The 69008-nt window shown below is 41.1% G+C and overlaps 1 long non-coding RNA gene and 1 pseudogene across 1 annotated transcript; one reads left to right on the forward strand and one right to left on the reverse strand.

Moving 5' to 3' along the window:
- Positions 1 to 13749: 13749 nt before the first annotated feature.
- On the forward strand, positions 13750 to 31047 carry LOC138088355 (solute carrier family 7 member 13-like; annotated as a pseudogene).
- A 12300-nt stretch (positions 31048 to 43347) lies between these two features.
- On the reverse strand, positions 43348 to 60630 carry LOC138088613 (uncharacterized). The gene is made up of 3 exons (XR_011145726.1): positions 60574 to 60630; positions 49924 to 50145; positions 43348 to 45592 (listed from the first exon to the last, which is right to left on the reverse strand). It is a non-coding gene; the product is annotated as an uncharacterized lncRNA (long non-coding RNA).
- Positions 60631 to 69008: the final 8378 nt, after the last annotated feature.

Here is a 69008-nt window from a genome sequence, read left to right on the forward strand (position 1 = left end):
ATGACATACAGTGTGGAGCATCTCTTCATATGCTTATTTGCCATACCTTATTTAACAAGGTAGCTGATCCGTTCTTTTGACCACTTTTTGGTTGGGTGGTTTGGTTTCTTATCGTTAAGTTTTAAGAGTTCTTTCTATATTTTGGATACATGTACCTTATCAGATACATATTTTGCAGATATTTTCTTTCAGTCTTCAGTTAGTCTTTTCATTGTCTTAACAGTGTCTTTGCAGAGCCAAAGTTTTTAAATTAGGAAACGTCCAATTTATCACATTTTTTTCCCCACAAATTGTGCTTTTGTTGTTGTGCCTAAGAAGTCATCACTAAGCCCAAGGTCACCTAGAGTTTTCCTTATGTTGTCCTTAAGAGCTTTGTAGTTTTGTGTTTTATATCTAGGTTTATGAACTGTTTTGAGTTAGTTTTTATGAAGAATGTCTACTCTGTGTCTGGATTTATTTATCTTCTTTGGCAGTTGGTGTTTAGTGTTTTAGTACCATGTGTTGAAAAGATTCTGCTTTCTCCTTGAACTGCCTGTGCTCCTTTGTCAGAGATCAGTTGACTACATTTGCCTGGGTCTATTTCTGGGATCTCACTTCTGTTCCTTTGATCTGTTTGTCTCTTCTTTTGCCAGTACCACACAGTCTTGATTGCTGTAGCTTCCTTCTGTTTTTGATTTCTAACTTAACTCCATTTGTATGACTTAAGTCCATTTAAATTTATTAATCCTTATATCATTACTTAACACATCATCTATCTTATAAAATGTTCCATCTGCAGTAGAAAATATTTATGAATATTGCTGATGATGGGTGTTAGATTAAGTGGGTTGATGATATTTTTTAAGTTATACACATTCTTGTGGATTTTTGTTCCAGTTTTTCTATCAATTTTTTGAGAGCAGCTATTTACCTTTTTAATTCTTTTTTTTTTTTGGCCACATGATGTAGTCTGTGGGATCTTAGCTCCCTCAGCAGTGATCAAATCTCAACCCTTCACAGTGACAGCAAGGATTTCTAACCACTGGACCCCCAGGGAATTCTCAAGAACAGCTATCATTGAATTTTCTGTTCCTACCTCTAATTTTTTTGATTTTAGTTTCATTTATTTGGGACTCAGTTGTTAGGTTTTTGTAATTATTTGTTTGCAATTTGTTTTATAATTATTTGTTCTTGTAACTCAATTCTCTTATTATTATAAAATGTTTCTCCAGTCTAGTAGCAATTTTTTCCTAAAAGTTTGTCTTTTATTAGTGTAACCTCTCCAGCTCTATTTTGGATACTATTATATTATGTATCCTTTTCTATCTTATTTGCATCTTTGAATTTTACTAAACTCTATATACCATATTTAATTGGATCATTAAAAAATTCCATCCTACCTGTCTCTGCATTTTGCATCACAGAGTTTAAATTTCACATTTACTGTAAATGCTGTTAAGGTAGGAGTTGTTTGAAACCTTGCTATTTGTTTTGTATCTGTCTTTTTTATCCATCTCTTCCTCCATGACTTCCCTCTCTTGTGTGAAATAGTTTCTAGTGTACCATTTAATTTCTCTTTTTTGCTTATTCTTTTTAAAAAGTTGTTTTCTTAGTGTTTGCCCTGACGATTATAACTCTCAACTTAATCTAAGTTAGACTAATATTAACTTAATTTCAATAGTATATAGAAATTTTGCTCTAATGGAGAAACTTTGCTCCATTCCTTCCTTTTTTCTATGTGATATCATTGTTTTACAAACTATACCTTTAAACATTATAAGACCATCAACAAAATTTATATTAATTGCAATATATAGTTGTCTTCTAAATCAGATAGGAGAAGAAAAAAATTGCAAAACTTGTATTATATTGTGTTTTATATTTATCTGTATAGTTATCCTTACTAATAATCTCTTTCTTCATGTGGATTTGAGTTACTCCCTAGTGTCTTTTCATTTTAGACTGAAAGATTCCCATAGAACTGGTAACTGTGAGTTCCCTCGGCATTTGTTTGCCTCGTAGTATCTTGATTTCTCTCACGATTTTGAGGAATAGTTTTCCTGAATGTAGAATTAGTGATTGACAGTCTCCCCCTCCCATTCCCAGCACTTTGTATTCTTCCACTGCCTCTGGCTTCCGTAGTTTCTAATGAGGAGTTAGTGTTAACTTTATTGAGCATTTCATAGAGATGATGAGTATTTTTCTTTTGATGGTTTCAGGAATCCTTTGTCTATGTCTTTCTAAGTCGGACTACAGTGTGCTAGGGTATAAACTTAGTTAAGTTTATTCTATTTGGGACTCATTTGTTTTTCATCAGTTTGAAAGTACATTAGTCATACTGGATTAGGACCCACCATAATGACTTCATTTTAAATTAATTACTTCTGTAAAGACTCTATTTCCAAATATTGACACATTCTAAGGTACCAGGTATTGGCACTTAAACATGTCTTTTGGAGTTATATAATTCAACCCATAATATGAATTTTTTAGAATTAGACTAGGAAAGTGATTAAGCAATCACACACACACACACACACACACACACACACACACACACACACACCACACCCCAGAAACAATAACAATAACAACAAACTTTGGGGAGGAGGGATCTGATTTTCAGAGTTGTGACATTTATTTTATCTAAAATGTCCAATTTCAACAAAAATGTATGTTACTTATGAAGAGACAAGAAAGACAAGGAGGGAAAAGAAGACACAGGGAGAAAAGAGCATGGAACCGATGTCTTGCATCTACAAAGCAGGGAGGGCTACGGATGGGCAGAAATCGCTTGCCCTGGGATGAGACCCCCGGACTGCAAGGAGATCCAACCAGTCCATTCTGAAGATCAGCCCTGGGTGTACTTTGGAAGGAATGATGCTGAAGCTGAAACTCCAGTACTTTGCCCACCTCATGCAAAGAGTTGACTCATTGGAAAAGACTTTGATGCTGGGAGGGATTGGGGGCAGGAGGAGAAGGGGGCGACAGAGGATGAGATGGGTGGATGGCATCACAGACTCGATGGATGTGAGTCTGAGTTAACTCCAGGAGTCGGTGATGGACAGGGCGGCCTGGCGTGCTGTGATTCATGGGGTCACAAAGAGTCGGACATGACTGAGCGACTGAACTGAACTGAACTGAACTGGATGAGACCGGGAAGGATTCTCACCTAGAGTGGTCAGAGATTATGTGGCCCTGCTGAAATCTTGATTTTGAACTTCTAGCCTCCAGAACAATGAGACAATACATTTCTGTTGTTTTAAGACGTCTCAGTTTTGTTACTTTATTGTGGCAGCCCTGAGAAACAAATAAAAACTTGTATCCCCAGTGTGCAGCCCCTGACTTCTTCACTAGCTGTGCTTAGTAGTCAGCTAATGACTCATCTCACATGCTGGCAAAGTGATGCTCAAAATTCTCCCAGCCAGGCTTCAACAGCACGTGAACTGTGAACTTCCAGATGTTCAAGCTGGTTTTAGAAAAGGCAGAGGAACCAGAGACCAAATTGCCAACATCTGCTGGATCATGGAAAAAGCAAGAGAGTTCCAGAAAAACATCTACTTCTGCTTTATGGACTATGCCAAAGCCTTTGACTGTGTGGATCACAATAAACTGTGGAAAATTCTGAAAGACATGTGAATACCAGACCACCTGACCTGCCTCTTGAGAAACCTATATGCAGGTCAAGAAACTACAGTTAGAACTGGACATGGAACAACAGACTGGTTCCAAATAGGAAAAGGAGCATGTCAAGGCTATATATTGTCACCCTGCTTATTTAACTTACATGCAGAGTACGTCATGGGAAATGCCAGGCTGGAAGTACCACAAGCTGGAAGCAAGATTGCCAGGAGAAATATCAATAACCTCAGATATGCAGATGATACCACCCTTATGGCAGAAAGTGAAGAACAACTAAAGAGCCTCTTAATGAAAGTGAAAGAGGAGAGTGAGAAAGTTGGCTTAAAACTCAACATTCATAAAACAAAGATCATGGCATCCAGTCCCATCACTTAATAAGAAATAGATGGGGAAACAATGGAAACAGTGAGAGACTTTATTTTGGGGGGCTCCAAAGTCACTGCAGATGGTGACTGCAGCCATGAAATTAAAAGATTCTTGCTCCTTGGAAGAAAAGTTATGACCAACCTAGACAACATATTAAAAAGCAGAGACATTACTTTGCCAGTAAAGGTCCATCTAGTCAAAGCTATGATTTTTCCAGTAATCATGTATGGATGTGAGAGTTGCACTGTGAAGAAGGCTGAGTGCCAAAGAATTGATGCTTTTGAACTGTGGTGTTGGAGAAGACTCTTGAGAGTCCCTTGGACTGCAAGGAGATCCAACCAGTCCATCGTAAAGGAGATCAGTCCTGGATGTTCATAGCAAGGACTGATGTTGAAGCTGAAACCCCAATACTTTGGCCATCTGATGCAAAGAACTGAGTCATTGGGAAAGACCCTGATGCTGGGAAAGATTGAGGGCAGGAGGAGAAGGGGACTACAGAGGATGAGATTGTTGGATGGCATCACCGACTCAATAGACATGAATCTGAGTAAACTCTGGGAGTTGGTGATGGACAGGGAGGCCTGGCATGCTGCAGTCCATGGGGTTGCAAAGAGTCAGATATGACTGAGCTACTGAACTGAACTGAGTGACTGATCAGATTCCCATAAGTACTTGGGGCCAGTAAGTCTTCCAGTCTTTGCTAAGGAGCTCTGTGTAAGTTAAGGCATTCCTTCTACGCTTAGGCAAATTATTAATCTAACTTAGGCTTCGTTTCTAGTTTTCACAGGGCCTCAGTGTCAAACAAAAGTGAGAGCTTGGGGCCCCATCAGGCCTTCTCCGGGCATTTGCAGAGTCCTGGATGTGCACTTGGCCTTCGAGATATTTATAAATACATCAGCACTTTTCAGAAGCCCTTCTGGATGTCTCTTCCTCCAGATCTTCCTTTTAAATTTTAGGCTTGGATTTCCCCTGTCCACCTTGCCCCCTAAACTGGTATTGCTGCCTTAGGCTATCGCTGTGTTAAACAAAATTCCAGTTGATTGTTTGTGTTGGATATCCTGCTGATAGGGATTCAAGACCTGCATATGGAGTATTTTCAAGGAGCCAAGAGATAGGTCCAGTGAGGAGAAGGCTCTGGAAATGGTGCTCTTTGAGGAGCTCCTAGCTTATCACTTTTCAATGACTGCAACACTGCTTACTTTTACTGCTGCAAGATTTCAGAGCCGTTGGTTTTCAAGGCTGGTTTGGAGCTAGGGGAAGGAGGATGGAAATAGGCCAAATTTAAAACCCACAAACTCAACTGTATTAATTAAAGCTCAGAAGTTTTTCTTAAATAAATTCTCCGTAGATTGTGACAGTTGTTGACTTAGATTCTGAAGAACAGAAAAAGTTGATTTTGACAAATTTTTCAGTATCTTGTTGCTTTTATGGAAGAATAGACATGTGGGGACTTCATTCTGATAATTTGACTAGCATACTTATATTTAAATCAGGGGTAAAACAGGGAAGCCTGGCATGCTGCAGTCCATGGGGTCGCAAAGAGTTGGACACGACTGAGCAACTGAACTGACCAATACATAAAAAGGAAAAATCTAGTGCTATGTGCAAAGATGTGGATGGACCTAGAGATTGTCATATAGAGTGAAGTAAGTCAGCAAGAGAAAAATATACGTCATATAAGATCATCTATATGTGAAATCTAGAAAAATGGTTCAAATGAACTTCTTTGCAAAGTGGAAATAGGGCCACAGATGTAGAGAACAAACTTATGGTTACCAAGGGGGGAAAGGGGAGGGCTGAATTGGGAGATTGGGATTGACACGTATGCACTCCTATGTCTACGATAGCTCACTAATGAGAACAAGCTGCGCAGCACAGGGGATTCTACTCAGCGATCTGTGGTGACCTAAGTGGGAAGGAACTCTGAACAAGTGTGCATATATATATGTGTAACTGATTCACTTTTGTGTACGTCAGAAACTAACACAACATTGTAAAGCAATTACACTTCAATAAAAATTAATTAAACATTAATAAATCAGGAATTTATTCTACAAACCGTAAAATTTTTTCTACAAATAATTCTACAAACAATAAAATTTAGGTATTAAGAACATAAATTTTGGAGTAACACAGAGGCATATGAATTGCCAAAGTCCCTTCCCTTCTCCGTGGAGAAGGCAATGGCACCCCACTCCAGTACTCTTGCCTGGAAAATCCCATGGATGGAGGAGCATGATGGGCTGCAGTCCATGGGATCTTGAAGAGTTGACGTGACTTCACTTTCACTTTCACTTTTCACTTTCAGGCATCGGAGAAGGAAATGGCAACCCACTCCAGTGTTCTTGCCTGGAGAATCCCAGGGACGGGGGAGCCTGGTGGGCTGCTGTCTGTGGGGTCACACAGAATTGGACACGACTAGCGGTAGCTTCCCATCTATGAGCCTCTTCTTTGCATATCTGTACAATTGAGCTAATGATGCACGTTTAGCAAGACTGACACCATTAGATCTGTCACGACAGATCTTATCTTAGAATGCAATTAAAGAAAAAGAAGAATAAATAGGAAAAACACTGTAAACCTTTCAGGATGGCATTTCACTATGCAATTTAGTCTTTCAGAATGTCTCTTCTTTGCCTCCCTCTTCTCTGATTCTCTGTTTTTGCAACTCCCATTGCTGTTTCTTGAGTCACATGTTGAAAAGGCATGGCCACGGACGTTTCTCATTTCGCTTTCCAGAGTTTTTGTCCAGTGGCTGGGCTCACCTACATGCTGTGTGGAAGGTAATTCTCAGGGCACCAGAGGAGCTGTGCCAGTGAGCCTAATACTGGAAGATTCACCTTTTAATGGAGTAGCCCCACCCAGAATCTTCAAGACTACACACCATGGAGTAGGGATCCTGTTTCAGAGGAAGCTTCTGCTGTATTTGGAGAATCTCTGATAGGCCTGAGAATGCCAGGAATGGGGGTTGATACCCCAGCCCAAGTCTCTTGTTTTACACTCTTATTTTTCAGCGTCACAGACATTTGTTGCTGTTTTGTTGCTACGTCATGTCTGCCTCTCTTGCGACCCCATGGACTACAGCCCACCAGGCTCCACTGTCCATGAGATTTCCCAGGTAAGAATACTGGAGTAGATTGCCATTTCCTTCTCCAGGGGATCTTCTTGATGCAAGGATTGAACCCGAGTCTCCTGCATTGGCAAGCAGATTCTTTGCCACCGAGTGACTGACATACTTGAATACTACTGAACTCAAGGGATACATGAAATGGCATATCCTTTTTCTGCTTGTATCAGTTGGAGCAATGGAACCTCTGGGAAATCGTGTCTATATCCGCATCTATTTCATCTATGTATAGGGCCGTCTATAGCTCTTTATTTGCATCCGTATCGGAATCTCTTCTATTTCTAGCTTTGAAAATGAAGAGGATTTGCTTGTTAAAGCGATTTGACTTTATTTAGTTGTGGGAGCTGATTATGTCGTCTCTAGTAAGACTGATTATGTCGTCTCTAGTCCTCAAGTCTGCAGCTGGAAGTTGAAGTTCCTCCAGAAGAGATAGTGGATGTAAAAGGGAAGGAGAACAAGAACAAGCTGGAGCTCGTGAGGATAAACTGAAATATCAGTTTTATTACCACTCACCTTGACAGTGTGAGTATCTCACTGAAGCTGAAGCCTTTCCTGGTGGAACAAAGTAGGCACCAGACCCAGAAGTTGGAACAGCTGAAGGAGGACTTTGGTGAAGCGGGAAGAGCTTCAGGTTTACTTACCGCCTCATGCTAATGAGATAAGCCAGCAGATATACAACAATTACAGCAAAGGGGTGGGCCATCATCTGTAACGCAATGTATATTATAAAAGAAAAATTGCCTAGCATGCTGGTTACAAAGGGCAAGGCAGATTTTATTCAAGCTACTGCAGTAGGGGAAAGACACTTCAGTCTAGAACTGAACTCGACTCCAAACACAGCAAACATTTGTGGGGATTTATAGCCAACGCAGAGTGAGGGGGTCAGTGAAGGGAGAAAAACTAAGAGGAACTGGATTAGATAGCAGCAGGGTGGGTATTCTTGCTAAACTGCTCAGCAAATCAAAGGATGAGGGCTCAAAGGAGCCTTGTTTTAGTTTGGTCAAGGAGGGCTTCCTTGTCCGTGTGAAACATCAAAATGATTTGCTGCTTCACTTCTCTTTTCTAAATCTTACTCAAGAATATTCCTTACGGGGACTTCCTTGGTGGTCCAGTGGCTAAGACTTCACACTCCCAATGCAGGAGCCCCTGAGTTTGATCCCTGGTCAGGGAATTAGATCCCACATGTCGCCACTGAAGAGTTCAAATGCCGCAACTAAGACCCAGCACAGTCAACGAAACAAACAAGCAAAAATTAGAAAGAAAGAAAAAAAAAGAAAGAAAGAATTCTTCCTTATGGTTCATTTTAACTGAGAAATTTGGGAAATGTAGTTCAGCACAGTCAAATGTGTAGTTAACACAACTGCAAAGCTACCATACTGTTCTTTGTGGGGGTGTTTGTGTGGGGGTCATGCTTCTTTTTCTAGTCTTGCTTTCCTGCTGTGAAATCCAGGACACGGGTTCACTCACTGTCCCTCCGGAAAGCAGGTGGGGCGGAGACTGAGTGGCAGGATGCTGGCCGACTCTGCCCCCTGTGTCTGCTCTTTTCTACCGTTTCCTCCCCATTAGTTAAATTACATTTCACCCTCATTTAAAATATCTTCTTGTGATATGAACATAACGTGGGATTTATCCTCTTAAATTTTCAGTGTGCATTATTGTTGACTACAGTTATAACAGTGTACATCTCTAGAGCTTATTCATATTATTTAGCTGAAACTTTATGATTTCTGATTAATAATTACCCATTTCCACCTGGTCTCAGCCCCTGGTAACCACCACCCTACTCTTTGACTTTATGAATTTGACTATTTTCAGTTCAGTGCAGTTTAGTTGCTCAGTTGTGTCCAACTCTTTGTGACACCTTGAACCACAGCATACCAGGCCTCCCTGTCCATCACCAACTCCCGGAGTTCACCCAAACCCATGTCCATTGTGTCAGTGATGCCATAGAGCCATCTCATCTGCTGTCCTCTCCTTCTTCTCCTGCCCTCAATATTTCCCAGCATCAAGGTCTTTTCCAATGAGTCAGCTCTCCAGATCAGGTGGACAAAGTATTGGAGTTTCAGCTTCAACATCAGTCCTTCCAATGAACACCCAGGACTGATTTCCTTTAGGATGGACTGGTTGGATCTCCTTACAGTCCAAGGGATTCTCAAGAGTCTTCTCCAACACCACAGTTCAAAAGCATCAATTCTTCAGTGCTCAGCCTTCTTCACAGTCCAACTCTAACATCCATACATGACTACTGGAAAAACCACAGCCTTGACTAGATGGACCTTTGTTGGCAATGTTATGTCTCTGCTTTTTAATATCCTATCTAGGTTGGTCATAACTTTCCTTCCAAGGAGTAAGTGTCTTTTAATTTCATGGCTGCAGTCACCATCGGCAGTGATTTTGGAGCCCAGAAAAATAAATTCAGCCACTGTTTCCACTGTTTCCCCATCTATTTGCCATGAAGTGATGGGATCGGAGGCCATGATCTTAGTTTTCTGAATGTTGAGCTTTAGGCCAACCTTTTCACTTTCTTTTTTCACTTTCATCAAGAGGCTCTGTAGTTGTTCTTCACTTTCTGCCATAAGGGTGGTGTCATCTGCATATCTGAGGTTATTGATATTTCTCCTGGCAATCTTGATTCCAGCTTCTGCTTCTTCCAGCCCAGCGTTTCTCATGCATATAAGTTAAATAAGCAGGGTGACAATATATAGCCTTGACGTACTCCTTTTCCTATTTGGAACCAGTCTGTTTTAACTGTTGCTGCATACAGGTTTCTCAAGAGGCAGGTCAGGTGGTCTGGTATTCCCATCCGTTTCAGAATTTTCCACAGTTTCTTGTGATCCACACAGTCAAAGGCGTTGGTATAGTCAATAAAGCAGAAATAGATGTTTTTCTGGAACTCTCTTGCTTTTCTCATGATCCAGCAGATGTTGGCAATTTGATCTCTGGTTCCTCTGCCTTTTCTAAATCCAGTTTGAACATCTGGAAGTTCATGGTTCACGTATTGCTGAAGCCTGGCTAGAAGAATTTTGAGCATTACTTTACTAACTTGTGAGATGAGTGCAATTGTGCAGTAGTTTGAGCATTCTTTGGCATTGCCTTTTTTGGGATTGGAATGAAAACTGACCTTTTCCAGTCCTGTGACCACTGCTGAGTTTTCCAAATTTGCTAATATACTGAGTGTAGCACTTTCATAGCATCATCTTTGAGAATGTGAAATAAATCAAATGGAATTCCATCACCTCCACTAGCTTTGTTTGTAGTGATGCTTCCTAAGGCCCACCTGACTTCACATTCCAAAATGTCCGGCTCTAGGTGAGTGGGAGTGATCACACCTTCATGATTATCTGGGTCATGAATATCTTTCTTGTACAGTTCTTCTGTGTATTCTTGCCACCTCTTCTTAATATCTTCTGTTTCTGTTAGGTCCATACAATTTCTGTCCTTTACTGAGCCCATCTTTGCATGAAATGTTCCCTTGGTATCTCTAATTTTCTTGAAGAGAGCTCTGCTGCTGCTAAGTCACTTCAGTCATGTCCAACTCTGTGAGACCCCATAGACAGCAGCCCACCAGGCTCCGCCATCCCTGGGATTCTCCAGGCAAGAACACTGGAGTGGGTTGCCATTTCCTTCTCCAATGCATGAAAGTGAAAAGTGAAAAGTGAAAGTGAAGTCACTCAGTCATGTCTGACTCTGCAACCCCATGGACTGCAGCCTACCAGGCTCCTCTGTCCATGAGATTTTCCAGGCAAGAGTACTGGAGTGGGTTGCTGTTGCCTTCTCTGAAGAGAGCTCTCAGTTCAGTTCAGTCGCTCAGTCGTGTCCGACTCTTTGCAACCCCATGAATCACAGCACGCCAGGCCTCCCAGAGTTCACTCAGATTCACGTCCATCGAGTCCGTGATGCCATTCAGCCATCTCATCCTCTGTTGTCCCCTTCTCCTCCTGCCCCAAATCCCTCCCAGCATCAAAGTCTTTTCCAATGAGTCAGCTCTTCACATGAAGTGGCCAAAGTACTGGAGTTTCAGCTTTAGCATCATTCCTTCCAAAGAAATCCCAGGGCTGATCTCCTTCAGAATGGACTGGTTGGATCTCCTTGCAGTGCAAGGGACTCTCAAGAGTCTTCTCCAACACCACAGTTCAAAAGCATCAATTCTTTGGCCCTCAGCCTTCTTCACAGTCCAACTCTCACATCCATACATGACCACTGGAAAAACCATAGCCTTGACTAGACTGACCTTAGTCGGCAAGACTAATAGAGTTTGCCAAGAAAATGCACTGGTCATAGCAAACACCCTCTTCCAACAACACAAGAGAAGACTCTACACATGGACATCACCAGATGGTCAATGCCAAAATCAGATTGATTATATTCTTTGCAGCCAAAGATGGAGAAGCTCTATACAGTCAACAAAAGCAAGACCAGGAGCTGACTGTGGCTCAGATCATGAACTCCTTATTACCAAATTCAGACTCAAATTGAAGAAAGTAGGGAAAACTGCTAGACCATTCAGGTATGACCTAAATCAAATCCCTTATGATTATACAGTGGAAGTGAGAAATAGATTTAAGGGTCTAGATCTGATAGATAGAGTGCCTGATGAACTATGGAATGAGGTTCGTGACATTGTATAGGAGACAGGGATCAAGACCATCCCCATGGAAAAGAAATGCAAAAAAGTAAAATGGCTGCCTGGGGAGGCCTTACAAATAGCTGTGAAGAGAAGAGAAGTGAAAAACAAAGGAGAAAAGGAAAGATATAAGCATCTGAATGCAGAGTTTCAAAGAATAGCAAGAAAGAAAGCCTTCTTCAGCGATCAATGCAAAGAAATAGAGGAAAACAACAGAATGGGAAAGACTAGAGATCTCTTCAAGAAAATTAGAGATACCAAGGGAACATTTCATGCAAAGATGTGCTCGATAAAAGACAGAAATGGTCTGGACCTAAGAGAAGCAGAAGATATTAAGAAGAGGTGGCAAGAATACACAGAAGAACTGTACAAAAAAAGATCTTCACGACCCAGATAATCACGATGGTGTGATCACTCATCTAGAGCCAGACATCCCGGAAGAGAGCTCTAGTCTTTCCCAATGTGTTTTTTTTTTCCTCTATTTCTTTGCATTGATCGCTGAGGAAGGCTTTCTTAGCTCTCCTTGCTATTCTTTGGAACTCTGCATTCAAGATGGTGTATCTTTCCTTTTCTCCTTTGCTTTTCACTTCTCTTCTCTTTAGATACCTCATTTAAGTACAATCATGTTATATTTGTCTCCCCGTGTGTGATTATTTCACATACTGTAATTCTATTTTAAGGTGAATGTTCTGGTCTCCTCTGCACACTTCTAGGTCCTTCTCTCCAGGACAGAAGGGGAGGCATGCTTTCATTTGGGTTGTGAACCTGCTTGTGTTTATTGAGATCTGTACAGTATTATTACTGGACTTTCTGGTGAATCAGATGGAATCTGCCAGAAAACAGTCACTTACCCGCAACCAAAGCAAAAACCTAAACAATTTTATTTTCATTTACTGCAAAAGGATAATTTGGAAATAATTTTCTTCCAGGGCAGGGAGTGTCCTCCAAGCTTAAGAGATTTTAGAGGTGCTCAGTTTGACACTTTGCATTGTGGAGTGAACATATTTAAGAGCTATTAAGGCTCAGGCCTTGCTCAGATGTTAAAGACCTTTGTTCCTTCTGTCCAGGGGATCAGGCCTCCTCCTGTCTTTCCTGACCTCATCTTTCTGCACGTGACCCAGGTCACCAGAATGGTGGCTGGTTAAGGGACAGGCTTACTTTGCAGGGTGTTTCACTCCCTCATGTTGTTAATTTGTTTCTGTAAAACGAATGAAAGGTAGATACTTGGTCTCTTGAAAGCCTGATGGAAAGAATGGGAGGAAGAGGGAGTAAGTGAGAGGACAGTAAGTGAGCCAGCTCCTCAGTGTTCATGGGTGGAAGTCAACAGACGCTGTCTTAAGTTGAAATATTTATGAGTAAAAATTTCTGTATTGTTTAGAGTTGTGGAAAAAAAGAAAGAATTAGTCACTCAGCCATGTCTGACTCTTTGTGACCCCATGGACACATGTAGCCCACCAGGCTCCTCTGTCCATGGGGTTCTCCAGGCAAGAATACTGGAGTGGGTTGCCTTGCCCTTCTCCAAGGGATCTTCCCAACCAAGGCATTGAACCTGGGTCTCCTGCATCACAGGCAGATTCTTTACCATCTGAGCCAATACGGAAGAACAGTGGAAGCAACTGCCAAAAAGAACCAGAACCGTAAACACTCCTAAATGGTTGTTTCCAGAGGAAAAAGCTGGGAATATGTTTGGGAAGGGGTGAAGTAGAGTAGAAAATCTTTGGTTCTTGCAGTAATGCCTATCTTACCGAAATTTTTTTCCATCTGAATGTATTATTTTGATGATAATTTTTTAAAAAGTCAAACTAAAACCCTTTCAAGTAATCTGACATTATTTTACCTGGATGCATCACATGTATTTTGCTAATGATTGAACACAGTCTCTATTTAACAAAGATGGAACAAGAAGGGCAGCACTCTTTTATTTCAGAGAACCCTTGAACATCATTTCTACCAATATAGGCAGGAAAAGTCATCAGCTGTCATTTATGCAGAATTTAAAAATTCAGTTACAATGGATAAAGAGAGGAAGATACAGCTCAAGAGAGTATTTGGATGTTGCTGGGCATGAGGCTTCTAATTGCAGATATAACTGGAGCAGATGTTTTTGTGGCCCTCAAAGGGGTGTTGAAGTCCTCATACATCAATCCAGGGCTCTCCCTGAGCATCCAGGTTGATTGGGCCCTGTGGTCCTTTATGACCCCTCTCCACTCAGCAGACGTAGGTGTGACCTTCCCATGCAGTGGAGCTCGCTACTGTTTTCTCAAGAGGTGCTTTGGCAATATGATCTCTTTCCTGAATCTCTGGACCACCTTTCTGGGTCCAGGGCTCACTGCCAGGCAGGCTCTGCTCCTTGCCTAGTACAGCATCCAGCCTTTGTATCCCAGCTGCTCTGCTCCAAAGCTGCTGAAGAAATGTCTGGCGCTGGGAATTCTGAGTTCTTGTGGTGTGAGAGAGGTGACTTGGCTTCAGATAGCCAGCATCTTGCTGAAAATGGCCACGCTCGGCCTTGTTTCCCTAAGTGCAGTAGTGTAAAAGTGAGGAAGGATAATCTAGAATTATTTCCGAACTCTTTCAATGCTGAGTTTCTAGAAGCCTCCCAGTTGACAGAAGCCATCTTCCAAGGATATTTTGCATATTCAGGTGGGGGATGCTTTATGTATCCAGCAGGTAACCAACAATACCTGGAGAAAAGCAAATCTCAACCCACGACTTGTTGCATGCAATGTGAAATGCACATCTTTTATTATATTTTGTGTCTTATTTAAGTAATTTTTTCTTCTTTATTATTTTCCAAATCAGAGCAGAATATGCCAGCTCTGCATTTATCACCAACTCTTAATTTTTTCTGGTTATTCCAAAGTACTTATTTTCTTGAATAACTTCTCTTTTTCAGCTTTCTTTTCTGGGACAACAGATAGGGGACTCACGTGCCAATCTAGTTTTTAATTCTATTAATGGATGAATTCGGAGAGTGTGGAAATAGTCCTCTTTCATGAAACTGTGAATCTAAGAATAATCCACTGTCAGACTATGCTTGTGTTATGGGTGGGTGTGACACATTCAGGCTTTTAAGTATTTTTTTTAAAAAATAGATTCATAGATTTCCTTGATTGGTCTAAGGTCAGATTCAGTACTCTTCCCTTCAATGTTAGGATACAAGTTTTCTCTACATTCTCAAAGTCAGCCTCTCCCCTTGACTTCCACCTGTGCGCTTTCCCTCTCACCTCCTCAACTTCAACCTTTTTATCGGTGTTTTTCTTGGACATTTAAACATGAAGCAGACTCTCTACTACCGAAAAAAGTTTTCCTTAATTTTAGGGCCCCCTGTGGTCACTGATGTGTCCATCATCTATTAACTCTCTTGCCAGCAGGCATTTTTTGAAACACTGACGATTTTCAAAGCGCTGTGTTAGTGCCTTAAGATGAGTAAGATGCATTCTTTCCACCAAAGAGGTTTGCAGCGGTAGCAGAGGCTCTCCCTAGGTTGTGGCCTGACTTCTGCCACTTCCTAGCTGTGGCAAGTGTCTTTAACTCTCTGCACTTCACCCTCCTTCACCTGAAAAATAGGCAGTATCACTTACAGTCACCATAATTCTGTGATTTATGAATAAGTAATGATATGATAGTATGTAGTAACTGGCTGTAAGGGAACAATACAATTACAATGGAAATTCAGTGGAAGATAAAACCACCTTCTGCTGTCTCATCAAGTGGAAAAGGTAGCAATTTTAATGGAACCCTCCGAAAAATTCCAGCAGTAGAGAAATCTGAGTGAAGCTGTGGAGACCAGAGTGTGCAGATGTGTGTAAGACATGGCACACAGTCTTAAATAACTGCCAAATTGTTTCCACTTCACCAGCTTGCTAATCAATAGAGTTGTTAGGTCACGCACCGAGAGTGAAGTAGAGCAAGACGGCATAGGATTGGAGATGGATGACGGAGAATGTCAACTTTTAGGAGGTGGATGGAGAAAGAGGATTTGATAAAGAAGCCAGAGGAAGTCTAGAGAAAGAAAATCACCAAATTTCCAAAGGAGAGAGTAATCCACATGGTGAAATGCCTCAGAAGTTGAAGAGTGTGAGAAGTGATCAAAATCGATTTTACTAACCAAGAGTTCATTGGTGAGTTTTGAGCATGAGAGGAAAGTCACTCAGCATTGAATTTAAAATTGAGATATTGAGAAAAGAAAACTATGAGAGATCAGTGTTTTATAATTAAATGGGCCACTGCCATTTGAGAGGATAACGAGCAAAACTTTCTTTTCCTCTCTCTCTCTCTCTCACATTGTCTCTTTCTCTTTTAAGAACAGAAATCTTTGGCTTCTATTTGTGCCAATTCCATCTGTTTCTTTGCCAATGGTGTTTCATTGCTAGATGACTCTGCTGTAAACAAATTAACAAAATTTGCTAACCTATCAACTATTACAGAACTCTTCAAAACTGGCAAGCAGTAAACAAACACTGGAGGGATTTGGGTATATGCTGGGATTGTTAATTTACTTAATAACTTTTAAGCATTACTAAATTCTAACTAACACTTTTACCAGTAAAATGATAGTTTGTAAGCAGCTGATTTTGACTACTGCGGGAACATTCATCTTTTAAGTTCAAAACCAAGGATATTCACCACTTGTATAGCTATTATATTATATATTTTATTGTATTATATTCCTTATCTCCAATGTAACAATCTAATACATAATAAGAAAGAGCAAAAGGCCCAAAGGAAAGAACAGGTAATCTTAAAAGTTGCCCTTTTGCTTGCTCAAAAGCTTTAACTAATAACCGTAGTCATTAATAACTTATTAAGTGCTAGGGATTTGATTGGAATTTTATTGTCTCTATATTTTCCAATTACCCCCAATATACAGGTAGGGAAATTGAAAGCTTGATAGTCACTAAATCATCCAGAAGCCCATAGCAGAGAGTGGGTGAGGCAGCACCTGAATGAGAGCTTTTTAAGTCTTTACTCTTCAGTTCTCACTCAGCCCAGGGACAGTACATGCAACCCCTGGGTGGATGTAGATGGAAGGCGTTTGATATCTGTCAAAGGACAGATATTTATTAGTCAGAGGTATTTGGCTTTAAGTAACAGAAACTCACACACATTAGCTTAAACAAGCAGAAGGAAACGGGCTGGAAGAACAATGCTGTATTTCAAGGAAGACCTGAGCAACCTGTCTTCAAGAACAACAGAAATCAAGGAAGCTCTAGGACTTAAAAATTAAAGTTATCAGTTGCCTATTATGCAAACACTGACTGCTTTTTGCCTGGTTCTCTCAGCTTTGTTGACATATGGTTCAAATCTTCGCAAGAAATCCTGTGTACTGGCAATGATAGACTTCCAGTGAGTCAGAGGTCTGTGTGTGATGCTGTTACCCATTACCAGGGCCCAGGGTCACATAGTATACACATAGCTATAATGTTAATTCTCTGTGTCAGGGAGAGTTCTCAGAAAATGGTAAGACTGGGGAAAATGGTGTCATGAATGGGACAATATTTAGAACAAGACTATCCTAGAAAATCATTATGTGTATAAATGCTAAATCATGATCTCTTCTGCACTGAATATTGGCATTAAGGAAAGGTGAGGACACACAGGGAAAGAGAACTTCTGACTGACTCTTCTACTGTTTTCACAGATGCTATGAGAATGTATGCTGCTAAGTCACTTCAGTCATGTCCGACTCTGTGTGACCCCACAAACGATATAACAGGACAATTTTGTTGGCCTAAGAGTTTTGATAGGCAGAGTGCCTGACGAACTATGAATGGAGGTTCGTGACACTGTACAGGAAGCTGTGACCAAAACCATCCCCAAGAAGAAGAAATTCAAGAAGGCAAAATGGCTGTCTGAGGAGGCCTTACAAATAGCTGAGAAAAAAGAGAAGCAAGAGGCAACAGAGAAAAGGAAAGATATACCCATGTGAATGCAGAGTTTCAAAGAATAGCAAGGAGAGATAAGAAAGCCTTCCTCAGTGATCAATGCAAAGAAATAGAGGAAAACAATAGAATGGGAAAGACTAGAGATCTCTTCAAGAAAATCAGAGATACAAAAGGAACTCATGTATATGAAATGGGAACAATAAAGGACAGAAATGGTAAAGACCTAACAGAGCAGAAGAGATCAAGAAGAGGTGGCAAGAACACACAGAAGAACTGTATAAAAAAGATCTTAATGACCCAGATAACTGTGATGGTGTGGTCACTCACCTGGAGCCAGACATTTTGGGGTGTGAAGTCAAGTGGGGCTTAGGAAGCATCACTATGAACAAAGCTAGCAGAGGTGATGGAATTCCAGTTGAGCTATTTCAAATCCTAAAAGATGATGCTGTTAGAGTGCTGCACTCAGTATACCAGCAAATTTGGAAAACTCAGCAGTGGCCACAGGACTGGAAAAGGTCAGTTTTCATTCCAATCCCAAAGAAGGGCAATGCCAAAGAATGTTCAAACTACCACACAATTGCATCATTTCACATGCTAGCAAGGTAATGCTTAAAGTAGGTTCACTCTGAGGTAGGTTTCAACAGTAGGTGAACTGAGAACTTCCAGATGTACAACCTGGATTTAGAAAAAGCAGAAGACTCATCCATTGGATCAGAGAAAAAGCAAAAGAATTCCAGAAAAAAAAACCTACTTCTGCTTCATTGACTATGTTAAAGTCTTTGACTGTGTGGATCACAACAAACCACGGAAAATTCTTAAAGAGATGGGAATACCAGATCACTCTACCTGTCTCCTGAGACACCTGTATGCAGTTTAAGAAGCAACAGTTAGAACTGGACATGGAACAATGGACTGGTTCAAAATTGGAAAAGGAGTACGTCAAAGCTGTTTATTGTCACCTTGCTTATTTAACTTATATGCAGAGTACATCATGCAAAATCCTGGGCCAGAGGAAGCACAAGCTGGAATCAAGACTGCCAGAAGCATCAGTAACCTCAGATATGCGCATGGTACCACCTTAATGGCAGAAAGCAAAGAGGAACTAAAGAGCCTATTGGTGAAAGAGAAAGAGGAGAGTGAAAGCTGGCTTTTTAAAAACTCAGCCTTTGGAAAACTAAGATCATATCATCATGGCAAATAGAGAAAAAATTGAAACAGTGACAGGCTTTCTTTTCTTGGGCTCCAAAATCACTGCAGATGGTGACTGCAGACATGAAATTAAGAGATGCTTGCTCCTTGGAAGAAAAGCTATGACACACCTAGACAGGGTTTTAAAAGGTAGAGACATCACTTTGCTGACCAAGGTCTGTCTAGTCAAAGCTATAGTTTTTCCAGTTGTCATGGATGGATGTGGTGTGAGTTGAACCATAAAGAAGGCTGAGGGCTGAATAACTGATTCCTTTGAATGTGGAGCTGGAGGAGACTCTTGAGAGTCCCTTGGACTGCAAGGAGATCAACCCAGTCAATCCTAAAGGAAATCAACGCTGAATATTCATTGGAAGGACTGATGCTGAAGCTGAAACTCCAATACTTTGGCCACCTGATGTGAAGAGCTGACTCATTGGAAGAGACTCTGATGCTGGGAAAGATTGAGGGCAGGAAGAGAATGAGGCAACAGAGAATGAGACTCAATGGACATGAGTTTGAGCAAACTCCAGAGATAGTGAAGGACAGGGAAACCTAGGGTGCTGCAGTCCATGGAGCCTCAGAGTTAGACATGACTGAGTGACTGGACAAAAGGAGAGTGTTAGCTCCTATTTTCCCAGAAGAAACTATAATTGCTGAAGGAAGGGTTAATGTCAATTAGGCAACCAGAAAAGGCCATGAGAGAATGGGCTGAGGGCAACAAGCAGTACATTTTTGAGGAACTGAAAGAAAGCTGGTGTGCCTGTGATGCAAATAGCAAAAGGGACCATCAAATTATCATATAATATATTTTCACAGCCCTTTCTCTTTTATATGGACCCTTATCACAGTCACTATTTTAACTTTTCTTTATGTGGTTATTGAGTTAATCATAACTCCTCTTCCCATAACCTTAAGGTAATGAACATATGTCTTAAAATGAGTAACAGATTCAAGGAATAAAAGGAAATTTGGGAAAAAAATGAGGAACAGGAAACCGGAAAGTTTGCGCTTCCTGTTTGTTTTTGCTTACCATTGTACTCCTAGGACTCAAACTCAGCGCCCAGTACCCAACAGAGAACCCTGAAGACATAGGTGGGCTCTGAACCCACAGGGTCGTGTGGGCTCAGCTTCCATTTTCATTCTTGGGCCTTTAATTCAGAAATTTTACCATATATGGGGGAAATATCTTCATTCCCCCGCTTTGTTCACTTAGCAGCAAGCTCTGAAGGGAGCGGGTGTGTGTAGCAGTTACTATTGTGGGTGTTGGTGCATATTAATGTGTGTGTGTGTGTGTGTGTGTGTGTGTGTGTGTGTGGTAGTGGCCAGGGTGAGTAGGAAGAATGCAGCCCAACACTTGATACATGGAACAATTTTAAAGATAAATTTAAGACATAAGATTTACCCATTGTGATTTTGTTCTTTTACGTCTTTCAGGGGAGCTCAAGAAACCCAGAAAAACAATTCTAAAGAACATATTTCCTGCATTCCCTCTGGTAACTCTTGTTTATTTACTGGTTAACATTTCCTACCTGACTGTTCTGACACCCAAGGAAATTCTCTCTTCAGGTTTGTACATAAATTGCTAAGACAATAAATAATAATAAAGACAGCATATGTAAGTATCACTTTTCCAGCTGAAACTTGTTTGCTTTTCACTATTCATAGAGAATCTATTGTAAACTTTGAAGATGACAGAGGGGACAGAGTATGGTTTGGTTAAGAAAAGAGTTTCACATTCAAGCATGGCAATATGTTTTTTTGCTAATATGGAAAGTATACATAATGCTTGCATATGACACATATTCAAGGTCAGCATTCCTTTCATGATTTCATCTCACCAGAGTGATGCTGGGTGATCAGAGCTTCTATCTACTAAAACTCTGACAATGTGAATTTTCCAAATATTCTCCTAGATGACATAAAGAATGATAAACTTGAAATGTAGGACAGTAGCAATTAAAAGAATAGATGCTAATGTATATAGTTAATATGATAAATATTAATATGTAATATAATGTCATTTATCATAAATAACTCTAAAATATATGGTGGCAAAGGGCTCTGAACATATTGGAAATTTGACTAAAAGATAACTATTTGAGACCCCTAATTGTAGAATAAAAAATGAAATAAGAAAATCTTAAGGAAATAAAACATATATTTAAAAATGAGCAACAGATGCAAGGAATAAAAGGCAATTTGAGGAACAGGAAATATGAGAGACTAGCAATTTCCTCAAACCAGCATTAGCCTTTGAGTAACCACCTTCTGTGATAAGCTATCAGCCAGTACCTTGGGGACTAATCTCTTCTGAGTAGTTATTACTGCTTTGGTAAATCCTTGGGGCACTGGGAATTAACCTGGGGCAGGTTTAATATAAAAGTCGTAACACGCTTTGCCTGAGGTCTTGAGCTCCTGCCACGTAGGAAGTTGCCATTGCATGATATCAGTGTTGATTCACAGTGGTCTAGCTGTCTTTGGGAGCTGTATGCTAGAAATAATCAACATTCTGAGAATTTGCAAGAACAACCTGACTGCTAAATTGGATAAAAGCAAGTAGTGTGTTAGTTTCTCAGTCATGTCTGACTCTTTGCAACACCATGGACCGTAGCCTGCCAGGCTCCTCTGTCCATGGACTTCTCCAGGCAAGAATGCTGGAGTGGGTTGCCATTCCTTTCTCCAGGGGATCTTCCCGACCCAGGGGTCAAATCCATGTCTCTTGCATTGCAGGTGGATTCTTTACCATCTGAGCCACCAGGAAAGCCCTCTACTTTGATTATGTAGAAAATAAATTAACAAAGCTAGCTATAGATGTGGTGAGGGCTGTTGGTCAGCTGGCTAGCTGTAATGGTTCACTGAAGCTGACATCTGTTATGGCCAGTCATGAAGACTTTGAAAAATAATGAATATCTCTTCTCAGCTGTCATAATAGTTGCAACATTTTTGTGGGTGGTATAGTAATTTTGGTATATGTGGAAGACTCATGAAGTATTTTGACATATTCTTTTATACATATCCTCAGATCTTGTTTAAATTCTGAAATATTTTATTGCAAATACCTATTTTGATTGTATTATGAACTTAAATTAAGAAAAAAATCAGAGCTATACACGAAAACTGTATGTATAGGGACAACCATCATAACATTATCTAAGAGAGCAAAAAATTACAGATCACCAAAATATTCACTAAATTTGAAACAGATAAATAATTTCCAGCAAGTCATATAATAGACCACCCTGAGCTTTCCCAAAGATCGTGTTTTTGAAGAATGCTTAAAGTAAAAAGACAATAATGAGAGAATTTCATTGTATCTACCATTAGCACCACCTGAGGACTTCCCAAGCGCGCTAATGGTAGAGAACACACCTGCCAAAGCAGGAGCTTTAAGAGAGGTGCTTTCGAACCTCGAATTGGGAAGATCCCCTGGAGGAGGGCATGGCAACCCACTCCAGTATTCTTGCCTGAAGAATCCTGTGGACAGAGGAGCCTGGCGGGCTGCAGTCCCTGGGGTCACAAAGAGTTGGACACGACTGAAGCGATTTAGCAATAAGAGAAAAGGCAGGATCTACATTACAATATATAACAGAAAGTAAATAGTTAATACTGATCTACAGGTGGTTTTTGTTTATTCCTTACTTAAGTTTCTGTCAAGTCTGACATCGTGGGGTTTGTTCAGCAGAGGTTCCTTTGTTTACTTACAAAGCTACCCCTTCATTCCAGTATCTTCCACAGTGAGGGTCAGATTTAACAGGTGGGAAATAAGAACAGGCGAGTGCTCCTGTGGCGTCACAAGTTACAGCATCTGCTATTCTGAAACATCAGCTTAACGTGATCACCAACAGAGTCCATCTTTTCATCTTCACTTAAATTTAAACTGACTTTCAGTCTGGATGAAGAAGAGTTTCACGGGAGCACCCTTTAGTTGCAAAAGGAAAGAGGCAACAACTTGACCGCATAAGGATACTACTGGAGAAAGCTGGCCTGATGCTGTAATTACCAGAATAGTAAAATAGTCTTGGTAGGCTCAGCACGCTAAAAGCTTTACTTGGATTATCGTATTTAGCCCTCTCGGTAATACAGAAGGCAGATACTACTGTTATCTCCATTTTACAGAAAAGGAAACAGGTTTCTACAAGTTGAGTCACCTGCCCAAGGTCACACAGCATAAAGTGGAAACCAGCTTCAAATCTGGGCTGTTTCTTTGGGATGTTTGTCTCTCACTAAGTACGAAATGTAAGAATGAACACTCGGAGGAAGCAGCGTTTTAATCACCATCAACTTCAGCTGACTTGCAACCAGCCTTTCTTTTCACTTCTTGCTTCTGCTTCCATCTAATAATGTAATGCAAGTCGCTCAGTGGTGTCCGACTCTTTGCGACCCCAGGGACTATACAGTCCATGGAATTCTCCGGGAAAGAATACTGGAGTGGGAGCCCTTCCCTTCTTCAGGGCATCTTCCCAACCCATGGATCCAACCCAGGTCTCCTACATTGCAGGCAGATTCTGTACCAGCTGACCCACCAGGGAAGCCCACCTAGCTATCCCCTAGTTGTATCAGTTATTGAGTAGCCACTAGGGTTTGAGTATCCAGCTAGGTATGCTGGGTGTAGAAAGGAGTAAGACTTGGCTTCCGCAATCATGCAGAGTTTAGTCTACCTGGACAGTCAGGTACGCCAAAACCACAGTAAGATCCCTGCCACGTGGGGGCCTCCAGAGTACACGGGGAAAGACAATCTTCTTTCTTTTAACCGCTGATCCTCAGTGTTTTCAGACCTAAAATGGGAATAAATAGTGCTCACCTCCTAAGAATGTGGGATGTATTAAATGAGCTAAGGCATGCAGACAGCACAAAGCCGCAGCGATAGTTATTATTGCTTATTTATTATTTGATATTCATTTGCATCAAAATGGAAGGCAGGGGACTTCCCTGGTGGTCCAAGGGCTAAGCCTCTGTGCTGCCAGTGCAGGGGGCCTGGGTTAGGGAGTTAGATCCCGTATGCTGCAACCAAGACCCAGCACAGCCAAATAAATAAATAAATATGACATTAAAAAAAAAATGGAAGGCAAGGGTAACCATAGCGTAAGTAGTTGAAATTTGTCTCTAATCCCACATGCATGCTCTTTTTTCCTCTCTCAGTTTTTGGATAATTGATAACAGGCTGTGAAATGATAGGTTATCTTTCTCAAGGGTATTTTGCCCATCAAAAGGAGTTTTCTTAATGATTTAAGCCCCAAATGAGTGACCCTCTAATTAAAGGGTTTCATAAATTGTAACTTGCTATGTTATGCTTTGGGGCTATAGATTTGTATCTATCTCTTAAAGACATCACAAAAGTGACTGACTTTTCTCCCTAGGACTTTTCTTTATGTGAATTGCTTACATTAACTTCCTAATATTTTATGGTTTTGTTTTTAAAATCTAACTCTTTGGTTTATATAAAACTTGTTTTTATGTATATTTGAAAGAAGTCTTCTAAATGTATCTTTATTTCTGAAATGAACAGCCAATTACCAATCTGTTTTGTTTTGATAGTTTTTAATTTTAAAATATATATGCATCTATTTCTGAATGATTTATTCTGTTCTATTAATCTATTCTGTATTAGTATGCAGTTTCTTAAAAATAGCAATGTTTTAGTTACCCTATTGGGTTGAATATTGTCTCCCAAAGTTCATGTCCTTACCTGAACCTCAGAATGTGAATCTATTTGGAAACCATGCTTTTACAGATGTAGTTAGTTAAGAAGAGGTCATAGTGTGTATAGGATGGACACTTAATTCAACAAGATGATGTCTTTGAAAGCAGATGAGCAGAGCCATGCAGAGGGAAGATGTGTGATGGGACACCGAGAATGCCGTGGACTTCTGAGGCAACGTTTGGAATAATGTATCTGCAAGGAGATCCAACTAGTCCATCCTAAAGGAAATCAGTCCTAAATATTCATTGGAAGGACTGATGATGAGCTGAAACTCCAATACTTTGGCCACCTGATGCGAAGAACTGACTCATTTGAAAAGACCCTGATGCTGGGAAAGATTGGGGGCAGGAGGAGAAGGGGACAACAGAGGATGAGATGGTTGAATGGCATCACCGACACAATGAACATGAGTTTGAGCAAACTGCTGGAGTTGGTGATGGACAGGGAAGCCTGGCGTGCTGCAGTCCATGGGGTCACAAAGAGTCAGACACGACTGAGCGACTGAACTGAACTGATCTGCAAGTTGGGGAAAAGGCCAAGAGTGGCCAGAAACTTGACCCTTCAGAGAAGGCAAGTGGACTTCCCACAGAACTGTGGGAGAGGAAATTTCGGTTTTTTTCACGTCACCCAGTTTCTGGTACTCTGTGGCAGCCCTAGGGAACGTACATAGTTTTTAATGCTCTTAAAAGAAAAGTCCTATTTGGTTATCTGGTAGTGTATGTTAATTTTCCTCGTCTTGTAAAAAATGAGTATTAGTTATTACTGCCTTTTCATACACCATGGCAAATTCTATTTGAATTTTTGTTTTCATTACTCGGTTGTATTGGTTATTTCTGGAAGAACTCACATTTTCCAATACTGAGTCTGTCTTTTCAAGATGATTATCTTGCTATTTATTAGGTTATCTTTATGTCTTCAAAGAAGTTTTATAATTTTCTTTACAAAGATCTTGCAAATTTTTGTTAATTCCTATATATTCCATATTTTCTTTCTTTTTTTGACAGCGATTATGTTTGAGATACTTTAATCCCTCATTATTTTTTTCCAACTGGTGATTGTTGGTATTTAGGAAAGCCGTTTTTATTGTGGATGATCTTGTATTTGGCTACTTAACTGAACTCTCACTATTCCAATAATTTTTTAGAAGACTATTTCTCATTTGCTAGGAAGATAATTGTCATCTTCAGAAAAAGAATTTTGTTTCTTCCACTTTTAGTTTTTAGATATCACTTATATGTTTTGCCTTGTGGTGATGACCAACACCTCCAGAACAAGGTTGAAAACTGTAATGATATTTGCATCCTTGCTCTGATCTTAACTTCAGTGGAAATAATTTTTATGTTTTACAATTAAAAATAACTAATGCAAGTTTATACATATATGCAATCACTTAGGTATTTATAGGAAAATTCTTATTCTAGCATATTTTCCTTTTCTTTCCTTACAGTGATAAGCTTTTGTTTAGTTGAGTAAAAATAAATATGAATTCCCCGCCCACCCCCAAAAAAGTAAAAGAGAGACATGAGGCTTTCATGAACCCTGAAGAGTAGATGTATATTTCTACATTGCACCATCTTTCTATCTCAAGCATTCCCATCATCACTGCAGACTCATCAAAAGAGATGATGGTTCCAGTGACTTTCCCTGTGGTTATCTGTTCACTCTGGAGGGTAAGACAGCTCTACATACGGTCCTCTGCACTTTTCTAAAACAGTTTCTAACGTGATCTACCTGAGATTTCCTTTGTCAATGTTCTGGGGAATTCTTTACCTCCACCTGTTTCTTTTGTCCCATGTATTTCTCTTTTTCAGTTGATTCTTTGTTTTGGAAGGGCATATTATTTTGCAACTTCATGTAAAAGGTAATGGGAGAAAATTTTCATGAGATATTGCAAGTATGTAAGTGTCTATTTTATTTTCTTCTTTGAGTGATAGCTTGCAAGTAATAGAAGTCTTTGGAAATAATTTTGCTTCAGAATTTTGAGGTATTTCTCTGTTGAATTCTAAATTCCAATATTGCTGTTGACATTTCAAAATCATTCTAATTTTTAAAATTTCTTGTTTAATTGTTCTGGTTAGACATTCTAGTATATTCTAATTCCGAATCCTATATATGTGGCCAAAGCCCTGTTCCCCACCCCCAACCCCCACAACCTGAAAAAATGTAGGTACGTTTTTGGTCTTCAGTATTTTAAAAAATTTAATGGTAATGGATTTTTATGTGTCTTTATTTTCACCTATTGTGTTAGACTTTTATGAGCCTTTTCAAAATGGAAAATATTTTGGTTTGGGGAAATTTTCTTGGATCATTTCATTGATAAATGCCTCCTCTCTCTTTCTGTTGGTTTTTCTGGAATTTTTGTTATTTTCATGTGAACCTCCTGAACTTGTCTTTTGATTTTTTTATCTCTCATTTCCTATTTTTAACCTCTATTTGTTTGCTTGTTGTTACTTTTTTGTTGCCGTTTGTTGTTCAGCCGAGTCCAACTCTTTGCAACCCCACGGACTGCAGCACGCCGGGCTTTCCTGTCCTTCACCATCTCCCAGAGCTTGCTCAAACTCATGTCCATCGAGTCGGTGATGCCATCCAACCATCTCATCCTCTGTTGTCTGTTTCTCCTTCCGCCTTCAATCTTTTCCAGCACCAGGGCCTTAATGACTTGGCTCTTCGCATCAGGTGGCCAAAGTATTGGAGCTTCAGCTTCAGTATCAGTCCTTCAAATGAATATTCAGGACTGATTTCCTTTAGGATTGACTGGTTTGATCTTGCTGTCCAAGGGACTCTCAAGAGTCTTCTCGCACTCCACAGGTCAAAAGCATCAATTCCTCAGCGCTCAGTATTCTTTATGGTCCAACTCTCATGTCCATACATGACCACTGGAAAACCAGTAGTTTTCAGATGTTTTGTCAGCCTTAACTGTCTGCTCATAATTAATAATAATGGGTGAAAAAGTTGATTGGAAACTCCAAATGTATACATATAGCTTACATGCTATACATATGGTGATCTGAGTGAACCAATTGTTAAGGCATTGTCAAGGCCAGAATCTGTACATCTTTCATCTTGGGTAGTCAGGTTCCCCAGAGGAGTCTTCTGATCTTCTTAAAGGCAGGACTCTGACTTTCGGGTACTGGGAGCTGAGCTGGGGAATGGGACTAGAGAGCACAGTCTCTGCAGTTAGTAATCAATGAATACAAACTCCTCTCATTTTCACAGAGTACCTAGAACTTCAACCGTGCTGATATCTCCCATCAATAAATCTGCAGTCATTTGCTCTGGTAGCACAGGAGCCGTTGCCTAGGGATTAAGACTAGAACTGAATTCTAGATCATTTCCACATAATCTTCTCTATTTAAGTGGTGTAACTGCCCCAGTCCCAGTCAGACCTAATTCCATTAACTTACATGATGTTTTTGAGCATTCTGCAGAGTAAATCACCTTGTTTCTCAGCTTCTCCTGCTTTAAAGACCCACATTTGTAATGCATCTTTAATGCATTTGCTTTCCAATTTACAATATTTTGGAATATTTTTCTCAAAAAACAAAAACAAAACCTTTTCTCTTTTCCCCCTTCCTCATGGGGTTATTTATTTGAAAACTTCTTCATTCTGGTTTTAATGGGATTACATAAGAGTGAAGGGACAGCGTTTTGGGCAGAATAGTGGAGTGGGTAGCCTTGCCTTTCTCGAGGGGATCTTCCCAACCCAGGGATCAAACCCAGGCTCCCCTATTGCAGGGGGATTTTTTTTTTTTCCATCTGAGCCATCAGGGAAGCCCCAACATGCTGAAGCGGGTAGCCTATCCCTTCTCCAGGGGATCTTCCCCACTCAGGAGTGGAACCAGAGTCTCCTGCGTTGTATTGTAAAACATGTTTCATGGCTTAACATATTTGTTGTATGTAGCTGAATTTAAGAGGCTTCCCTGGTGGCTCAGATGGTAAAGAATCTGCCTGCAATGTAGGAGACCCAGGTTTGAGCCTTGGGTTGGGAAGATCCTCTGGAAAGGAAATCGCTACCTAGTTCAGTATTCTTGGGGCTTCCCTGATAGTTCAGATAGTAAAGAATCTGACTTAAATTCAGGAGATCCAGATTCCATCCCTGGCTCAGGAAGATTCCCCTGGAGAAGGGAATGGCAACCCCCTCCAGTATTCTTACCAGGAGAATCCCATGGATGGAGGAGCCTGCTTGGGCTACTGTCCACGGGGTCGCAAAGAGTCAGACATGACTGAGCGGCTAACACACACACACACACACACAGAAGAGCAGCTTAGATTGGGGCTTCCCAGGTGGCTCAGGGGCCAAGAATCTGCTTGCCAATGTAGGAGATGCAGGAAATGGATTTGATCCCTGGGTTGGGAAGATCCCCTGGGGAAGGAAATGGCAACTCCCTCTGGTATTTTTGCCTGGAGAATCCCAGGGACAGAGGAGCCATGGGGTTGCAAAGAGTTGGACATGACTGAGCATGCACTCACGGCTTAAATAGACGTTTCTTCAGTCTGACATTTTAAACCTAAGACTTTATTTTTTTAATGTGTTGCAAAGATGTTTTTTTAAACAGGTAATATGTCCATCAAGAAATCTGAGTTGATCAGACTCATTATTCTGAATAAATTTTAAAGGAAAGGTGTTGAAAGACATTTGACTTAAAGATCTTTGTCTCAGTGATATAAATCATTTTAAAACAAGAATGTGATTAGTTTACATTGTCTTGTTTCGTGGCATAGTGCAATATTTTCTTCCTTGTAGTGGCTGGCCCCATTCTCAGGCTAAATTTGGCGTTCGCACGTTTACATATGGCCCACAAGGCACAGCTCTACCAGGATGTCCTGTAGTCTCACCACGCTTCAGTTCCACATGCTTAGGTTAATGGTGCATTCAAAATTTCTATCTCAGTTAAAATCTTGTGGAGGATGATGTCTAATGGCAAGTTAGAAAATTCCTTATTACCTGGGATCTTTGAGCATTTTAATATATAAGGGAGATCTTACAGGTTGTCCCCTTTTCCCTTCCCTTACCTGATTTTATTCAGGTAAAAAGCAAAATTACACTCATCTTCAAGGGGATGAATCACAATGGATCTTGGCTAACCCCTGTAATCTCATACTCCTGGCCTGTGATTTGTTTAGGAGTGGGTGTGAGACCAGCTTTTGCCAACAAAATGTAAGAGAGAGTCCAGTGCAGGGCTTATGAGACATATTGCTCTCTCTGATAAAAAAGAGAAGCCAGAACAATCTCTCTGTCCTTTCCTTTCTTGGATTTTATCATGTAAAGGTGGGATGCTTGAAGCTGCGCTGACCATCTTGGAACCCTGATATGCAAGTCAAGAGAACACGGACAAATGGAACACTCATCTTGTGAAGCTGGAAATATAACCAGCCCTAGAACTGCTTCCCTCCAGACTTCTTTATATGACTTAATTTAATACACTTAGGATTTAAGATACTTTAATCTAGTCCGCTGCTGCTGCTAAGTCACTTCAGTCGTGTCCGACTCTGTGCTACCCCATAGACGGCAGCCCACCAGGCTCCCCCATCCCTGGGATTCTCCAGGCAAGAACACTGGAGTGGGTTGCCATTTCCTTTTCCAATGCATGAAAGTCAAAAGTGAAAGTGAAGTCGCTCAGTCGTGTCTGATTCCTAGCAACCCCATGGACTGCAGCCCACCAGGCTCCTCCGTCCATCCAGTCTACTTTAAACCAAAAGTATTTTAACTAGGAAAATGGTAAAATGCAAGGTGTTTGGTGGTCATTAAGTGATGAGATGGTAATCAATATCTTTAAACCTGTTTTATCATTTACAAATTGGAGTTAACACTCACCACTTAGGGATTTATGAGAATTAAATGAGGTAATTTAAATTTAAAATGAGGGGGCGTGTGGGAAGCATGTCACAAGGAAAAGGATACATGTCTACATACAGCTGATTCATTTGCTGTACAACAGAAATTAACACAACATTGTAAGGCAATTATACTCCATAAGAAATAATAATGACATTTTATAAAGTAAAATAAGGTGCTTTTCTCAGTGTCTGGTAGCTGGTAATCTCTAAATAAATAATAGTAAACCTTATCTTAAATTAATTAAGACATCTAGCTTCTTTCATTTTAATAATTGTTTTAATAACACTCATTTTTTGGCCTAATGAGACTATACACACTTGGGAAGTAAGCCCAACCTTATGTGTATCTTTTCATGTCCAGTATGAGGCACAGGATAAATGTTCCATAAAATTAATGAAACGTAATGAACATAGTAGGCATGCAATGCCTTTTTATTAAGTTAATGAATAAAAGGGTGAGTGAGTGAATCAGCATGCATTGTCTGCAGGGTCTATTGATTACCCTAAATTGTTAGAAGGAAAGGTGACGTAGTATCCAAGTAAGATCTGTGAAAAATTTGGCAGAGTGCCTCGAGAGAAGGTGGGATGGGACGGCAACGTGAGCCCTATACTGAACGTGTGCCGTGTCCCTTACGATAAAGCGGTCCACCGCATCCTGGGGAAGTATCCTGGAGCTGCGCAAGTGAAATCTCTTTGAACTGTGTTAGGACAGAGCTTATCTCTTACCCTATCTGGAATTTTATCTTATAATCTTACAGGCTTATGCAGCATTAAATTTCACTTTATAGAATACACATTTAGCATTTTGCCATAAGCAGAACTCATTAAAACAAATGGAATGTACCAGAGAGGTTTCTACAGAACAAGGTGTTCCTTGTAAAAGCCCAGGGCCTCTGTAATTCTCTTCTTTTTCTGAACGGATGGTTCATTCTGGGCACCGAGCAGAGCTCCAGATCCAATGTCATCATCTGCTGGTCCCAATCTTATCACAACAGTTTGTATTTTTAAAGGAAATACATAAAACTGAAAGATAATATTCTTTTTGTTTGCTCACAGGAAACAAGCATTGTGTTTTTCACTGAAAAATTCTGGCTCACACAACCCTTGACATCACAACTTGATCTCAAAGCCCATTCTTGTTTTGGAATTTTTTGAAAGTTTGATTGCAAGTTCTGCAGAAATCATGATTTAAAAAGCAAGAGCTCAAACTGTTTTTGATGCTGGTTCCACAGGATCCAAGGTACCTCAGGTCAGTGTAAAGGAAATGACTTAAACCAATGATCAAACTAGTGTGTAATGTCCTCGAGAAAGAAGTGATTTATGAACCTAAAGGCTGAATCTGAGAGAAACAGCTCTGAAAAACCAAAGTCCTTGAAGAATTAATGGTATCGTTTCTTAGGTTACTCTTCTGGAAAGACACTGGAAGAGTCTGGGGATGGTATCCGAGGTTAAGGGGGAAAGCCACTAACGGGACTGTGCCGTACGGTTTCTTCACCTTGTAGATGAGCCGAAAGACGACCCTTGCTGAGTCTTCAAACCCCAGTCACTGGAAGACTCATCTTGTGGTCTGACACGGAATGTCTGTTCACAGGTTTGTGAATCAGCGATGACAGAAGGGAGAGTGTGGTTGACAGGTGGGACCTGACTGCTTTGAGGAAATTTTCAGCTGTGGTAAAACCAGTGAATGGAGGGCTGAAGCTCCAGTGAGAGACAGGATTCAGTGAAAAGTCTATACAGCAGGGTATGCAAAGTGTTTGAGAATGACAGGGCCACTCTCTGTCCTGAGATGGAGACTCTGTACGTTTGACACTGAGGATGGAGCTGTGCATGACAATCCCTCATCCTCCTAAAATTGTTGCTTAAATGAAATTGTGCCTATGACAAGGACAATACTCGTCATTATATGTGAGGCAAGAGTAGCTATCAAGCAGAGGCAATTATTTAGACTGTCTTCAGACACTTCTCTAAATCAGACAGCTATGATAGGAGCAGGCCAACCATTCTATCTCAGACATCCATGATTTACTGATTCTGAGTTTTATAGCAAGAGAGAATGGATAAAAGAATTTCTGACATGGAGAGAGAGAATCATCTTTCATTCCACAACTATCAAGACTCCTTTAAAAGCACTAGAAAATGTCCAGCAAAGTGGAAGCCAGTGCTGATCATGAGACTAAGAGTTCATTGACACACAGTGTGTCTGAGATCGTACAGAAGTTACCTGGCGGCCAAGTCTATCTCAAAAACTCTCCCTTCTACTCTTCTCCTTCCCATTAGAGATGGCCAACTTCCTATTGACTTCTTTCAAAATTTCCAACAAAGGCTAGAGATGGTTGGCTACTTGAGAAAAATCGAGCACCTTAAAGGATGTGGCTAAGCTACTTACTATTTTCAAAATTTGAAGAGGAATATTTCAGACAGAACAGAGTAAAACAGAAAGAAAGGAAAGTCTTTTGAAGTTGCATCGAGGCGCTCAGGAAGATAAGAACCATCTGCAGAAATGGGAAGATGTAGCACACGGATTTTTTTTTTTACTGGCATTTGAAACTCCTCATGTACAAGATTGAACTTCTTCCCAAGCAAGCCTTCTCTAGTTTTACCTCTCAGTAAGTGGCATCAATATCTTCCCAGCAATGTACACTCACACTTAAGAGCTATCTTTGAGCCCTCCTCCCCCTCCCTCCCCAATATCTAAAGTCCTATTGATTCTATCTTGACAGGGTTTCTCACATTGCTTCTCCTTTTCCATTGCCATAGCTACCTTCTTAGTACAAGTCCTTAACTTCTGACCACCAATTCTAGAATGTTTGCCAATATCAACAATCAATTCTTTTTTTTTTTTTTAAAGTAGTTGCTGCCATACCTTCTTGCAGTATCCTAGGCAGATGTTTGGTCTTTGGCTCATACCCCTGGCACAGAGCTCCTAAAACCCTTGGATTTTCCTGAGTGATAAGGGTGGAAAAAAAAAAAAAAAGCTTCTTTTGTTCTAATGAGGTGACTCTTAGGGATCCCTAGATACCTTCAGGATGGTGTTATGTCATCAGAAAACCCAAGCCTTGATTAGAAGCTTAGAAACTTTAGCTCTGATATCCCAGTCTTCCAGAAGGGGTGGGTCTGGAAATTAAGTTAACCACCTATTATTTAGGTTATTATAATGACCTCCTGTTATTTAATCAATCATGTTTATGTTATGAGACTCTTAAATGATGGGGTTTGGAGAGCGTCTGGGCTGGTGAACACATCTGTATGCCAGAAAGGGGGCACACCCCACCTCTAAGGAGACGGAAGCTCCCACACTCATGACCCTCTGAATCGTGCCCTGGGTGCCTCTTCGCCTGGCTGTTCATTTCTATCGTTATAATACCTTTTCTAATAAACCAATAAACGTAAGTGAAGTGTGTTCCTGAGTTCTGTGAGTCATGCTAGCAGCTAACTGAACCTGCGGAAGGGATTGTGGGAAACTCTAATTTATAGCCTGTCAGTCAGAAGTATGAGAGACCGAGGTTTGCAGTTGGAATCTGAAGTGGAAATGATCTTGTGGATTTTGTGGGTTTTCTGGATCTTCCTGCTAACATTCATGACACCCCTGAGAGTGCACCCAGACAAATTTTCCACATATTATCCATCTTCATTTCACATAAAATGCCAGGAACCGGCACCTTGTAAATCAGTTCAGTTGCTCAGTCGTGTCCGACTCTTTGCAACCAAATGGACCTACAGCAGGCCAGGCTTCCTTGTCCATCACCAACCTTGTGAATATCAGACTGGAAAATGATATACCATTCAATATGTATTATTATATCATGTATATGTACTATTACTGCCATTTAAAAATTATAAAATAACTTAGAAATCTGAAAAAAAAACTATCATTAGATAACCCCTAAAAATGTGTTTATTATACGGTCTACTAAATCTAGGTCATATATTGAATTCTAAGCTTATATGGCTTTAACTTTCTTTGGCAGACTTATCTGAAAATTCTTTAAGTCTCTGAAATAGGCAAACTAAGATCATCTGGTTTTAATTAGCTTATTCAAGACAGTGAATTATGATGGTCAATGGAAATTAACACCAGTTTTTAGGGAATAAAGTAAATCATGCTCTGGGCATTGCCAAAATATGTTATTTTGATTGTTTTGACCTTAAACAAGCTAGTTCTCTCAAATGATTCAGTAAATAAACTTGATCTTACTCCAAGCTTCCCCAAAATTTTAACCACAGAAATCCTTTTAATTGTACTACTTTGTTTTAAAACAAGTGGTACAGAATTTGGAAACCCTACACACAAATGAAAATAAATTATCTTACAAAGTAAAAAAGAGATGATTTTTGTATTCAAGGAATGTTTATACAGCCACTATTTGCCAGGCAAAAACTTTTCAAGACTTCAAATGTAATCTAAGGATGGAAATGGGAGATAATCTGATAAATAGGAGGCTACAGCATCAGAGCCCGTTCAATGTTTTCCCAGTACCCAGAGGAACGGCCAGTATAGGCTTTACCTGATACAATTTCAGTTGAGTTTAAAGACAGAATTACCAGATAGAACAAGTCAGCTTTGTACCTCAGTTCACTTCAGTTCAGTTCAGTCGCTCAGTCGTGTCCGACTCTTTGTGACCCCATGGACTGCAGCACGCCAGGCCTCCCTGTCCATCACAAACTCCCAGAGTTCACTCAAACTAATGTCCATCGAGTCAGTGATGCCATCCAGCCATCTCATCCTCTGTCGTCCCCTTCTCCTCCTGCCCCCAATCCTTCCAAGCATCAGGGTCTTTTCCAATGAGTCAACTCTTTGCATCAGTTGGCCAAAGTACTGGAGTTTCAGCTTTAGCATCAGTCCTTCCAATGAACACCCCAGACTGATCTCCCTTAGGATGGACTGGTTGGATCTCCTTGCAGTCCAAGGGACTCTTAAGCAGCAATTCTTTGGCGCTCAACTTTCGTCACAGTCCAACTCTCACATCCATACATGACCACTGGAAAAACCATAGTCTTGACTAGACCGATCTTTGTTGGCAAAGTAATTCTGCTTTTGAAGGCAGGAGACCCCGGTTCGACTCCAAAGTTGGGAAGATCTGCTGGAGAAGGGATAGGCTACCCACTCCAGTATTCTTGGGCTTCCCTTGAGGCTCAGCTGGTGAAGAATCCACCTGCAATGTGGGAGACCTGGGTTCGATCCCTGGATTGGGAAAGTCCCCTGGAGAAGGGAAAGGCTACCCACTCCAGTATTCTGGCCTGGAGAATTCCATGGACTGTATAGTCCATGGAGTCATAAAGAGTCAGACACAACTGAGCGACTTTCACTTCACTTTACTTCACTTCAACCAATGGATTTACTTAATATATTTATAAAAAGATAATCCAAGGTTATTGACTTTAGGAGGAGAACTCAGATTAACTGGTTTCAGATTAAGAAACTTTTCACAACCAGCTTCCCGCCAAATTGTTAATAAATATGCAGACCCAATCAAATACAAAAGTGGTGTTTCTTTTGTGCAACTTGGCTTGCATTTTCCTGAAAGTTATCAGTGAGGGCACGGCACTGATTTATCTATTGAACCATTTTACAGGCCAGAGGGCTTTTCAAGGAGATGTGCCCATATGTTACCTTCACAAGTCTGAGTCTTGGGAACTGTTCCTAACTGATGTTGATGGTGGGGTTGTCCATGGCCCAGCCCTGCTGGCTAATCCACTTCCAAACAGCAGCTGAGGAGCTGTGGCCAAGGTCCTCCATACAGACCCTTATGCTGATTGGAGGAAGCCCTAGGAGAAGGCTTGGAGCAAAAGGGAGAAAAGTCCAGGCTTTTGAGAGGCAAATCTGACTGTGGAAGCCTTGAGATCTCATCACTGCCTCTGGAATTCTACCGTGGGGGTACAATTCATTTCTGCTGGATGAGAAGAAAATAGTGAATTTAACTCATCTTATGTCCTCCGCTACCATTAGCGTGGTCATCATCAACGTGTAATTACTGGGTGCCACTGGGTGACAGTGAAGGACAGGGAGGCCTGGTGTGCTGCAGGCCATGGGGTCTCAAAGAGTTGGGCACGACTTAGCAACTGAGTAACTGGGTACGTGCCCTTTAACTAGGGAATATGCAGCTCTTGTAAACCATGGAAAAGCAATGGAGAATTTTTAGGAGATTTAACAGAGAAATGAGTAGTCATATATTAAGCACAAAAATTAAAGGTAAATACACACATCTGTGTAAAATGAATGAATATTGATAGCCAAATGGCTATTTTGGCTTCGTATTAGTCTCCAGATTGGAAATGACATGTTCCAATTAAGAACAGGTGATCATAAGTATATAGTTAAAGCAATATAATATTTTAAAAGCATTTAGCAGTCTTTTTCAATAGTTACTGAATGAACTACTAACACATTAAGCTTAAAAAATAAGTGCTACTTAATAAAGATAAGTTGTGAAGCTATTTTAGGTCCTCAGAGTACTATGGTCTTTAAATCCAGAGCATTATTGGGACATTTCCTTCCCATCAGTGATCCCATGAATTTCTGGGACCAATCAGATAACCAAGATAAGCACTGTTTCTTAATATCTGTAAGCTCTCTGGCCTCTAACATATCTCTTTGGAAATGGGAATATTAAGGACAAAGTGAAGTACAGTTATGGTCCCCTCAGAATTCTGGATCTCTAAACTTCTAGGTAAGTTAGATCAGATTCAAACAGGAGGAGGTTAGAGGAAAACTATCTTTTGGGGAAGAAGAGATGCTCTCTTTATTTGAAGTCCTACCTCCCTTCTGTCGGGGAGTGGTCCTCTCATAGCAGCTCTTCCCTGCTCTGGCTCTATCCCAGGCCTGATTAGAAGCTGTGGGCCTCTGTCCCTGGTCACCAAGGTGAGCAAGTTTACCTAAGGGCAGGCTCACGCTTCCTTCCTGCTGCCCATCATTCAATACCCAGAAGAGTTTTCTCGAACCTTGTTATACAGCTCAGTGCAATGTAAGAGTTGGTAAAGGAAAGTGAAGTCGCTCAGTTGTGTTCGACTCACTGAGACCCCATGGACTGTAACCTACCAGGCTCCTGTGTCCATGAGCTTTTTCAGGCAAGAATACTGGGGTGAGTTGCCATTTCCTGCTCCAGGGAATCTTCCCAACCCAGGGATCAAACCCTGGTCTCCCACACTGCAGGCAGACGCTTTACTGTCTGAGCCACCGGGGAAGCTACCAAGATCTGCTAAATATACAACAAATATGACTTTCCCAAGGTCCAGAGAGACAGCGCCCCAAGAGGCTAAAGTCTTCCCGAGGGAACCACTCCTGGACATGTCCATGTGCCTAATCTGGCTCCTCCCATTCCATGCTTCATTTTTCTGACTTCTGCTTTGCAAATCTATCCCCTCCCTTTTGGAAAACATGCCTCTTAACCACAGCGGTTGATCCCCTTCCACAATCCACGCTTCTCTTCCACAGAAGTACTTTTTTTCCCCAAATCTGAGACATTCACATCAAAGTAACATACTTCATAGGTTAGGGAGAGGGTCAATGATCTTCACTGACGTTTCCTAAGTAGCTTGGCAACAGCCAGGATGGACATGAGTCCTCCAGCCCCCTCTCAACCTGAGAGCGCACTGGGAGTCCACAAAGGGCAGCTTTGTGCAGTGAGGAATATTTAAAGACCACACACAGGTGCACGCACACACATACACGCACATACACTCCCAAAGCACATCTCAATTCTGATACATGGTGAATTACAATCCTACAATAGAATAGAGAAATATTTTTCTCCTTCATAACCAAACTTCACATTTTTCAGTCTAATACCAAAAATGTATTTCCTTTCTTTCATTGTTTCCGTTTAATGATTAATGCCTTTTCTTCACAAAGACCCTATGGAAGCTTAGAGATTCCTTCAGGTTTTCCTGAGGGTAGAGAAGGTTTTATGCTTCAAGTTATCTTTTTTTCCAGTTACATTTTTAGCACAATAACTCAGGAGATTCGTTAATTCCTCATTGATTCATTCAACAGACATTTGTTGTGTGCCACTTGGTTCTTGGGGGGAAATATTGTATAAACATAAACAAGATATGCTTTCAGTCCACAAACAGCTCACAGATTAGGTGTAATACCATGTGGAAAGTGCCTCTAAAGGTGCTAAGTTAAATTTTCCTTGGAGAGTCATGGTCCTGTTTCTCATTTATTTTGATAATGTGAAGTAGTAATTCATTTGTGAGGGAACCGTTTCTTTTTTCCTTATTAGATATTCGTACTGCACTGTCTCTTAGAACTTACATTTGGGTTCTTGAGAAGTATTTGTGTTCTCTTCAACAGCCCTCTGTGTTCAACTGGAAGAAGAAACCACCACGTCTTCAGCCTAAGAGTGATGGGTGATAACATAAAGGGTGACTAGACCTGAGCGACCCCAGTGACCTGGGCATATTCCAAAATATTTTCATTTCATCTTAAGGATTAACGAATCTTACATCATAAGTATCAGCTAACTTGGTCAACTTCACCCTTGCAAAAAAAAAAAGCTGTGACCCGTGGTGCGCATATAGCGACTCTCTCACTCCTGGAACTCTCCCAGGCCTCTTCTTCCGGATTCACAGCTTTCTCAGGTGGGGGAAGAGGAAAGGGTCAAATGTAGGGGAAGGTCAGTGATGGTGTGACTCTAAAATCCGTTCATCCATTTACCCTTTGAATAGCTGTTAAGCCCTTTGCTCTGGAGTGGGCTCTGAAGACGTAACGTTCAGTAACAGCAAACGCAGATGCTGTGGCACGCTGCCAGTTGTTCCGCGGGTTCAGTCTCCTCGTCTTTCCTAGTATACGTGGTTGCAAACCAGCTCCTACATTTCCCAGATTTTTTTGTTGTTGTTGCAATTATTAATGACCATGTGGGTAAGTTGTGGCTGATAGGTTGAGGACAGAAGCAACCTTTCTTCATCAGAGACCCTGACCTTTTAAAGGACTACTGAACACATGCTACTCTGGTCTGTTCCTCTTCTAACTGACAGTAAGGCACTGGCCACCCTCTTCAGTCAGGACGGAGGCCTGTGCTGAGGAGAGCGGCCATCCTACCAGCCCTGGATTGCCCTCACCTGGAATGTTACACGAAAGAGAGATACCCTTGCAGCCTGTATAAGCTGCATTATTTGTGGCTTTCTTTATTAAAACATTTTAGTCTGTTTCTTCATTAACACAGTCTCTGAGAGCTCAGTTGGTTAAGAATTCAGCAGCAATGCAGAAGACCTTGGTTCAATCCCTGGGTTGGGAAGATTCCCCTGGAGAAGGAATAGGCCCCCACTCCAGTGTTCTTGGGTTTCCCTGGTGGCTCAGATGGTAAAGAATCTGCCTGCAATGTGGGAGATCGGGGTTTGATCCATGGGCTGGGAAGATCCCCTGGAGAAGGGAAAGGCTACCCACTCCAATATTCTGGCCTGGAGAATTCCATAGACAAAGGAGCCTGGCAGGCTACAGTCCATGAGGTCACAAAGAATCAGAAATGACTGAGAGGCTTTCGTTTTCACTTTTTCTGCCTTCATGGAGTTTACAAACTACAAGAAAATTTAGACATTAATCAAGTAATCTCAAAATAAGCATATTCTTATAAATTGAGAGAGAAGTTATGAAAGATAAAAAAAGTAGTACTATCAGAGCATGGAAAACTCAGCAGTGGCCACAGCACTGGAAAAGGTCAGTTTTCATTCCAATTCCAAAGAAAGGCAATGCCAAAGAATGCTCAAACTACCGCACAATTGCACTCATCTCACGTGCTAGTAAAGTAATGCTCAAAATTCTCCAAGCCAGGCTTCAACAATATGTGAACCGAGAACTCCCTGATGTTCAAGCTGGTTTTAGAAAAGGCAGAGGAACCAGAGATCAAATTGCCAACATCTGCTGGATCATGGAAAAAGCAAGAGAGTTCCAGAAAAACATCTATTTCTGCTTTATTGACTGCGCCAAAGCCTTTGACTGTGTGGATCACAAGAAACTGTGGAAAATTCTGAAAGAGATGAGAATACCAGACCACCTGACGTGCCTCTTGAGAAATCTATGTGCAGGTCAGGAAGCAACAGTTAGAACTGGACATGGAATAACAGACTGGTTCCAAGTAGGAAAAGGTTATATATTGTCACCCTGCTTATTTAACTTCTTTGCAGAGTACATCATGAGAAATGCTGGACTGGAAGAAACACAAGCTGGAATCAAGATTGCCGGGAGAAATATTAATAACCTCAGATATGCAGATGACACCACCCTTATGGCAGAAAGGGAAGAGGAACTAAAAAGCCTCTTGATGAAAGTGAAAGTGGAGAGTGAAAAAGTTGGCTTAAAGCTCAACATTCAGAAAACAAAGATCATGGCATCTGGTCCCATCACTTCATGGGAAATAGATGGGGAAACAGTGGAAACAGTGTCAGACTTTATTTTTTTGGGCTCCAAAATCACTGCAGATGGTGACTGCAGCCATGAAATTAAAAGACGCTTACTCCTTGGAAGGAAAGTTATGACCAACCTAGATAGTATATTCAAAAGCAGAGACATTACTTTGCCGACTAAGGTCTGTCTAGTCAAGGCTATGGTTTTTCCTGTGGTCGTGTATGGATGTGAGAGTTGGACTGTGAAGAAGGCTGAACGCCGAAGAATTGATGCTTTTGAACTGTGGTGTTGGAGAAGACTCTTGAGAGTCCCTTGGACTGCAAGCAGATCCAATCAGTCCATTCTGAAGGAGATCAGCCCTGGGATTTCTTTGGAGGGAATGATGCTAAAGCTGAAACTCCAGTACTTTGGCCACCTTATGAGAGGAGTTGACTCATTGGAAAAGACTCTGATGGTGGGAGGGATTGGGGGCAGGAGGAGAAGGGGACGACCCAGGATGAGATGGCTGGATGGCATCACGGACTCGACGGACGTGAGTGTGAGTGAACTCTGGGAGATGGTGATGGACAGGGAAGCCTGGTGTGCTGCGATTCATGGGGTTGCAAAGGGTCGGACACGACTGAGTGACTGATCTGATCTGATCTGATCAGAGCATATGATAAGGAGATCCCACAGTGTGAGGGGTCAGGGGAGATTCAAGAAAGAACAAGAATGAAGCAAACAAAGTCCTTGAATATTTAAAAATAGTAATTTTACTTACAGCCAGGTTTTGAAGGCTATAACCCAAATATTTTTCTGCAGGAATTTTTCTTCCTGATGTGGTCTTTGGACTTGAGGGAGAAATTATAAATTCCTTGTATATAGAATAGTCAAGTAAAGCAATGCAATAAAATGAAAACTATTTAGCATCTTCTAAGATACTGAGTTAAGATGAATTATCAAAACATAGTGTATAGTAAGTTGCATAAGCTATGTCATATAAAACAGGAAAAATTCTAAATTCTGAACAGAAAACATTATTAGTATTTAAATTACAATGCTGAGCTTAAAAAGAAAAGACAGAGTAAAATGTTTTTGTAACATAAATTTACATGGGCAATCAGAAGAGGACACCTGAGGTATGTAGAAAATCTAGCCCAAAACTACAAATCCTCCTCTTATTAAGGCAGAGAATGAGGCTAATTTTCATCCACGTTTTTGGCTTATTGTCTACAGTGATTATATGCATTGACAGACTGTGCCACTTTCTGTTCCTTGTGTACAGACTTAGGCCCAGAGACTAATTACAACTCATAGCGTGTGCTAACAGAGAAGCTGGCGTCAAACAAGAACAGTACTACGTGGAAGAACAGGAACCCCTTTTAGAATGGTAGACACACAAGCGACTTTAGTAGAGCAAGCCACCATCATGCAGACTTGCAACCAAGGGACCCTGCACTGCTGTATGGCATCAGAGACAAGGTCAGGAAAACCAGTGACCGACTCATTGATTAAGACCTGAGCACACCTGATTATTCTTGTTTAATTCCACCGTGGTCTAAGAATAGACGTTGGATGACTTCTATTCTTTCAAATTCTAGATGTGTTTTATGACCCAGAATGTGGTCTATCTTGGTGACTGTTCCATGTGAGCTTGAGATGATTACTTTATACATGTTTTTGTTTTTGTTATATCTAACAGGTAGATAATTTGTACTTGGAAACAAAGGGGATTTACTAGATCCTGGATGTTAATCTAGAACATATCTACTTAATCACATCTAGTGTCAAAATTTTAAAAAACAACCAGTCATCATGGTAAAGAGTGTCTATTTAATATAACTTATTAAAAATTTTTTTTAACTGGAGGATAATTGCTTTGCAACCCATATTAATCTTATATATTAAACTGTTTTCCCATTTTACATCATGATGGAGTATCTTGGTCTCACTAAATTGAGGCAATTGTGTAGAAGAAATAGATGTCAAGAAAAACTGACTTTTGTAAAATATTGCCTTGGCTAATAAGTTCACATTCTAAATTAAATACGATTTTCATGAACACTTTTGGGACAAAAGAAAATACAGAGAGGAAGGGAAGCATGACAAATGTATGGTTAAAAGTACTGATAAAAAAATAGCCATGAACATATTAATACTTCTTTTCTATACTAATGGGAAATTCTACCAGTGGATATAATCCTAATAATTATAATCATGATGAGATTTTAACTTCATTAGAAGTTACTGGAAGTGTTTTCCAAGAGAGTTCTGGTCATTTAAACAAATTTCTTTTGAGAGGAAATAGATTAACATTATGTTTTAACTACTCCATTGTATAAAGAGGAAGATTATGTATTTCTGGAAAGCTAAATTTTAAAATAGGAAAGAAGAAATTTCAAAGAATTCATTATAAATATCATCCTTATCTGTTCTGATATTTTATAATGATCATAAAAGTCATATCTAATTCAAGTTAAATAACATTAAGATCACAGTTCAGTTATGATTCTTTTATTGGAATAAAAATTCATCATTTTGAAAATGAATTGCAATACTATCCTGAGTGGAAAACCTAATAAAAATAGAAAGAAATACATTTGTTCAAGAAGTGAAACATATTTTAATCTGTCATATTGATATATTATTTTTATCATTTTTGAGGCATTCTCATAGGCATCACATTGTTTTGAGACAAAAGTTCCACATGATAGGAGGTGTTTATTCAGTGGTTGTTTATGGAACATCTACTCTGAGCCTGGTAACTCGGTCGGTAAAGAATCCGCCTGCAATGCAGGAGACCAGAATTCAATACCTGGGCTAGGAAGATCCCCTGGAGAAGGAAATGGCAACCCACTCCAGTGGGTTTCTTGCCTGGGAAATCACAAGGACAGAGGAGTCTGGAGAGCTATAGTCCGTGGGTTGCAAGAGTTGGACACAACTTAGTAACTAAGTCATGAATTTACTTAAGCAGGAAGGAGATTTTTATTATAAGGATCTTGATCTCACACTTCTCCAGGGAAAGATAGTTGAGTCTCAGGAACAATAAGAAGCGAGAATCTAAATGCTGCTAAGACCCTGACTTTCCCTTTCTTTCTGCCTTAATCTCTATCTTCCTCTTAATCCTGACTTCATTTGTCTTTCAGACACATGATGAAAACCATGCCTGCCAACTTACTTTCATAATTTACAGCTTCAAACACTGGAATAAAATTGATAAGCTTTTTTTTCTAGTAGGAAACCTAAAACTTCCACTGTCGGAATCCTCTGGCTCACTTTAGTAAATCAACCACTCCTGATTCATGCAAAGGATCTGTAGGGCCGAGTTCTTTGGGTCAGATTGGATTTAGGTTTACCCTTGAAGCCGTTTCCAGGGGCAGACCGTCACTCCCTTGTCCTGGTTCCCAAGGCTGCCGCCCTCTGCGGCAGGGCCCATTCAAGTCCGAGCCCCGACTCTTCACGAGCTCCATCCCGTGACAGGGCAAGCTCACTGCTCTCACCTCTCACCTCCCTTTTCACAGCCCCGTTTGTTGAAAGCAAAATCCATATACGATTTCATGTCCCTTAAGATCGGTTTTCTATCTATTTGCAATTTGATTTACCTTTTCATCGCTCCGAGAAACTACTTTTGCCAAGGTTGTCATTGATTCAGTGAATGCCTTTCAATCCTCATCTCACGAGAACTCTCTTCAGTTCGTGTCACTGTTCACCAACTCTTGTGTGGCAGAAATTTCCAGTTTGCTTTCAGGATACGTTTACCCCTTCTTAGTAAAACAGAGCTCTATTTTCAGCTGGACTTCTGGTTGCCGCAAATTTGATATGCACTTCCCAGCCTCCTTTAAAGGGAGGTGTGTTCATATGGCTAAATTCTGCCAATGGACAGAAGCGCTGGGTAAAGTGGAGAGAAGTGTCCTTACAGGGAGGACTCTCCCTTCTTCAACATGTCCTCCTTCCCCTGAGATGAATCTTGAGGAACCCAGTTGGATTATCAAGATTCTGGGTAAAATGTAGAAGGAACTGGATGATAATGAAGCCCCATACTAGCGCCAGCGGCCTAGCTCCACATCCAGTATAAGAGAAAGAAGTGTAACCTGCAGCGAAGTCTCATCCTAACCTGCACATACTCTTTCTTGAATTTCCTTCCCTTTCCTCTGTCCACTTTCGGTTATATCTGCTTTTTACTGCTCTTCTTATTATTCTTGAATTTCCAACTCAGTTCTTTCCCTTGATCCATCCATTAATTATAGTCTCCAAGATTCCATTCTCAGGTCTGTGTTTATTCAAAATATTCTACATATGAAACTCGTTAATATCCACATTTTGAATGGCTATCTTGCCCTGTTAACTCAGAAACGCCTCTCTTCTGACGGCAGCCCTGTGTGTGCACTTGGCCTCTGATTGGCTTCGGCAGTCTCTTCTTCAGCCCCTCTTCTCAGCTAGCAACCCCACCGTCTAGTTTGCTATGTGAGAAAGAAGTCTGGACTTCCCTGGACTTTCTTTTTCAACTCTATGGCAAGTTCCGTGTAGCCGGTCTTCTTCCCGTGTTCATACTCTTTTCCATTGCTGCCAAAGTGGTCTTTCTAAAAACAACATTCAACATGTCACTCAGCCAAATCAAAAATCCTTTACCCTCTCTCTGTTGCCTAGAGCATCAGATCCATAGACCTTCATGTTATATAATAGGAACTTGCAGGGTGTGCCTCTTCCTCCAGACTTATTTTCAGCAGCTTCCACTTCAGATCCCCAAACCCCAACGACACTGAAGTACTCAAAGCTCTGCAGACAGCCACACTGCCTCTTACTTCTACTCTTCATAGGTATTTTGTGCTTTGATCTAGAGGGCATGCCTCTCATCTTCATTTCATAATAAATTCCCACATATCCTTCAAGACTCAGCTCATAACCTATAATAGAAAATAATCTGAAAAAAATGCATAAATGAATTATTTTGCTGTACACTTAAAACCAACACAATATTGTACATCAAGTATACTTCAATTAAAAAAAAAGACAAAAATAAATAAGACCAAAAAAAAAGACAAATATTCTTTCCTCTGAAAAGATTTCCCTGACGTCTCAGGTGTATGTCAAATGATATTTTCTAAAGCTTCTAGTGAAGTGAAAGTCTGACTCTTTGTGACTCCATGGATAGTCCATGGAATTCTCCAGGCCAGAATACTGGAGTGGGTAGCCTTTTCCTTCTGCAGGGGATCTTCCCAACCCAGGGATCGAACACAGGCCTCCTGCATTGTAGGCAGATTCTTAAAGCTTCTAATAGCTTCCTAAATATGCATAAGCCTGAATTATGTCTGTTTTGATGCTTCTCATTGTTTAAACATCTGCAGCTCTTACTTGATTGAGAACTTTTTTATACCTGGAGTTTTGTCTTCTCCCTGGCACACTATAGGTACTTAATAAAGTGTTGAAATTATTCAGGAAAACCAATGTTCTGTTGGTAACTCCATGAACCTAGAGCCTCATTATGACTTCAGCAATAACAGTAGATAGAATTGGGGTTCCTGCTCAGTACACAATGATTCTCTGAGTGGCCTTGATAATTTTCCTTTCCCTTTCACTCTATGGCCTTTATCCTTGGCAGTGGCTGTTAACCCAAGGGTAGATATGCTTCCCAGGTGGCGCAGTGGTGAAGAATCTGCCTGTTAATGCAGGAGATGCAAGAGACGAGGGTTCAACCCCTAGGTCAGGAAGTTTTCCTGAAGTTGGAAATGGCAACTGCTCCAGTATTCTTGCCTGGAAAATTCCATGGACAGAGGAGCCTGACAGGCTATAGTCCATGGGGTTGCAGAAGAGTCAAATACAACTGAGGGACTGAACTCAGGGGCCCACAGAGATGCTAACTGTGCCTGGGCCAAGAGGATATTTCTTCCCCAGACATTTGACAATGAATGGAGATCTGGAGAAACTGAAACTTCTCAGAACTGAGTCACCTGATATGAGTGTCCTAGAGAGAATGTCTGGAGAAGGCAATGGCACCCCACTCCAGTACTCTTGCCTGGAAAATCCCATGGATGGAGGAGCCTGGTGGGCTGCAGTACATGGGGTTGCAAAGAGTCAGACATGACTGAGCGACTTCACTTTCAATTTTCACTCTCATGCATTGGAGAAGAAAATGGCAACCCACTCCAATGTTCTTGCCTGGAGAATCCCAGGGATGGGGGAGCCTGGTGGGCTGCCATCTATGGGGTCTCACAGAGTCGGACACGACTGAAGCGACTTAGCAGCAGCAGCAGCGGAGAGAATGTTTGTGAGCAACCAACCCCAGTGATGTCTCTGGATCTGCTCTGATTTCTTTCCTCTGCAAGGTCTGTGCTGCCCTTCCTTTGATTTTGTGAGCAACCCTGTAACACACTCTCCTAATTCATTTGGATTAGCCAGAGTCAGTTTCTTTAGCCTGAAAACTAAAGAATCTTAATCAAAGTGCCAATTATAAAAGCACTACAGGATGGCTAACGTGATTGGCAGGTCCTTTGTTCCGTGGGTTAGTCATTAGCTTCTTATAAACCCACAGGATTAAGCTCTTGGAGCACGCTGATCTAATAGCCTTCTAATAGATTAGATTTAAGAGAAACAAAAATGGTCAAATACACAATAATCTTTTCCACAGACATAATTTAAATCATTTTTTCCTTTTCAGGTGTCCTGTTCTCAAGTTTTTCATAAAAATATTTTTTTCCCCTTCAAGAGGTTGACTTTTCACTTCAAATTCAAAATGCTTCATCAAGTTGGTAAAGAATTTTGGCTTAAGTTGTTCCTAGAAATTAGGTCTCCTTTCCCTCAATGCCAATTAAAATGACATAGTCTGATGGAATGGAGTATCTGACGTTTCCATAGCAGCTGGCACTAAGCAGCTTTGCTTACTAATTAGTCTCATGGTACAGTCTGAAATTCCCTTTACCCAAAGACCAGAGGTTAGAAGATATGGCCTTTTTTGTACACATAACCTTATATGACAGGAAACCAAAAAAGCAAAATTTATTTGGATGAAACAGAAAGGGGAAATGTGCTCAGCCAAAGTGTTAGACTCAAACTGAGAGTTGGCAGAACACTGGTAAGAAAATAACCTCTCCTGATCTGTTATCGTACACATACTCAGTGGAATACTTAATAATCAGGCTTGTTTTGTAATGCAGTTTGGCAATTGGCATCTCCAGTACCCAAGGTCTTTAAATTTTGTTACAAGACATGATTTGACACTGCTTTAGAGGACATGTCGGTCTGCTGATTCAGCTCCACCATTTCCTGTCAACAAGAACACTAATATTATAAAAAACTCTTCTCACGTACTCAGTGGTTATTTAACAAAGCAATCTAGCTCTCAGGAAATAGAGAATAATCCATCAGGCCAAAGAGTTAACTGGGAATTCAGAGCTGCCTCACAATATCCAGGTACTCAAGTTTATCCTGAGTCCTATTTACGTATCTTTTGGACCCAGTTCTAAGTGGTATAAAAGTATGGTTTTATTGCTCTCCTTTGGTGGCCAGCAAATCAGATGTAATAGAAAGAAGCCAGAGAAAACTAATAAAAAATAACTTCTATTACACTGACAGAAGGGGCAAGAAAATTGAAGAAAAAGCAATCATAAAACTATAAAACATGTACTTGTCTGGAGTCATTTCAAAGACAGGCAAATGAGCTTATTCAGTTTAGTAGCCCTTGAGGCAACTCTGCGTTGTTATTATTTTTGGTCTTTTCTACCCCTCTTTATATTCTGAAATTATAAGGAAAAATATTTTCTAACAGTAATAATTTTAGAATGGCAGCTATAAATTTAACTCCTGGACACAAGTATGTACTGTGCACTGAAAAAAATAAAAAAAGTAACACCCTCAAAGGGAGGGCTATGGAGAGGTCAGTTGCTTTGGTGGGTGCTGGTTTGGGGATGCACTGAGTCAGGTGAGAGCATCAGGGTACCGCAGGGCACACTGCAAATGCTGGGTGCTCTCTGGATGCCCTCACCCCTCCTGGTGTAGGAGGTGCCCTCTGTCCTTGAAAATTAGGCAAAGGCAGGACTCCAACTGTCCAAGTCCCCCAGGACCGCTGTTCATCTCAGACGTTGTGATCCCATAGACACTTTCTTAAAAAGAAGGCAAATTATTAAATTATAAATTATGAAGACAAAACAATGAAAACTGGAGAAGTGAGTGGTGGTAGAAAGGATCTCAAGCCACCAAGAAAAGTTTCCATCCAGTGTGGAGGCTTCTAGCTAAGAAGATAGGGACATATTTATCCAACTTTCTATTAGAGTTGACTGTAAGACTCAGATGAGGCTTGGGGAGGGGAGGAGGCTGAAAAAAGAGGACAATGAGTCCCCCCCAAAATCACAGGAGACACGACCCAGGCTAAGAGGGATTGCAGCAGACCTGCAGTGAAGGACTTAGAGAGGGAAGGGCAAAGAGAGTTGGGAGCAGTAAGTAGGATTGTAGGACCAGAACATGAACTGCTCTAGGAGTTTGGGGAAGGGCAGCCATGGCCTGGAAATGGAAGAAATTATTGTACAAAAGAGACCGTGCATTGTTGTACAGGTTTATATGGAAGGTGACAGTCCTCGTTAATCAGAATTAATTAATCTGCAGCCAACCTGGGAATTCAGTAGAATTATTTTGTTCATATATCTATATTATATCAATATCCAGTAGCAAATTTTGATTCAATTTGAAAAGCACATATGATTTGAACTAATGGAGACACAAAAGCAATTAACAGATGGTCTTCACTTTCCAGATACTTTCAACCTAGTGACTGGAATAGCTGCTGCTGCTGCTGCTGCTGCTAAGTCACATCAGTCGTGTCCAACTCTGTGCGACTTCATAAATGGCAGCCCACCAGGCTCCCCCGTCCCTGGGATTCGCCAGGCAAGAATACTGGAGTGGGTTGCCATTTCCTTCTCCAATGCATGAAAGTGAAAAGTGAAAGTGAAGTTGCTCAGTCATGTCCGACTCTCAGCGACCCCATGGGGGGATCCTCCATCCATGGGATTTTCCAGGCAAGAGTACTGGAGTGGGTTGCCATTGCCTTCCCCGACTGGAAGAGCAGCATGCACAAATTATTCAGATGCAAGTCTGTCCAAAGGAGGTATAACAGGACATTTATTGAGCTCCTACTTTGTGCCAGGCTGTGTACTAAGCATTTAAACATATGGCTTAATCTAAATTTTGTAGCAATCTTAAGAAGTAGTTGCAATTCTGTCTCTCATACAGATAGAGAAGTTCAATCTTTATATATGTACTTACTTTGAGGCCTTCTCTAGTTGCAGTGAGCAGGGGCTGCTCCTTGTTGCAGTGTATGGCTTCTCACTGCGGGAGCTTCTCTTGCTGTGGAGCACAGGCTCCAGGCTCGTGAACTTCAGCAGTTGCAGCAAGTGGGCTCAGTGGTTGTGGCTTGTGGGCTCCAGAGCATGGGCTCCGTGGTTGTGGTTCATCGGCTTTAGCTGCTCTGCAGCACGTGGAATCTTTCTAGATCAGGGGTCAAAACCATGTTCCCTACATTAGCAGGCAGATTCCTATCCATTGTACCACCAGAGAAGTCTCAGAAGCTCAAACTTAAAAGTTGAGTAATTTGCCTAAGGCTACAAAGTTCTGGAAACTGAGGAAAATAGATCCAAATTCCCGACTCATACTCATTTTCTCAAAGGCTGTCCTGCTCTAATCAGTTAATTCCTTAGGGTCTCAGTGTGTTTGTTTGATGCCTAACAAGACTGAGACATGTATTTATGAAGCTCTTATCTGCTAAAAGAGAGTAAAGGCCTTTGTTTTGAAAGTTGGAGCAATGATATTAAGAGGGAAGGACCTCCATGGAAGACAGGCTCCTCTCTGCTATCCTGAAGGGTGACTATGGAGGATGAGGTTAATCTTCAAAATCATTTCACATTTTGGTTTTTAACCCCCACTCTCTGCTACCAGAAAACTATTAGACCTCATCAATGATAATACATAGAAATCTGTTGCATTTCTATACACGAACATTGAAAGATCAGATAGAGAAATTCAAGAAACAATTCCATTTACCACTGCATCAAAAAGAATAAAATACCTAGGGATAAATCTACTTAAGGAGACAAAAGACCTGCACTTTGAAAACTATAAGACCCCAATGAAAGAAATTGAAGAAGACACAAACAAATGGAAAGATACATGGTGTTCATGGATTGGAAAAATCAATATTATCAAAATGACTATCCAAGGCAACCTACAGATTCAATGAAGAACTGGAAAAAAAAAAAACATTAAAACTTGTATGGAGACACAGAAGATCCCAAATAGCCAAAGCAATCTTGAGAAAGAGAAATGGAACTGGAAGAATCCCTGACCTCAGACTATACTACAAAGCTACAATAATCAAAACAGTGTGGTACTGGCACAAAAAGAGAAATAGAGACCAATGGAACAAAATAGAAAGCTCAGAAATAACCCCATGCACTTGTGGTCAATTAATGTCTGACAAAGTAGGAAAGGCTACATAATGTTGGAAAGAGTCTCTTCAGCAAATGGTGCTGGGAAAACAGGACAGATATACATGGGGGAAAAAATGAAATTAGATCATTCTTTAACATCATACACAAAAATAAGCTCAGAATGGATTAAAGACCTATATGGGAGACTGGACACTTTAAAACTCCTAGAGGAAAACATAGGCAGAACACTCTCTGACATAAATTCAGCAATATCCTTTCTGACCCATCTCCCAGAATAATGGAAATAAAAACGAACAAATGAGACCTACTTAAACTCAAAAGCTTTTGCATAGCAAAGGAAATAATAAACAAAATGAAAAAACAACCCACCAGTTGGGAAAGAATATTTGCAAATGTGACTGATAAAGGATTAGAGACAGTCACTCAGTTGTGTCTGACTCTGCGACCCCATGGACTATACAGTCCATGAAATTCTCAGGCCAGAATACTGGGGTGGGTAGCCTTTCCCTTCTCCAGGGCATCTTCCCAGCTCAGGTTCAAACCCAGGTCTCTTGCATTGCAGGTGGATTCTTTACCAGCTGAGCCACAAGGGAAGCCCAAGAATACCAGAGTGGGTAGCCTATCCCTTCTCCAGAGCATCTTCCCAACCCAGTTATCAAAGCTGGGTCCCCCGCAATGCAGGCAAATTCTTTACCAACTGAGCTATCAGGGAAGTCCTAAAAAGGGATTAGTCTCCAAAACAGACCAACAGCTCTTGAGGCTTAACATCAGCAAAGCAAACAAAACAATCAAAAAATGGGCGGAAGACCTAAATAGCCATTTCTCCAAAGAAGATGTACAGATGCCTAAGGGGCACGTGAAACTATATTCAACATCAGTAATTATTAGAGAAATGCAAATAAAAACAGTGAAATATCACCTCACATGAGTCAGAATGGCTATCATCAAAAACTTCACAAACAATAAATGCTGGAGAAAATGTGGAGAGAAGGAAACTGCCCTACACTGTTTGTGGGAATGTAAATTGGTACAGTCACTATGAAGAACAATATGGAGGTTCCTTAGAAAACTAACCGTAGAGCTACTATATGACCCTGCAATCTCACTCTGGACCTAGGTCTAGAGAAAAACATGATCCAAAAGGATATTGGCACCATAATGTTCTTACTGGTTATAATAGCCAAGACGTGGAAGCAACCTAATTATCCATTGACAGATGAGTGGATAAAGAAGATATGGTACATAAATACAATGGGATATTATTCATCCATTAAAAAGAATGGAAAATACCATTTGCAGCAAAATGGATGGACCTAGAGATTCTCATACTGAGTGAAATAAGTCAGACAGAGAAGGAGCAATATTGTATAACATCCATTATATGCAGAATCTAGAAGGAAATGATAAAAATGGACTTATTTACAAAACAGAAAGAGACTCACAGACTTAGAGAATGAATTTATGATTTCTGGGGGAGAGGAATGGAGGGAAGTAATGTCAGGGAGTTTAGGACAGACGTGTACATACTGCTGTATTTCGAATGGACATTTCAAATTGACCAGGACTTGCTGTATAGCACAGGGAACTCTGCTCAATGTTATGTGGCAGCCTGGATGGGACGGGAGTTTGGGGAAGAATGGATACTTGCACATATATGGCTGAGTTCCTTTGCTGTCCACCTGAAACAATCATAACATTGTCAATTGGCTATACTCCAATAAAAAATAAAAAGCTTTTAAAAAAAGAACACAGGAGGAGAGGATGAAAAGTAAGTAGACTGGACTATCATAAAACTTTACCAGAAAAGTAAAAGAATGGTTTCTCAAAGGAGGTGATAATTGAGATAGACCTGGATCGATGGCTAAGACATTTAAAGGTTAAAAAAAAAAAAAAAAGAAACTTCACAGTGTTCAAGTCAAGGAAATAGTATAAAAGCACACACAAAGAACAGAGGTGGCTGAGTCTGGTTGGCAGACGGGCCCAGAGGAGGATGGGAAAGACACAGTAGTGTAGATGCATCTGACTGTTGGGTTCAGATCTTAGAGATGGAAGAGTTTGGATTCTCTGACATAGACCCTGGGGTGCTAATGAAGGTTTCAGTGTGGCGATGACCTCAATGTGAATTCCAGGAAGGGGAAAAGGAAGGTAAAATAGCCCTCAGGAGCATTCACGACTGTGTGCCTGTCAGGCTAGGAGCTCATAGTGCCTCTAAGAACCAGGGGGTACCAGTGAGACTCTGGGGGCAAGAAGGAAAGGTGACAAGAATTTGTAGGACAAATGAATGGAAGGCAAGGCAAGAGAAGGGGGATTTGGACATGGTAGGTGACATGGACTTTCAGTTCAGTTCAGTTCAGTCACTCAGTCGTATCCGACTCTTTGAGACCCCATGAATCGCAGCATGCCAGGCCTCCCTTTCCATCAACAACTCCCGGAGTTCACTCAGACTCACGTCCATCGAGTCAGTGATGCCATCCAGCCATCTCATCCTCTGTCGTCCCCTTCTCCTCCTGCCCCCCAATCCCTCCCAGCATCAGAGTCTTTTCCAATGAGTCAACTCATTGCATGAAGTGGCCAAAGTACTGGAGTTTCAGCTTTAGCATCATTCCTTCCAAAGAAATACCAGGACATGGACTTTAGGCCACTCTTTCTGGACATAAATTATTGTTTACACTTGTAAAGCAATACCCTGGACTGAAGGTTGTATTATCTTTCATTCAGGCTTACTAATTTTGGTCTATTCTGTGGTATTTCAAATCAGGAACAGATGTGAGAAGGGAAATCAGTGGGGCTGAGGTGGGTGCTAGGTAATCTGAAAGGCAGTTCCTGAACTAACAGAGTTGGAAAAAGCCACAAAACCTCAAAAGTGAGGTGGTCAAAAAAGCCTGGAAAAGAACTCTTTTTCAGGATGGGTGTGAGCAGGAAGCAGTGTCCCTGGTAGAAGGTCAGATCCAGTGGGTCTTAATCCAGGGGCTCTAGAACCAGTTTTAGACACAATGAAGGGATGGAGCCAAAAGCAAAAACAATACTCAGTTGTGGATGTGACTGGTGATAGAAGCAAGGTCTGATGCTGTAAGGAGCAATATTGCATAGGAACCTGGAATGTCAGGTCCATGAATCAAGGCAAAGTGGAAGTGGTCAAACAGGAGATGGCAAGAGTGAACGTTGACATTCTAGGACTCAGCGAACTAAAATGGACTGGAATGGGTGAATTTAACTCAAATGACCATTATATCTACTACTGCGCACAGGAATCCCTCAGAAGAAATGGAGTAGCCATCATGGTCAACAAAAGAGTCCGAAATGCAGTACTTGGATGAAATCTCAAAAACGACAGAATGATCTCCGTTCATCTCCAAGGCAAATCATTCAATATCACAGTTATCCAAGTCTATGCCCCAACCAGTAACGCTGAAGACACTGAAGTTGAACGGTTTTATGAAGACCTACAAGATCTTTTAGAACTAACACCCAAAAAAAGATGTCCTTTTCATTATAGGGGACTGGAATGCAAAAGTAGGAAGTCAAGAAACACCTGGAGTAACAGGCAAATTTGGCCTTGGAATGTGGAATGAAGCAGGGCAAAGACTAATAGAGTTTTGCCAAGAAAATGCACTGGTCATAGCAAACACCCTCTTCCAACAACACAAAAGAAGACTCTACACATGGACATCACTAGATGGTCAACACCGAAATCAGATTGATTATATTCTTTGCAGCCAAAGTTGGGGAAGCTCTATACAGTCAACAAAAACAAGACTGGGAGCTGACTGTGGCTCTGATCATGAACTCCTTATTGCCAAATTCAGACTTAAATTGAAGAAAGTAGGGAAAACTACTAGACCATTCAGGTATGACCTAAATCAAATCCCTTATGATTATACAGTGGAAGTGAGAAATAGATTTAAGGGTCTAGATCTGATAGATAGAGTGCCTGATGAACTATGGACTGAGGTTCGTGACATTGTACAGGAGACAGGGATCAAGACCATCCCCATGGAAAAGAAATGCAAAAAAGCAAAATGGCTGTCTGGGGAGGCATTACAAATAGCTGTGAAAAGAAGAGAGGTGAAAAGCAAAGGAGAAAAGGAAAGATATAAGCATCTGAATGCAGAATTCCAAAGAATAGCAAGAAGAGATAAGAAAGCCTTCTTCAGTGGTCAGTGCAAAGAAATAGAGGAAAAGAACAGAATGGGAAAGACTAGAGATCTCTTCAAGAACATTAGAGATACCAAGGGAACATTTCATGCAAAGATGGGCTCAATAAAGGACAGAAATGGTATGGACCTAACAGAAGCAGAAGATATTAAGAAAAGGTGGCAAGAATACACAGAAGAACTGTACGAAAAAGATCTTCAAGACCCAGATAATCATGATGATGTGATCACTAATCTAGAGCCAGACATCTTGGATGTGAAGTCAAGTGGGCCTTAGAAAGCATCACTACAAACAAAGCTAGTGGAGGTGATGGAATTCCAGTAGAGCTATTTCAAATCCTGAAAGATGATGCTGTGAAAGTGCTGCACTCAATATGCCAGCAAGTTTGGAAAACTCAGCAGTGGCCACAGGACTGGAAAAAGTCAGTTTTCATTCCAATTCCAAAGAAAGGCAATGCCAAAAAGTGCTCAGACTACCGCACAATTGCACTCATCTCACATGCTAGTGAAGTAATGCTCAAAATTCTCCAAGCCAGGCTTCAGCAATACGTGAACTGTGAACTCCCTGATGTTCAAGCTGGTTTTAGAAAAGGCAGAGGAACCAGAGATCAAATTGCCAACATCCGCTGGATCATGGAAAAAGCAAGAGATTTCCAGAAAAACATCTATTTCTGCTTTATTGACTGCGCCAAAGCCTTTGACTGTGTGGATCACAATAAACTGTGGGAAATTCTGAGAGAGATGGGAATACCAGGCCACCTAACCTGCCTCTTGAGAAATCTATATGCAGGTCAGGAAGCAACAGTTAGAACTGGACATGGAACAACAGACTGGTTCCAAATAGCAAAAGGAATACATCAAGGCTGTATATTGTCACCCTGCTTATTTAACTTCTATGCAGAGTATAGCATGAGAAATGCTGGCCTGGAAGAAACACAAGCTGGAATCAAGATTGCTGGGAGAAATATCAATAACCTCAGATATGCAGATGACTCCACCCTTATGGCAGAAAGGGAAGAGGAACTAAAAAGTCTCTTGATGAAAGTGAAAGAGGAGAGTGAAAAAGTTGGCTTAAAGCTCAACTTTCAGAAAACTAAGATCATGGCATCCGGTTCCATCACTTCATGGGAAATAGATTGGGAAACAGTGGAAACAGTGTCAGACTTTATTTTGGGGGGCTCCAAAATCACTGCAGATGGTGACTGCAGCCATGAAATTAAAAGACGCTTACTCCTTGGAAGGAAAGTTATGACCAACCTAGATAGTATATTCAAAAGCAGAGACATTATTTTGCCGACTAAGGTCTGTCTAGTCAAGGCTATGGTTTTTCCTTTGGTCATGTATGGATGTGAGAGTTGGACTGTGAAGAAGGCTGAGCGCTGAAGAATTGATGCTTCTGAACTGTGGTGTTGGAGAAGACTTTTGAGGGTCACTTGGAGTGCAAGGAGATCCAACCAGTCCATTCTGAAGGAGATCAGCCCTGGGATTTTTTTGGAGGGAATGATGCTAAAGCTGAAGCTCCAGTACTTTGGCCACCTCATGCAAAAAGTTGACTCATTGAAAAAGACTCTGATGCTGGAAGAGATTGGGGGCAGGAGGAGAAGGGGACGACAGAGGATGAGATGGCTGGATGGCATCACGGACCTGATGGACGTGAATCTGAGTGAACTCCAGGAGTTGGTGATGGACAGGGAGGCCTGGCGTGCTGCGATTCATGGGGTCGCAAAGAGTCGGACAGGACTGAGCGACTGAACTGAACTGAACAGAGCAAGTTTGCCTCGAAACAGATGAATGGACCCCAGGACCACGGGGAACAGAAGAGATGAGCTGTCTTTGGCTCCTTGCTCCTCGTTGTCCTGTGGGTCTCAGCCTCAATGTACCTCCTGCTGACCTCACCCCCTCCCTACCCTCCCGCCCCTTCTGAAATCTGTGAGCAGAGCAGCAGTGTTCCCTTCCATTCAGTTCTCCCAAGCTAAGCATCCCTGTGGTCCCTGGCTGCCTTCTCACTCCCCATATCAGTGGCTGTGAGACCCTGCAGATTCTGCCTCCTACGGATCTCGGGCCTCTGTGCCCACTCGTCCAAGCCGACTGCCGCTGTCATCACTGACGCGCTCCCAACTCCTTCCTGACTCACTGCAGCTGGCTCACAGCCAGCATCTGTGCACTGGCCTCTCCTGCACTGTGCCAGTCCTGTAAACAGATCTGAGCATGTCTCCTCTAATGTAAAAACACTAGCTGGCCTTTCAGTGGCCACAGGGTGAAGGCCGCACTGCTTGGCAGAGTCTGTAAAAGCCCTTGTCGCCTGGTGTCAACCATCCCCTCTAGCTTCCCACAAACCATCCGTGCCATCCCACGCACACACACATGTTCTGGTCTGCATCTCCACGCAGGGCCTTCTCTGCCTGGATTCTCTCTCCAATGCTGATCTGTTGCATAAGACTCAGCCTGAACATGGCCTCCTCCAGAAAATTCCCCCAGTGCTCCAAGAATCATAGCACTGCATTTTGGTGGGTTCCTTTGTCAATTTACAGATTTCTTTAAAAAAAAAAAAAAAGTATTGTTCCTAAAAAAATGCCAATGATATTTTTCACAGAACCAGAACAAATAATTTTAAAGCTTGTATGGAATGCAAAAGAACATGAATAGCCAAAACAATCTTGAGAGAAAAAGAACGGAGCTGGAGAAATCATGCTCCCTGACTTCAGACTCTACTACAAGGATATAGTAATCAAAATGGTATGGTAATGACACAAAAACAGACACCTAGGTCAAAGGAGCAGAGCAGAGCGCCCAGAAATAAGCCCACACACGTACCGTTAATTAATCTGTGACAAAGGAGGCAAGACTATATGGTGGAGAAGAGACAACTCCTTCAATGAGTGGTACTGGGTTGGACAGCTACATAGAAAAGGCTTAAATTAAAACCTTGTCTAACACAAAGTACAAAAATAAAGTAAAAAGGGATTAAAGACTTACTTGTAAGACAGAATACTATAAAACTCCTGGAGAAAAAAATAGATGGAATACTTTTTGACAAAAATCATGACAATATTTTCTTGAATCCATCTCCTACAGTAATGGAAATAAAAGCAAAAATAAACAATTGACCTAATTAAACTTAAAGCTTTTGCACAACAAAGAAAACCATCAACAAATTAAAAAGACAACCTAAGGGCTAGGAGAAAATATTTTCAAATGATGCTACTGACATGAGATTAGTCTCCAAAATATACAAATAGCTCATATTGCTTAATATAAAAAACCAAACAACACAATCAAAAAATGGCCAAAAAGCACACTAAGAGGTGCTCAATGTTGCTAATTATCAAAATTACAAATCAAAATTACATGGAGGTATCACCTCACACTGGTCCGAATGGCCCTCATTAAAAAGTCTACAAGTAACAAATGCTGGAGAGGGTGTGGAGAAAAAGGTACCCTCCTGCATTGTTGGTAGGAATGTAAACTGATACAGCTGCTATGAAGAACGGTATGAAGGTTCCTTAAAAAATGAAAAATAGAACTACCATTTGATCCCCAAATCCTACTTCTTGGCATACATCTGGAGAAAACCATAATTCAAAAAGATACATGTATCCCAAAGTTCATTACAGAGCTGTTTACAATAGCTAAGACATGGAAGCAACTTAAATGTCCATCAACGAAGGAACAGATAAAGAAGACATGGTACATATATACAATGGAATATTACTCGGTCAGAGAGGTGAAATAATGTCATTTGCAGCGACACTGTTGGACCTAAAGATTATCATGCTCAGTAAGTCAGACAAAGACAAATATCATACGATATCACTTATCATATGAAAAATGTTACATATCAACTTATTAATCTTTACAAAACAGAAACAGACTCATAGAAAACTAACTTACAGTTATCAAAGGGGAAGATGTGGGGAGGGAAAAGTTAAGAATTTGGGATTAACACATACACACTGTTGTATATAAAACAGACAGCCAACAAGAACCTCCCATATAGTAGAGAACTATACTTAATGTTTCGTACTAACCTAAGGGAAAAGAACCTGAAAAAAAAGATATATATATATATACTTACAATGGAATCACTTTGCTGTACACCTAAAACTAACACAACGTTGTAAATCAACTCTAAAATCAGCTATAAATCAACTATATAAATCAATAAAAAGCTGTTTGTTTTGACAAAAGAAACCCACTCCCACATAGTATCAAAGCAAATAATAGTCTTTGAGGTATCTCTGCCTTAAAATAGTTCTCCGTAACTGTGAAGTAAGTTCTGGAGAAAGAACTTAAAACAGATGGTCAGAAAAGCAACAAGAATAATGACCAGAATGGCCAAAATACCTTCATGATGGCTACTTTCCTTTACCTAGGGTTGTATCTCATGTCTTGCTAAGTTTCACTAAGTTCAAGTATTAGGACTATTGAGCTGGTTTACTTGGGGAGTGTCTCCTTTGGAGTGACTCATTTGAGACCCATTTGGCAGATCAGATTAATTGCTCAAGTACCTTGGAGGAGCAGATGTCAAGGAGGGAGCCCAGAGCTATTCCTCAGTGAGAGCCTTCTCAGCTCTCTCCTCACCTCGGACAAGAAGCTCAAGGGGACAGAGGCCTCATGTCTTCACGCAGCTTTTAGTCTGTCTTTGGGTGTGATTTACTTGTCTTACCTACACCTGGAGACGACCACTGTGGAAATGGCCAGCCTCTCTCGCCCAGGCTTACACGCTTCAGTAGAGAAGACTGAAGCAGGTGCTTAAATGCCATCTTATCAGGAGACCATACTAAGAGTATGTAATAGATGTGAAACCCCCAAAACAGTTATTTCCCCAAATCTCAGCCACTCCTTTAGTTGAAAGTAGCCTTCTCTGAGTGCCTTTCCGTTCCTGATGGAATGAATGGGGTGTGGTTTGGTGCCTGGTGAACAGAGAGACACTAGTATCAGTAACATCTGGACTTTGCAATTAACCTTCCATTCCACCTGTGGTTATTTAAAATAATTTCCATTCCTTCCCTTTTTCTAAATATCATTCATCTTTTCCCCTCTTAATATTCCCATTAATTTTCATCACTGAAGCGGAATGTTCTGCACTTTCGCTTTTATCTGCATGCCTAGAACTCTTTGAAAGAGAGAGATAACATAATTAGTTGAATAAACAGTGCATGGCAGAGCAAACCATGTTTGATAATTCTTTTCAAACGCCGTATCAGTGAGGGAAATAACCAGTTTTTTACGTATTGTAGAGTCCTGTGAGTTTCAAGTTAGATGTTAAAAGAGTTTGAGCAGGCAGGCACATTGGATTGAGAGTTATTACTCACATTTATCTTGGTGTGCGGAGAACACCACGGAGCAATCTTGGTTCATTTACCTGTTCTTCGGGTTTGTCCTCTGTAGACACCTGTGTTTGTAGTTGACGGGAAATAGGCTCCACTTGGTTAAGCAGTTCTTGGCTGAGGTGCAGTTCTGTGATTGAATTGGCTTGGCTTCTGACTGTGGCCGCTGTGCCAACTCTGAGTGCAGACAAAGAACTGCAGTCTAGCCGCTCTCACTCCCAGCGAATGCTGCGCTTGGGATGGATTCCAGGGCACTTTCCCCTCTTTGGTTACAAAGGTCAGGGGTGGGTGGTGATGTAATACTTGCTCTGCAAATGGGTTTATTTACTTGACAAATCCGTGTTGGATGCCTACTATGTGCTGAAGATCTCACTGTGGTCCAGAGGAGGCCCCTGGGACCCCATCTTTGAATGTGTTTGAATGTGTTTCTGTTTTCATGAACTGAGGAGGTGACATTCTATCAGACTCAGCTGTTTGGGCTTTAAAAAAAAATCTTCTTGGTCTTCCCTTGTGGCTCAGCTGGTAAAGAATCCACCTGCAAAGCAGGAGACCTGGGTTCAATCCGTCGGTTGGGAGGATCCCCTGGAGGAGGGAAAGACTACCCACTCCAGTATTCTGGCCTGGGGAATTCTATGGATTTTATAGTCCATGGGGTCGCAAAGAGTTGGACACAACTGAGTCATTCTCACTGGGCACTGAAAATATCTGTACTCCAAAGGAAATTTATGGGTCCCTGAGTTATATTTTGGCTTTTCTTTCTATTAAATTAACTAAACAAGGAGGACGTTAGACTGGGATGGTCTTAAGACCTTAGTAGTCTTTGTAAGCAAACCAAAACTTAGACCTACAAACGTCTCTGCTACTGCTAAGTCGCTTCAGTCGTGTCTGACTCTGTGCGACCCCTTAGACAGCAGCCCACCAGGCTCCCCCGTCCCTGGGATTCTCCAGGCAAGAACACTGGAGTGGGTTGCCATTTCCTCAAGGTTAGGAAATAAAAACCTGAGGACAATCCATTAATAAACAGTCAACTAAGCTTCCCCAAACAAGGCAGATGCTTAAGCTATAGCCATTCAAACAATCTCCTTGCTTGCCTTCAGCCTTTTCTCTGTAAATCGTTCCCCTTAGCTGCTGTCAGTGGAGCATGCCTCACTACTTCCAGAGTGGAGCTGCCCCAGGGGAATCGATTTTGCTTAAATAAACTCTTAAAATTTTTAACAAGCCTCAGTTCATCTTTTAGCAGTTCTTGATTTGAATCTATGTATTTTGCAGGTGGAAGAATTTGTGCATTCATTCATTAAACAAATACCTATTAAATTCTGTCATATGCCAGGCTCTGTGCCAAATACTGAATATATTAATATAGCGATGATCAAAAAAATAAATTTCCTGCTCTCACAGACAATCGTCGGGTGGGGAAGGCCAAAATTACAAAACAGACAAACAAATCCATTGTGGTTACAAATTGTGGTAACATACAAAAGGGAAGGAACAGGATGCTTTGAGAGAGACAATACGAGGTACCTCTTTGAAACTGAAAAAAAGGCTTTGAGAAGCTGAATATATAGGAACATCTTGTACTGGTGTTTTGCACAACTTCAAAGATGTGAAAAGTGCCCATTGGAACCGGGCAACGTGACAAAATCATGTTAAAACCTGACGGAAAGGAGCCAGCCTTGGGAGAATCCAGTGGGAAAAAATTCTGTGTAGAGAGAGGAACATGATAGCCGCAAATGGGAACAAAATTTGGAGTCCTGAAAATACGAAAGAAGGCCAGTGAGCTTGGTAGTGGACAGAGGATGTCAGTGGAAAGGTAGCAAAGGCCTGACCTTTCTGGGCCTTGTAGATCATGGTAAAGTTCTGGTTTTATTTCAAATGAAAGGGGAAATGATGGGAGAGCTTTTGTTGTTGCCTTAAAGGGTGGTAAGGTCTTAGATTTTTAAAAGCTCTCTCAGTTGAAGTGGGGATGACAGTTAGGCAGTTAGAGGTTTATGGACCTAACCTACACAAAAGATGATGAAGTATTGGACTTACATGGTGAATTAAAGAAATATTTTTGTTAGCAGAATTGGAAGAATTTACTTACAGGTTGTATACTATGGGTAAGGGAGATTAAAGCGTCATGGTATAACTTAGCTATTAACATTTTAAATTTAAATGTTAACAAACCAAAGTTTTGATAACTAGCATTCCAAATAATTTTACATTCAGTTCAGTTCAGTCGCTCAGTCGTGTCCAACTCTTTGCGACTCCATGAACTGCAGCACGCCAGGCCTCCCTGTCCATCACCAACTCCTGGAGCTTGTTCAAACTCATGTCCAAAATTTGGCACTTAGTGTTGGATGAAATGGCAAAATTATTTTCAAAGTTATACTGCGCATGATATGGCCTGATACTCAGTAAGGGCTCAGGGTTTAAATGATTAAAATGATTCGATAAAATCAGTAGTGTTTCTACTATTCTAATAATTTATAAAAATAAATTCACAATTGTTTAAAAATGCTTCCTCAATTCTCAAATAGTAACAGAATGATAAAAATTATAACTGCAAAGACTTACATGACATGCCTAGGCAGGTCAGTCACCGTCGAATCGGGAGCATCTGTTGCTGTTTGACTAGCAGAACACTTCCCACTAGGCTGGGCTGCTGCTCGTCATCTCTGCCACGACATGGGGAAGACAGATAATCATTAATGAAATCTTTGAAGCCCCGGATCCAGTTCCATGAGCTCTGCAAATTCCCAAAGACGTGAGGGGGTTTCCTCCTCATAATTTTATGAATTTTGATAGGAATTCTGTCATTTTTTCACAGGACATATTTGGAACAAACAGGAATCTTAGTCTTAAACTGGAGGCGATAACTTAAAGAGAAAATTAAAAATTTGTCTACCACCTCTAAGAAGTAGAATCTATCTATCTATCTATCTATCTATCTAAGACGGAAGACACGGAACACTTGAGACCTAGTTTTGACTCCTAATCTTAGCTCTTCTGACTACAGTTTCCCTATCTGGAAAACTAGTGCCCATTCTAGTTCTGAAACTCTACATACCCATTTTATGCCCATCTTTCAGTATCCAGCTTAAATTATCCATTTTATTTTATTTTTTTAGGCTAGATATAACAGATGCAGACATGTTTCTTAGATGGCTATACTGAATAAGGAACATTTAGCCTGATGTACTAAATTTGTCAGAGAAATCCAATTAAAAAAAAATTGTCAGAGCAAGATATGGCCATTAGACAGATTTACTGTAGGAAGTTAACGGACCATACACATATGTCAATTTGTTTTCAGAGCCATTGTGCTGATATTCATTTGTGCTGTCAGGCCTGCCTTCAGAGGCTGTGGAGAACAGCAGGTTCTCTGGAGCATACAAACCAAATTGTGCTGCATATTTGCTTCAGGTAAGTTATTTCTTGAAGTTCACTATTCTCAGGGCTTCAATCCAGAGCTGATACTGAACAGTCATTTTCTCTGCGGACTGCAGATATCTGCTTCATTTTCACACAAGCATCCCTTTTCTCCTTGCTGTTGCTTTCCCATATTGTAAAACTGCTCCTGTCTTAAGTCAGCTGACGCTTTCCATGTGGTTCAGTACGGGCTGGCAGTGTGTCCAGCTGTTTTTGATTTACACATAATTTCTCCACGGTCTTGCCTGAAAATGGTCCCATCAGTGCAGGATAGCACAGGATACTTCCTGAACATAGGATGTGTGTTTTCTTCCAGAAAACACCAATTTAAATTTCCACCTGCTCCTCCTAGATTTATATTATTTACTAAAGAGGTTCTGCATCTGTCCTGCCCACTCTTCACTATTCCGCTTGACTTATTTTAGTTGGCTTTAAGCAACAAAGGATGACTTTTATATAAATTAAAGAAGACAGAAATGATTCATTTCTAGGTGCCATGAGAAAATGTGAGGGCACAATGTTCATCTCTTACACTGAAGGTGCTGCCTTAATAGTAATTTTTCCCATTTGATCATTCCATCTTGAAAACAGGCTTCAGGAAATATCAGCTTGGCAGATGTATTTATGTTTTTAAGACAGTTAAGAGTGGTTTTAGGCTTTCAACAAAACTGAGAGTTCCAGAGATTTTCCATGCCCCACGCGTGCAGAGTCTCCCCCATCATCGACATCCCTCGGCAGAACAGCACATTTTTCATCAAGGACGAACCTACATTAACACATCATGATCTCTCCAAGTCCACGGTTTACCTTAGCGTTCATGCTTGGCGTTATGCATTGCCTGGGTTTACACAAATGTATGATGACATGTGTCCATCAGCAGCATATCCTAGAGAGTCACTGACCTAAAAATCCTCTGAGCTGGGCCTATTCATCTCTCCCCGCACCACCCATGGCAAATACCAATCTTTTTACCGCCTTCATACTTTTGCTTTTTCCAGAATGTCATATGGTTGGAATCATTCAGTATGTTGTCCTTTTATATTGGCTTATGTCACTTAATAATATGCATTTAAGATAGCCCATGGAGAAGGCAATGGCACCCCACTCCAGTATTCTTGCCTGGAAAATCCCATGGATGAAGGAGCCTGGTAGGCTGCAGTCCATGGGGTCGCCAAGAGTCGGACACGACTGAGTGACTTCACTTTCACTTTTCACTTTCATGCATTGGAGAAGGACATGGCAACCCACTCCGGTGTTCTTGCCTGGAGAATCCCAGGGACGGGGGAACCTGGTGGGCTGCTGTCTATGGGGGCGCACAGAGTTGGACACGACTGAAGTGACTTAGCAGCAGCAGCAGCATGGGGTCGCAAAGGGCTTCCCTCGTAGCTCGGTTGGTGAAGAATCTGCCTGCCATGCAGGAGACCTGGGGTTCGATTCCTGGGTCGGGAAGATCCCCTGGAGAAGGAAATGGCAACCCGCTCCAGTATTTCTGCCTGGAGAATCCCATGAACACAGGAGCCTGGCGGGCTACAGTCCACAGGGTCACGAGAGTCGGACATGACTTAGTGACTAAACGACCACCATGGGGTCACAAAAAGTTGGACACGACTGAGCGACATTCACTTTCACTTTTCAAGTTTCCTCCATGTCTTTTCATGGCTTAGTGTTGACTAACACTCCTTCTGGATGTACCACTGTTCATCTGTTTACTGCTGAAGGACATCTTGATTGCTTCCAAGTTTGGGCAGTTATGAATAAAGCTGCTACAAGCATCTGTGTATGGGTTTTTGTGTGGACATAAATTTCCAACTCCCTTGGCAAAATACTGAGCAGAGAGGTGATTGCTGGTTAGTTTTGTAAGAAACCACTAACCGGTCTTCCAGAGTGGCCATACCATCTTGCATCCCCACTAGCAATGAATTTTGCTCCAATCCCACCCTCCCCCAACCCCACCGCCAGCATTTGGTGTGTGAATCCTGGGCTTTGGCCATTCTCGCAGGTGTGTAGCAGTATCGCACTGTTGCTTTAATTTGCATTTCCCTTACGATCTATGTTGTGCAGCATCTTCCCATATGCTTACTTGCCATTTATGCATCTTCCTTGGTGAAATTCCTCTTAAGGTCTTTTTTTAAACTGGGTTGTTTATTTTTTTAGTGTGGAGTTCTAAGAGTTCTTTGTATGTTTTGCGTAACAGTGCTTTATCAGATATGTCTTTGCCAATATTTAATCCTAGTCTGTAGCTTGTCTTGTTATTTTCTTGATACTGGTTTTTGTAGATTTAAGTGAATGTGTAATGTCTATTATTCTTAGGGAAGGTGTCCATCGTGGTCATCAGATTCTTTAAGGATTCAGTCAGTTCAGTCTCTCAGTCATATCCGACTCTTTGCTACCCCATGAATCACAGCACACCAGGCCTCCCTGTCCATCACCAACTCCCGGAGTTCACTCAAATTCATGTCCATAGAGTCGGTGATGCCATTAAGCCATCTCATCCTCTGTCGTCCCCTTCTCCTCCTGCCCCCAATCCCTCCCAGCATTAAAGTCTTCTCCAATGAGTCAACTCTTGGCATGAGGTGGCCAAAGTACTGGAGTTTCAGCTTTAGCATCAGTCCTTCCAATGAACACCCAGGACTGATCTCCTTTAGGATGGACTGGTTGGACTTCCTTGCAGTCCAAGTAACTTTCAGGAGTCTTCTCCAACACCACAGTTCAAAAGCATCAATTCTTTGGCACTCAGCCTTCTTCACAGTCCAACTCTCACATCCATACATGACCACTGGAAAAACCATAGCCTTGACTAGACAGACCTTAGCTGGCAAACTAATGTCTCTGCTTTTCAATATGCTATCTAGGTTGGTCATAACTTTCCTTCCAAGGATAAGCGTCTTTTAATTTCCTGTCTGCAGTCACCATCTGTAGTGATTTTGGAGCCCCCCCCAAAAAAGTCTGACACTCCCCATCTATTTCCCATGAAGTGATGGGACCAGATGCCATGATCTTTGTTTTCTGAATGTTGAGCTTTAAGCCAACTTTTTCACTCTCCTCTTCCACTTTCATCAAGAGGCTTTTTAGTTCCTCTTCACTTTCTGCCATTAGGGTGGTGTCATCTGCATATCGGAGGTGATTGATATTTCTCCCAGCAATCTTGATTCCAGCCTGTGCTTCTTCCAGCCCAGCGTTTCTCATGATGTACTCTGCATAGAAGTTAAATAAGCAGGGTGACAATATACAGCTTTGACGTACTCCTTTTCCTGTTCGGAACCAGTCTGTTGTTCCATGTCCAGTTCTAACTTATAATGATCTTAAAGGAGTATTTGGACTCAAATGCTTAGCGCCACGGTTAATGACTCATGTCAAAGTTGGTGGCTCAGGTACTCCTGGTGTTTCACAGAATCACCTCCAGCACAGGAAACAGCTGAGCTATGAGCTGATGATTCCCTATGATATGGTTTATGTTTATTTGCTTGCATGTGTGGTTCTTGCATAACTTTCTTCCAGTCTTTCTGCTGAAAGCCTTTCAGGTTCTGAAAGATTTGTTCAAGACAAACCTCTCATCACAGCACCAGGGTGAATCCTTGCACACAACCATGTGATCTAGACACCCGGAGCTAGAACTGATGGTCACCCAAGCTTCCACGTTTCCACATATCTTAAGAAATAGACTGAGTTAAAATATATCTAATCATGATCACTAAGGGGCTTCCCTGATAGCTCAGACAGTAAAGAATCAGTCTACAATGTAGGAGACCTGGGTTCAACTCCTGGGTTGGGAAGATTCCCTGGAGAAGGGCATGGCAAAGCATACCAGTATTCTTGCCTGGAGAATCCTGTGGATAGAAGAGCCTGATAGGCCACAGCCCATGGGGTGGCAAAGAGTCAGACATGACTGAGCACCTAACACAACCGCTACAGCCAACAATCATGATCACTAAAATCTTACCCATAGATTTCCTCTAAATTTTCACTTACATTTGGGGAAAAAAGAAGTCAGTCTCATAGAAACAGAGTAGAAAAGTGACTAACAGGGGGAGGCGGTGGTACAAATAGGGAGAAGTTGGTAGAAAGGTCCAAACCTTTGGTTATAAGATGAATAAGGTCTTATTAATAGAATCTAAAGTGTTACTTGATGACTATAGTTGATAACACTGTATTGCATATTTGAAATTTGCTAAGAGAATAGAACTTAAATATTCTCTCACATACAAGAATACAGGTGTTGACGTGATGGGAGGACCCCTTTCACAGTGTCTGTGTCCATGCATATCAAATCATATTGTGCACTAAAATATCTTATAATTTTGTCAATTATTCTTCAAAAAACTGAAAATAAATGAAAATCTGTTAATTAAAAAAAGTCCTGATGTTGCAGAAATGAACTGTAATATTTCTCTCATTTTTTAAAAATGCATTTAACTCATTTTTTAAAAAAGCAGAAAATTAAAAATAAAACACTAAATCAAACCAAAAAATTAAAAACAGTGAACATCTTATACAACAAAAAATGTATCTCATCGGCATGAAGAGCTAAATACAGAATGAATTGCTTTAATTTTTAAAAACTTACAAATGAAGAATCTGAAAATGTTTAAACAGTTTAAAATCTAAAATTGCTGTTTGTTCAAAAAATGACAAAGGTAATAATGACTATCACCTCTGAAGAGCAAGACTCGGTGTCACTGAATCTGGTGCTGCCAGACCTTATTGGAAAGCAAGACGCCACACTGTCGCCTGGAGTTGCGCTCCTATCTGGCCTTGGGCATGACATTTCTGTCTTCACATGGCACAGAAGTAGTCCCTCCAGGTCAGAGTCAAGACTCATTTGCAGGTGATATACGTAGAAAACCATGCCTACCCCAACCACCTGCAAAGATGCTTGGAGAGTGGATGACTTAGGCAGGCCTAAGAAAGGACTTCAGAGTGGCCACAGGCACTGTAGGCCATGTCAGTGGATGACTACTGAGCGCCATCGTTCTGTTTGTACTACTGCATAGAAGTACCCTCGATTTAGC

The sequence above is a fragment of the Capricornis sumatraensis genome, chromosome 11 (assembly GCF_032405125.1).
Source record: "Capricornis sumatraensis isolate serow.1 chromosome 11, serow.2, whole genome shotgun sequence".
NCBI lineage: Eukaryota > Metazoa > Chordata > Mammalia > Artiodactyla > Bovidae > Capricornis > Capricornis sumatraensis.